We start from the raw sequence: 72,089 nt of genomic DNA, 5'->3' as shown, positions 1-72,089 counted from the left end.
CAACGAGTCCTGATCTCAATCCCATTGAAAATCTTTTGGGTGATTTTAAATCTGCCATTGGGAAAAAAGAATTCTTTAAACATTCAAGAGCTTGAACAAACTGCAAAGGAAGAGTGGGAGAAAATACCAGCTGAGAAGTGCAAGAAGCTTATTGATGACTACAAGAAATGTTTGGAGACTAATCTTTGCCAAAGGGTGTGCAACCAAGTATTAATTAAGTGTGCCTTTAATGTCTCACGTGCTGTTTGTTCTGTTTCTTCTTTGAAATTGTAACATGTAAGTTGAAAAACAATGTTTTATTGTAGTATTACTTTGAACCACTAATTAAAAAATTCTGAGGATAATACTTTGGTACATTTCCATTTATTTCTGAAGATATTGTGCAGTCTATGAAAAAATGAAGGGTACCAGTAATGGTGGGCAGCACTGTATCCGTCTGTCTGTCTACCATTGTGCAGCACAGCTTTTGCTTATATTGAATTATTCAGTAACATTTCTTCCATCATATTCAGATGATGTTTTAACAATATTAAATGTATAATATTCCCTATCCAGAGCCTTCTCAATTTCTTTATAATCCAATTGTTTTTCCTTTCTTGTCTCCACACAAATAAACTTGAATGACCTATTATCCTTTAGTTGTCCTAACTTTGCATTAAATACGTCAATATACCTAAAAATCATTACTGACAAAGTGTCATTCTGTAGGAAGATGGATCAAGCTAGGACAGCTCCTTGCATCTCCGGGCCGGAACTGTCAGGCCTGTCACCAGTGTGGCCGGGGGAAGGACTTTCTGTGGCTCAGGCTCAGGAGTCGTGTCAGGATGGAGGAGTGTTGGGAAAAGTGATTGTGCCAACTTCGACTAAACTTGTCCTGCCCCCTGGGCAAACTGTGCTCACTCTGCCCATCCGAGCTCGCGTCCCTTTGGAAGGAGTGGAAATACTACTGTCACGTCGCCGTCAGACTCGGGGCCCGCTGTCCCGCCCTCAGCCACTAGGAGGCGACAGACTGTCACGCCGCCCTCGGGCTTGGGGCCTGCTGTCCAGGCCTCGGCCACCAGTAGACGTCGGACTGACATGTCGTCGTCGATCTCGGGGCCTGCTGTTCCGCCCTCAACCACTAGGAGGCGCCGTGGCTCGCGCCCGAGTGAGGGCGGCAACAATGAAAGGGCTTCTGCGCAGGCGTCTACTGGACGCAGACTCCGCTCCTCTGTCAGTCATGATGGGGCTGGTGCATCATCATCAGGTCTGGTCCTGGGGGCGGTCCTGATGACATCACCAGCCCGGGAGCCTGTGAGGGACGACCTGATCCCTCAAATACCTTGGGACTGGGCTTGCAAGCCGCCGGATATATTCTTGGTTCCCCTACGTGTTACTTGTGATTGCCTATCGTTAACTCCGACCTCAGCCTGAACTTCTGACTACTCTGTTGCCTGCCGTTTTTGTACCTTGCATTTCTCCTGATTACTGACGCTGACCTTGGCCTGGATTCCTGACCCCTCTACTACCTGACGATTTCGTACCTCCGCTACTCTCCCAGTTTTTGACCTCTGCCTGGACTCTCGACTCTGCCTCTGCCTGCCGTTTCTGTACCTCCGCTGCTCGCCTGGTTTCCGACTCCATTTTTGGCTCCCTTCCTGCTGTTCTATTGCGACCGTTCTGCTCTGGCACTCTGCTCCTGTTCAGACAGCGCTTCCTGGGCTCTGCAGTAAATCCAGATCCCTGTATAGGGGTAAAGGGTGTCGGTGCTACTCGGGGCGCTGTCTGTCTGCAGCCCAGACCGCAGACGGACGCGACATTTTATCCGGCCCAAATAAAACTGTCTCTTGTGTGTGTATATATATATCACACCTATATGAAGACAGTTTCTCTGAATTTTTTTTTTCCTTTCCTCTCTTGCCTGAGCTGATTGTTGGACTAAAACACCTGTTACTAAGCCTCAGTATACAGCCTGGAGGATCAGTCTCACCTTCCTGCTCGAGCATGCTGCAGTTAGGAGACTCCAGGGACAAAGCTGAACGTCAGAGATCCGTACCCCGGGAACATCAGCCTCTGAGCAGCTCTGGCTATGGTTGCGCAGAGGCTCAGGTATTGCCCGCAGATGCGGCCAAAGTTTTACTACCTATTTCATTGTATGTTGGTCAGGATTCTCTGTGTTTAAAAGCCTATGTCGATAGCGGGTCTGAAGGGAATTTTATGGACTCTTTTGCTGCTAAAAATCTTGGTGTCCCACTACTGAAACTTAATATTCCAATTAAAACCACGGCTATTAATGGCACATCCATTATTCAGGAGGGGGTTAAATTTGTTACTGCTAAGATAACTATGTCAGTAGGAGCACTACATACTGAGCTTATTTCCTTTTTTGTGTTGGACAATCTATCTTCTGCAGTCATTTTGGGAATGCCGTGGCTACGTCAACATAACCCTGTCATTGACTGGCACCTGGGTGATGTGGTGCGCTGGATTTCGCAATGCCAGGATAATTGCATGTCTGTAGCAGTAAATCAAACCAAGCTAAAAAAACACCCCTTCATACCGTTTGCTCTCAGGGATTATGTAGATGTCTTTTCCGTTATAGAGTCTGAGAAACTACCGCCCCACAGAGAGTATGATTGTCCTATAAACCTAATTCCAGATGCCCGTCTTCCAAAAGGGAGAATATTTAATCTCTCAGGTCCAGAGCGTCAGGCCATGAATGAGTACATAGTGGATAGCTTAAGAAAGGGGTTCATTAGACCATCTATTTCACCAGTTGGAGCTGGGTTCTTCTTTGTAGAGAAGAAAGATGGTGGTCTCAGACCCTGCATTGACTACCGGGAATTAAACGCAATCACTATAAAGAACCAGTACCCGCTTCCACTCATCCCTGATCTTTTTAATCAGCTAATTGGAGCCCGTTGGTTTACTAAACTTGACCTCCGGGGGGCATACAATCTAATCCGCATAAGAGATGGCGATGAGTGGAAGACAGCGTTTAATACACCTCTTGGTCACTTTGAGTACCTAGTAATGCCTTTCGGACTCAGCAATGCTCCTGCAGTGTTTCAGCACTTTGTTAACGATATTTTCAGGGACATCTGTGGTGTGTATGTCGTTGTGTACTTGGATGATATTTTGATTTACTCCACTGACCCTGTGACGCATGCTCAACACGTCCGTTCAGTACTGCAGAGACTACGGGAGAACTCCTTGTTTGCTAAGTTGGAGAAATGTGTCTTTTTCGCTGAGGAGGTACAATTTTTGGGGTACATGGTCTCAGGCAGGGGGTTCCGCATGGATCCTGCCAAGATCCAACCTATTAAGGCGTGGGTGCAACCCAAATCGCTGAAAGCATTGCAGCGATTTTTGGGATTTGCCAATTACTACCGTAAGTTTATCAGGAGTTTTTCTGAGATTGCCAAGCCACTCACGGATCTAACCCGAAAGGGGGCGGACGTGACCAACTGGAATCCCGAGGCCATTCAAGCATTTTCTACGTTAAAAGAATGCTTTGTGGCCAACCCGGTTTTAGTACAACCTGACTTAGACCGCCCATTTATTGTGGAGGTGGATGCCTCCGAAGTCGGAGTGGGAGCAGTGCTATCGCAAGGCACTGCAGCCCTCACTCAGCTGCGCCCATGTGCTTTTTTTTCCCGAAAGTTCTCTGCCACAGAGAAGAACTATGATATTGGGAATCGGGAATTACTAGCAATCAAATGGGCCTTCGAGGAATGGCGTCACTTTCTCGAAGGCGCCAAACACAAGGTCACCGTCATTACAGACCACAAAAACCTGACCTACCTGGAGTCAGCTAAAAGACTGAATTCCAGGCAGGCCAGGTGGGCCTTGTTCTTTTCAAGGTTCGATTTTTTAATCACCTTTCGCCCTGGCACGAAAAATGTGAGGGCCGATGCCCTCTCTCGCAGTTTTTGCCCCACACAAGCCGAAGACTGTGAACCTGTTCCGATATTAGCCAATGGGATCGTCGTGTCGGCAGTTTCCTTGGACCTTCTGGAGGAGATCCGTAGGTCTCCAGAACGAGCTCCTGACACTACACCCCCCCAAAAATTGTTTGTTCCGAATTCCTTTCGCCTTCAAGTTCTTAAAGAGTCACATGACTCTGTTCTGGCAGGTCATCCTGGGCTCAACAATACCACCAGGTTGGTAACTAGGAACTTTTGGTGGCCGACGGTGGTCAAGGACTGTAAGAACTATGTTTCAGCATGTGAAGTCTGTGCCCGCGCCAAATCCACCCATAATCGCCCTGCTGGCTGGCTTCAGTCCTTGCCCACCCCTGAGAGTCCATGGACCCACATCTCCATGGACTTCATCACAGACCTGCCGACCTCAGATGGGAAAACATGTATCTGGGTGGTGGTAGACAGGTTCAGCAAACAGTGCCATTTTATTCCCCTGTCTGGCTTACCTAACTCCGAAACCTTGAGCAAATTGTTCCTTGTGCACATTGTACGTCTTCATGGTGTTCCGTCAAATATTGTGTCCGACAGAGGTACCCAGTTCGTCTCAAAATTCTGGAGGGCGTTCTGTAAACGCATCGGTGTTGAGTTATCCTTCTCCTCGGCCTACCACCCCGAAACCAATGGGCAAACCGAACGTGCTAATCAAGCGCTGGAGCAATACCTCCGTTGTTACGTGTCAGGACACCAGTCCGACTGGGTAGAACATCTGCCATTGGCTGAGTTTGCCTTAAATAATCGCTACCAGGACTCCATTAAAACTACCCCTTTTTTTTGCAACCTTGGATTGCATCCGCGCTTTGGGTCGTTCTCGGCTAGGATGTCGGAGCTCCCTGGGGTAGAGAAAAACATACATCGCTTGAAAACAATATGGTCTGAAGTAAATATGAATTTGAAAGGGGCTCAAGTTAGACAGGCTTCAGCTGCAAACAAACGACGGTCCAAGGGGCCACACTTGGGGGTTGGGGACAAGGTTTGGCTTTCGACTAAAAACATCAAACTGAAAGTACCGTCTGCCAAACTGGGTCCCAGATTTATCGGGCCATATGAAATTATAGAAGTGGTTAATCCGGTAGCCTTCCGTTTGAAACTTCCGCAGTCATTTAAATTACCTAACGTGTTCCACAAGTCTCTCCTCAAACTGTATCGCTCCCCAATTCACCCTGTCCAGTCCCCTCCTCCTCCTGTTTCGGTCGGAGGGTCCTTGGAGTATGAAGTCCAGGGTATCCTTGACTCCCGCCTTGTGAGAGACTCCATACAGTATCTTATACACTGGAAGGGCTACGGCCCAGAGGAGAGGTCCTGGGTCCCCGCAAGGAACATCCATGCCAAGGCATTAATTAGGAGATTTCATCTCCTTCACCCTGACAAACCGGGTTTTGAGGGTCCGGAGGCCCCTCCTGGAGAGGGGGGTACTGTCACGTCGCCGTCAGACTCGGGGCCCGCTGTTCCGCCCTCAGCCACTAGGAGGCGACGGACTGTCACGCCGCCCTCGGGCTCGGGGGCCTGCTGTCCAGGCCTCGGCCACCAGGAGACGCCGGACTGACATGTCGTCGTCGATCTCAGGGCCTGCTGTTCCGCCCTCAACCACTAGGAGGCGCCGTGGCTCGCGCCCGAGTGAGGGCGGCAACAATGAAAGGGCTTCTGCGCAGGCGTCTACTGGACGCAGACTCCGCTCCTCTGTCAGTCATGATGGGGCTGGTGCATCATCATCAGGTCTGGTCCTGGGGGCGGTCCTGATGACATCACCAGCCCGGGAGCCTGTGAGGGACGACCTGATCCCTCAAATACCTTGGGACTGGGCTTGCAAGCCGCCGGATATATTCTTGGTTCCCCTACGTGTTACTTGTGATTGCCTATCGTTAACTCCGACCTCAGCCTGAACTTCTGACTACTCTGTTGCCTGCCGTTTTTGTACCTTGCATTTCTCCTGATTACTGACGCTGACCTTGGCCTGGATTCCTGACCCCTCTACTACCTGACGATTTTGTACCTCCGCTACTCTCCCGGTTTTTGACCTCTGCCTGGACTCTCGACTCTGCCTCTGCCTGCCGTTTCTGTACCTCCGCTGCTCGCCTGGTTTCCGACTCCATTTTTGGCTCCCTTCCTGCTGTTCTATTGCGACCGCTCTGCTCTGGCACTCTGCTCCTGTTCAGACAGCGCTTCCTGGGCTCTGCAGTAAATCCAGATCCCTGTATAGGGGTAAAGGGTGTCGGTGCTACTCGGGGGGCTGTCTGTCTGCAGCCCAGACCGCAGACGGACGCGACAACTACAAGTTGAACCTTCTTTTTCTGAAAACTGCCCTCTGAGTTTTTGGTAGCCCGAACGTTAGCCACCGTGCGAGATGGAGCTGTACTTGATTTGTGAACCTGGAAGATCAAGACATTACCCGATGCCCCAGAAGTGAAGTAGCTCGGATTGTGGGCCTGCCTGAAGAGATTATGCCGCCTCAGGCGGTGCAACTCAAAGTTCATCAGGGGGACCCCTGGACTGTGACAGTGAATTCTCCGTTGAAGACAGAGCATCAGCATGTCCAAGATGGACGAATCATACTAGAATGAATGCGAGCTGAGTTGACTGAACTCACCACGGAGCAGGTTCAAGAGGTGGAAGCTCTTTTTGGGAGATATAAGGGCTCAACATGAAGATGATTTTGGCTGAAATACCCACGAAAAACACGGCACCCAAAAGAGAGCGTTATCGTCAAATTCCCCTGCAATTGTACCAAGAGGTGAAGAGTATGTTGGGACAAATGCTGTGGACTATCGGAAACTGAACGCCTGTACCGTGGAAGACTCGTATCCTCTCCCCAGGATTGAAGAATCTTTGTCAGCGCTAGGGAAGGCCAAATTCTTTTTCACCTTGGATATCACCAGTCGCTATTGGCAAGTACCGAAGTCAGAACGGGATCGAGCCAAAACTGCCTTCATCTTGCCTATGGGCTTGTTCGAGTTCAACCGTATGCTGTTCGGTTTGGCCAATGCCTCCAGAACTTTTCAGCGGCTCATGGAACAATGTCTGGGTGATCTGAACTTCAAAGCCACACTTATTTACCTAGATGGCATCATAGTTTATGCTGCGTCATTCGAGGAACATCTACAGCGCCTGGAACAAGTGTTAAGTCACTTGCAGAAACATGGGTTGAAAGTGAAACCCCAAAAATGCCATCTGTTTCGCACCCAGATCGAATACCTGGGTCATGTAGTATCTGCGGAAGGAGTGAAATCTTCTAGAGAAAATCATGGTGATACAGAAATGGCCTACCCCAGAGACCGTAAAGGATGTTCAAGCATTTCTGGGACTAACCAGATACTAATGCCGGTTTGTGAAGAACTTTGCCCGCCTAGTCAGATCTGCAAGAACTGTTGAATGGGGTGCCCTCGGGCACAAAAAACTGGAACATTTGTTGGAAGGAACCTCAGAAAGAAGCCTTTCAAGACCTAAAAAAGGCATTGACTGAAGCACCCGTGTTGGCCTATGCAGACTTTGGTCAACTGTTTATTCTTCACACCGACGGTAGTTTGCATGGACTGTGTTGTCACAGACGCAGGGAGGAAGAGAGAGGGTGATCGCTTATGCAAGTCGGTTCCGTCATGATTCTGAACGTAATCCGGACAATTACAGTTCTTTCAAGTTGGAGCTGCCGGCGTTGGTGTGGGCCATGACGGAGCGGTTTGCGGAGTATCTGTCCAGGTCAAAGGTTCTCGTACGCACTCATAATAATCCTCTTGTGCATCTGGGAAATGTGAAGTTCGAGGCCCTAGAGCAGAGATGGGTGGCCAGAATGGCGAAATTCCGGTATAAAATTGCATACAAGAGAGGAGCAGAGAATGTACACACTGATGCCTTGTCTAGAGTTAGACACGCTGAACGCGGAAAGAATAGGGACGAAGAATTAGAAAGTGAAGAAGTTCCCTGGTTTCTTAGATCCGCCAGAACGGTGGCGGTGAAGCAGCTCCAAGTACATGCACAGTCTAGAGAAGGCATTCTGGGCTGGTCTCGAGATGACTGAGTCCAGATACAACAAGAAGATGTAGAACTTGCTCTGCTGAGGCAGTGTGTGACTTCAAAGAGACTCCCCAGCCTTGCTGAAAGGAATGTGCTTACCCCAGACACCTTGTGGATTCTTCGTCAATGGGAACGCCTTCAGATGAAGAATGGCTTACTCTACTGGAAGATACAACTACAGTCAGAGCCAGGAGCTACCTGGCAAGTGGTAGTTCCATAAAACCTGAAATCCGAGATCTCCACCGAGGCTCATGAGAAGGGAGCACACTTTGGTTCAGAAAAAACTTTTCAGTGGTTGCAGCGGTTCATTTATCATCCCCGGCTTAAGGGGGTGGTTGAAGAAACTTGTAGGGATTGCCATATGTGCGAGTTGACCAAACCACCAGAGCAAAGAGCTCCCACGCAAACCATTGTGACGTCCGCTCCCCTGGAACCATGAATGATAGACTATTTGACCATCAGTCCAGCCAACCAAGGATAAGAACATTGCTTAGTAATGATAGACCATTTCACCAAGTTCGCGGTCCTTACTCCCACCCGAAATCAAACTGCAGAATCAGCTGCACATGTCATCTGTAAAAATTGTATTCAAGTTTATAAATAATAAAATATTTGCACTAAAAATCCGGGGAGAGATATAGAGGAGAAGAGCCTTAGGGTACTGTCACACTTAGCGATGTACTAGCGATCCCGACCTGCAATATGACTCGGTCAGGATCGCTGGTACATCGCTAAGTGGTCGCTAGTGAGCTGCCACACAGACAGATCTCACTAGCGACATCGCTGGGGACGGGGGTCGCTACTTACCTGTCACACCAAGCGATCCTGCGTCCTCCCGCCCGGCTCCACGCGTCGCTCGTCGTCACAGCAGGAAGCACCGCAGGAAGCTGACGACGAGAAACAGTCCTGGACGTTCTCGCGCGATCAGCGATAACCAGCAGGGGAGCGGGTCGTAGGTAAGTATCAGACACAGCGATATCGCTAGCAATATTGCTTTAACGTCACTAGTTATAGCGATAATGCTAGCGATATCTCTTAGTGTGACATGCCCTTTGCTTAGATATGCATAGCTTTAGTGGGAGAAATAACTCATATTAAATCAGAGGTTAGGTGTTGGTTACCTTAAGGTGGAGATAAAACCAGAATGGAACAATATTTCCAGTGGAGGAAGGTCCTTTTCAGGAGCAGGCAGTTTTCTTTAGGAAGAAATAAATGTCCAAATCTAAAGGTACTGTCACACTTAGCGATGCACCAGCGATCCCGACCAGCGATATGACGCGGTCAGGATCGCTGGTACATCGCTAAGTGGTCGCTAGTGAGCTGCCACACAGGCAGATCTCACCAGCGACATCGCAGGGGTCTGGGGTCGCTACTTACCTGTCAGATGAGGCAATCCTGACGTCCTCCCGCCCGTGTCCACGCATCGCTCGTCGTCACAGCAGGAAGCCCAGCAGGAAGCTGACGACGAGAAACGGTCCAGGACGTTCTCGCGCGATCAGTGATAACCAGCGGGGGAGCGGTCGGAGGTAAGTATCAGACATAGGGATATTGCTAGCGATATCGATATAACATCACAAAAACCAGTGATTTATAGCGATATCGCTTAGTGTGACAGGCCCTTTAGTTCTGATATCCTTATTGGAAGTCCAAAAAGCAAGGAGGAATACTTTACTGTTAGTATATACTGAGGGCGCTGTCCCGGAGCGCACAAGGGACCAAAAACCAACACGTTTCGGAATACACTGATTCCTTCGTCAGGGACGCAAGGTCCTCCAGGTCCTGTAGCTAATCTGCACCTTGCTGGCTCTCCTAGACGCTGTGCCTGCATTTTCCAAACGCGGCACACTCTAGCTAAGGCACTTGTCTCTGGATGGGACAGCACCCTCAGTATATACTAACAGTAAAGTATTCCTCCTTGCTTTTTGGACTTCCAATAAGGACATCAGAACTTAGACTCGGACATTTATTTCTTCCTAAAGAAAACTGCCTGCTCCTGAAAAGGACCTTCCTCCACTGGAAATATCGTTCCATTCTGGCTTTATCTCCAACTTAAGGTAATCAACACCTAACCTCTGATTTATTATGAGTTATTTCTTTCACTAAACCTATGCATATCTAAGTAAGGATCTTCTCCTCTATATCTCTCCCCGGATTTTTAGCTCAAATATTTTATTATTTTTAATCTCTAGTTGTACTGGACAAAATAGAGTGGTATTGTCCTATTATTTGCTGCAATCATCCGGCATTGTGCTTAGCGCCTTTGGTAACATAAAGACTATATGTATTCAATGCTAAGAACTTTAGAAGAAGATCAATAGGCCAGATGGCCCGAATATGTGTCAAAATTGGTCTGGGTATACAATAATCGGGTACACCGAACCACAGGCCACATGACTTATTCCCTCCTGTTTGGTCGAGCAGGAAAAAGTATCACCGAGTTGGAATTGGATCCAGAGGAAGAATGCTCTCGAGCTGGGGTGTCCTCGTGGATACGAGAACATCCTCATCATCTGCAGACCTTGCATAGACTAGTACAGACTCGTCCTCGAGAGCTGAAACATACTGAGAGAACTTCACCGCGGGCAGCAAATCTTCAGGTGGTAGACCATGCCTTGGTCAGGGAAAAATGTCCTCGAGATAAAGTGGAGCATCGCTGGGAGAAAGAATCGTATTGGGTCAAACAACGAGTCAGTTCTGAAGGGTCTTTGTATGAGATTCAACTAGAAAGGGGAGAAAACTCTCCCACTCGGGTAGTACACTGTAGTATGCTGCGGTCCTGCCTATCGAGAAACCCATACAAGTGGAAGAGGAACCAGAGCCCCCAGAACCGGTTCCTGTGGTGACAGAAGAAGAAGATGAAGATGACATTGATCAGAGAGCTCGAGCTCCCCAAGAACGTGAATTGGAGGGTATGGATCTTTCCGGGCTTCCTTCAGTGCAACCAGATTCCACCACCCCAGAGGACTCCACTGCTCCATCCAATTTATGACGCCCCGAAAGAACAACTGCTGGTAAACCCCCCAATCGTTATGAACAAGAGAAAGTCCACCTAGCCCTCAAGAATCCTGGCCCGTGGAATGGCGAGCGAAAGGAGTGGAGGAATGTAGGAGATGGATCAAGCTAGGGCTGCTCTTGCGTCTCCGGGCCGGAACTGTTGGGCCTGTCACCAGTGTGGCCGGGGGAAGGACTTTCTGTCCAGAGCAAACCTGAGCACCTGACTGAAGGGGGTGAGTCAGAGATAAATAGAGGCAAGCGCGCAAGGTCGGGGCTCTTGGTGGGAAGACAGCTTTCCCAGAGGGAGAAGGCTGACTCTGTCTCCGCTGACCCTGACCAAAGATTCAGCTCGCTCCGCAACCCATCCTCCTCTGATTGTACAGCTCTAGACGCTAAGACTCCAGACAGACCGGTGCCCCCAACTATACCTGGGCACGCGACGCAGTGCTAGGCCCTCTCACCACGCGGCTTCAGAAGGTGCAGCCTCAGCTGTTGCTCCAGGACTCCGTACTCCTCTCTCTTTGTCACAGAACTCCTCCTATTCCACGCTGTATACCAGGACTGAGAGATCTCTCCAGGGAAAAATAGTAACCGCTGCTTCATTTCAGAGACTGTGTTTCAACTTTATCTGGGACCGCTTCAACTACGTCTCACGCCACCTTCTGTGCCATCGAGGGATCTTCTAACCACCTCCTTCCAGGACCGCTGGACTGATAAGTTAACTTGTTAAATACTGTTCATAATCTGCACCGTATTTTGTTTACAATTTGTGTACCTCTTAACCGTTCCAACTCTTGTGCTCCCTGCGCGGAGCGTTTACTGTTGATTTCCTTTTTCTGCATAAAATACTCGTTAACTCTTGCTCTGCCTCCTGCTCATCACTGCATCCCGCGTTCCTGCTAAACCATTACAATTCACTCACATGATTGACACTACTTACACATAAAATATCAATATTACAAATAACATTATTATGTAGTCCCAGGCATTGTACATAGAACTCTTTGGATAACTATACATAGAATAAGTATATAATGTAAGGTAGAAAACTTGTATAATAAACAGCCTAAATAACGGACAGACTAGAAAACTCTGCCCTGTGGGCTTATTACCTACATTCTAGAAATGCGAAGAATTTCCACAAGCAGTAAACTGAGATGATAGAAGCAATTTGAACAGACTTGTAAGTCTATTTATAAATAAAATGGTTAAGTTACATTTTTTTGAATTAAATATGAGCCCCACTTTTGCATGTTAGATGTGATTCAATGATGAATAAATGGGTAATCCATTTGAATAACACCTGGTTTATCAATTCAGGAAGCAAAATAAAAGAGAGAATTAACAAATACCCCAACAGAGGTGCTATTCCTGAAAAGTTGTCAACACTATTTCTGGTGGGTGACATGACAATTAATTTCGCTGTTTGGCTGCAGCTCATCAAAATTCTGTTATGGCGGATGTCTGCTATGATGAAGTAGTAAAGGCTGCATCTTAATAGCGACCACTGATTGCTGCAGCGGAGTTGTGTAAAAATGTTGTGGCTTTTGGCATTTTTATGCCATTTCCCAAAATAGGCAAAGCTAGGGTGGAATGGGGGGTGGGATATGGTGATGCCCGCTCGTCTAATTCCTGATGAGCTGTTATAGAATCATAGAATCGTAGAGTTGGAAGGGACCTCCTGGGCCATCTGGTCCAACCCCCTGCTCAAAGCAGGATTCGCTAAATCATCCCAGTCAGATGTCTGTCCAGCCTCTGTTTGAAGACTTCCATTGAAGGAGAACTCACCACTTCTCGTGGCAGCCTGTTCCACTCATTGATCACTCTAACTGTCAAAAAGTTTTTTCTAATATCTAATCTGTGTCTCCTCCCATTCAGCTTCATCCCATTGCTTCTAGTCTTTCCTTGTGCAAATGAGAATAAAGTTGATCCTTCTACAATGTGACAGCCCTTTAGATATTTGTAGACAGCAATTAAGTCTCCTCTCAGTCTTCTCTTTTGCAAACTAAACATTCCCAAATCCTGCAACCTTTCCTCATAAGACAGGGTTTGCAGACCGGTCACCATTCTGGTCGCTCTTTTCTGAACTTGCTCCAGTTTGTTGATGTCTTTTTTAAAATGTGGTGCCCAAAACTGGACACAATATTCCAGATGAGGTCTGACCAAAGAGGAGTAGAGGGAAATAATGACTTCACGTGATCTAGACTGTATGCTTCTGTTAATACATCCTAGAATTGCATTTGCCTTTTTTGCTGCTGCATCACACTGTTGACTCATATTCAGTCTGTGATCTATTAGTATACCCAAGTCTTTTTCACATGTGCTGTCACTTAGCCCTATTCCTCCCATTCTATATATGCTTTTTTCATTTTTATTGCCCAGATGTAGTACTTTGCATTTCTCCCTGTTAAAAACCATTCTGTTAGTTACTGCCCACTTCTCCAGTTTATTTAAATCTTTTTGAATCCTCTCTCTCTCTTCTCTAGTATTAGCTATCCCTCCTAGCTTTGTGTCATCAGCAAATTTAATCAGTTTACCCTCAATTCCTTCATCTAAATCGTTGATAAAGATGTTGAACAATACAGGGCCCAGGACAGAGCCCTGTGGTACCCCACTTGAGACATTCTTCCAACTGGATGTGCAGCCATTTACGACCACTCTTTGGGTCCGATCACTAAGCCAGCTATGAATCCACCTAACAGTTGCCTTGTCCATTCCATACTTAGTCATTTTTTCAATAAGGATTGTATGAGAGACTTTGTCAAATGCTTTGCTGAAGTCAAGATATACTATATCTACAGCATTTCCTTGATCCACCCAATCAGTGATACCGTCATAGAAGGAAATTAAGTTAGTCTGACATGACTTATTAGTTACAAACCCATGCTGACTCTGTTTGATCACTTCATTCTTATCCAGGTATTGACTTAAATGTTGTTTAATAATTTGTTCAAAGATCTTTCCTGGTATAGAAGTCAGACTCACCGGCCTATAGTTGCCTGGGTCCACCTTCTTCCCCTTTTTGAAGATAGGAACAACATTTGCTCTTCTCCAGTCTTCTGGCACTTCTCCTGTTCTCCAAGAATTTTCAAAGATTATGGAGAGTGGTTCAGAAATTTCTTCTGCTATCTCCTTCAGTACTCTGGGGTGTAATTCATCTGGACCTGGAGACTTGAATTCATTTAGGTTAGCTAAGTGTTTCCTCACTATCTTTCTGTTTATAGATATCCTGCATTCTTCTATTCCCTCAATAGGACAGTGAATAACAGTTGGTGTTACATTTCCTTTCTGAGAGAAAACAGATGCAAAATAGGAATTTAAAAGTTCAGCCTTCTCAACATCCTGTCTTACCATTTCATCATTTTCATCCTGTAAAAATCCTATAGCATCTTTGACTTTTCTTTTACTTTTGACATATCCCCAAAATCCTTTATTATTGCTTTTGACATCTCTTGCAAGCCTCAATTCATTTTCAGCTTTAGATAATCTGATTTGTGCCCTGCAGATTCTGCAGACAGCATTATATTCTTCTTTAGATATGCCTCCCTCTTTCCATTTTATAAACATTTTTTTCTTCCTTTTTAGCATGTGCTTAAGTTCTGTGTTCACCCATCCTGGTTTCCTTAAATGCTTCCTATTCTTCCCTCTTTTCGGAATTGTTAACAACTGTGCTTTGAGAATTTCATTTTTCAAGATTTCCCATCCTTCCTGGACATTTTTGTCTTTAAGGATATCCAGCCATTGGATCCCTCCAATTCTCTTTCTGAATCCCTTAAAATCTGCCTTTCTGAAATCTAACCTTGACGTCTGAGTCTTCACAGGTCTTCCGCCTCTAGTTATCCAAAATTCTAAAATAGCATGGTCGCTACCTCCTAGGGTTCCAGCCACTTTTACCTCCTCAACCATTTCCTCCCTGTTTATAAGGATTAGATCCAAGGTAGCAGTTCCCCTTGTTTTCTCCCCTACCTTTTGGAAGATAAAGTTGTCAGCAAGAGAGGATAAGAATTTCCTTGACCTGTTAGTTTTGCCTGAGAGAGATTCCCAACAAATGTCTGGATAGTTGAAATCTCCCATGACAACTATGTCATATTTTTTGGAGAACTTGGCCATTTGATGCATAAAGAGTTCATCCATATCTTCAGCTTACCTTGCAAATCTTACACCACCAAATCAAGCTTGGTGGGAACAATGCTGTTTTATATCCCATGACAGGGCAGTGAGAATCTGGAATTTCTTGTCGGAGGAGGTGGTGATGGCGAACTCAGTCGAGGGGTTCCACAGAGGCCTGGATATCTTCCTGGAGCGTAACGATATTGTATCTTACAGTTATTAGGTTCTTTAGAAGGAGGTAGATCTGGGGATTTATTCTGACGGAATATAGGCTGAACTGGATGAACAAATATCTTTTTTCAGGCCTTGCTATGTTACTATGTTACTTTTCATGTAAATTTCAATACATGTAAAGTTTTAAAAATATAAAATTTATAAAAATTGAACTGGACCTTCTTGCCCTCCCAATAAGAATAAAGAAAGCAAAACAACAACAAAAATCATATTTGGTATTATGGCATCCATAAAAGTCTAATCTATCAAAATCTAAAATACATTTGTAACACTGTAAACAGAAATAAAAATTGAAAGCCCAAAATTGTGTTTCACCTCAGTTCCTCAAACAACGTAATAGAAAGCAGTCAAATGTCCTAACTTCCTATGTACCCTAAGCTTGTACCAGTAAAAATGTTAGTTCACCCTCACAGGTCCATCAGTGTAAATAAAAAATATGTTGAAGTTCTCAGAAACCAGCAGCACAAGGCAAAAAAATGTTGTTTTGTATTTTTTCATAATTTACAGCACTACTTACAGTATCCTATGTTGCAGAATTGCAATGTAACCGTAAAATCGGATGGTACACTGTGGCTCCGCATGGCGTCCGATTTTTTTACACTTGAATGGGTGAGTCTCATATGTTTTTTGAAGGAAAATTGTGCATATTGCAAATTTTTTTCACATGTAGAGTAAGTCAGTGAAAAAAAATTGTTTGCCTCATTGAATAACATTGGTCCTAGTGTATTCCAATTTTTTGACGAACAGTACTAGGGCTGAAAATATGGTCGTGTGCACGAGCCCACCTAGAAATAAACTGATGCAAGTTCAATTTGTCTGTAATCATACTGACCTGGACATTTAAATTAATGTTTCTAGGTCATTTTTACCACCCAATAAACACCATTAGAACAAAACCCAAAAGACAATCGCAGAATTAAATTTTTTTTCACCATTTCACCCCACACAGGATATTTTTTTTTCTGTTTTTCATGGCATTGTACAACAAATTGAATGGTGTCATTAAAAGCTACACCTTGTCCTACAAAAAAATAAGCCTCCTATATGTCTAAATAAAAAGATATGGCTCTTGGTAGAAGGGGAAGAAAAAATTAAAGCAGAAAAATGAAAAATTCTTTGGTCATTGAGGACGTAGTCTCATTTTGCAGCCAGCAATGATTATGGAAACAGCTTTAAGTCAGACTGCAACATTTTTAACTAAATCCAAGTTCATATGCTAAAATGAATCCCAAAATATACATATTCAAGTAAAAAAATTGCCAATATCCTTTAATAGTATCATATATTAAAACAGGTAGTTGTAATTTTTACATACGGTACTTTAATTGTAGCCAATAGTTTCTAATTTAGAGGTTGTCCATGAGCAAAATGTTTTATGCCAAAAAATGTAAGATTAGGTACCCTTAGGACAAATATACAATATTGAATAGTTTCCTAATTTACATACTAACAGCACTATTGTGTGAATTATTTATTCACCATACCATATAATATTTTGATCCTGCATATCAAAAAGGTATAGAAAGGCGCATTAAAAAAATGACACAAAAACGCCTCGTGTGAATTCAATTCTCCAGTTCCCAACAATAATGAGATATGCATTAGTTGACGTTTGCAAAATAGCCACACCACAGGAGCTAATGTGTTATAATATAATTACCGCCATGTTAAATTAGCTGATCTGAAAGTAGTCTATAATGTGGTGATTAGATGGTAAAAGCATCCCCCATTGAGTGCATAATTTGCTCCAGATCCACAGATTTGTAGGCAATGAAATGATTGCTTAGTCTGGCAGCAAATTACTGACTGCGACTAAGTACGTTTTATCAAAAATATGTCAGAGGCCACGTGCATATGTGAGCAGGTTGCGGGATGCAGTGACAGACAGAAGGTAGAGCAAGAGTTAATAACTTTACTTTAACAGGGAGGTAAACTGTTAAATGGTAGAATGAACAGTTCAAAGCCAAAGGATATGCAGTGTTGAAGAACAATGGATTCAGTAACGGCAGTTCATTTAAGTTAACATATCCGGTCAGCCGTTTCTCAGGCCGTGGGTGTTGCTGAACGATGGCGCCACCAACGGCTGGCGCAATGCTTGTCTGATGAGGTTCCGTGGGAAACGACAATCCATCTTCTGGTGGCAGCAGTTGGTCTACCATATACTGGTGTGGCCGGGGAATGTGGGCCACCGCACTGTCTGAGCCCACCATGGTCCAGCAGATATACACTGGGGAATCGGGGTGCAGATGGCGGTCCTGCACCCAGACTCTCTTAGGCGGCACGCGTACAGTACTCATGGGCCCTGAGCGTTTGGCACCTACCTTTGTGTTGACCATTGGGCACACTGCACGCCTCTCCTCATAGTCTCTGTCAGCGGCGATGCTCGGGCGCGGGCCTGCACTGTACCGATGCTCACAGGATGGAGCCCTCACTTCTTTCTGATGTGCGCTGTCTGTTCCCGCCAAGTCTGCATGTTTCCGCACGCGCTGAGGCTCTAAACGCTTAGCCACACCCCCTACTTCCACATGCAAGGATTGATCCGGTCCCCTAAGCTTTCCCCCGGACAACAGAGGAGACAGCCCTGACAGTTCCGGAACCGACACAGAACAGGTGCCCGCGGCACGGTCCTTCTTCTTGCACATACGTTGATGACTTGGTAGTTTTTTACCTCAGTCTTTGTAAGCCCAAATCAGGAGTAAAATAGTTTGAAGAAAAGTATAAGGCCGGAGTCACACTGCCATAGGATACGGCCGAATGCTATGCTTGAAAACATCGCATAGCACTCAGCCTAGTGTTAATCTATGGGCAGCTCACATCAGCGTTTATTTTCTAAGGCGTATTCGGCGTGCGTGTAAAATCTCAGCATGTTGCGATTGGCACTGAGACTCGCCAATGCAAGTCTATGGGTGTGAGGAAAAAAATCGCACAGCATTCGGACCATGTGAGTGCTGTCCGATTTTTACACATCGGTTTCCTTTGAAAAGCCGGCAATTCATCTGCCGCATACAGTAAAATCACAGAGTAACAGGTTAGAATAGAATATAAAGAATAGATATATACACATAGAGTACATAGATATATAGATGTCAGTAGCACACACACACAAAACATGTGTATATAAATATATATATATATATATATATATATATATATACAGTGGGGAAAAAAAGTATTTAGTCAGTCAGCAATAGTGCAAGTTCCACCACTTATAAAGATGAGAGGCGTCTGTAATTTACATCATAGGTAGACCTCAACTATGGGAGACAAACTGAGAAAAAAGAATCCAGAAAATCACATTGTCTGGTTTTTTTTCATTTTATTTGCATATTATGGTGGAAAATAAGTATTTGGTCAGAAACAAGCAATCAAGATTTCTGGCTCTCACAGACCTGTAACTTCTTCTTTAAGAGTCTCCTCTTTCCTCCACTCATTACCTGTAGTAATGGCACCTGTTTAAACTTGTTATCAGTATAAAAAGACACCTGTGCACACCCTCAAACAGTCTGACTCCAAACTCCACTATGGTGAAGACCAAAGAGCTGTCAAAGGACACCAGAAACAAAATTGTAGCCCTGCACCAGGCTGGGAAGACTGAATCTGCAATAGCCAACCAGCTTGGAGTGAAGAAATCAACTGTGGGAGCAATAATTAGAAAATGGAAGACATACAAGACCACTGATAATCTCCCTCGATCTGGTGCTCCACGCAAAATCCCACCCCGTGGGGTCAGAATGATCACAAGAACGGTGAGCAAAAATCCCAGAACCACGCGGGGGGAACCTAGTGAATGAACTGCAGAGAGCTGGGACCAATGTAACAAGGCCTACCATAAGTAACACACTACGCCACCATGGACTCAGATCCTAAAGTGCCAGACGTGTCCCAATGCTTAAGCCTGTACATGTCCGGGCCCGTCTGAAGTTTGCTAGAGAGCATTTGGATGATCCAGAGGAGTTTTGGGAGAATGTCCTATGGTCTGATGAAACCAAACTGGAACTGTTTGGTAGAAACACAACTTGTCGTGTTTGGAGGAAAAAGAATACTGAGTTGCATCCATCAAACACCATACCTACTGTAAAGCATGGTGGTGGAAACATCATGCTTTGGGGCTGTTTCTCTGCAAAGGGGCCAGGACGACTGATCCGGGTACATGAAAGAATGAATGGGGCCATGTATCGTGAGATTTTGAGTGCAAACCTCCTTCCATCAGCAAGGGCATTGAAGATGAAACGTGGCTGGGTCTTTCAACATGACAATGATCCAAAGCACACTGCCAGGGCAACGAAGGAGTGGCTTCGTAAGAAGCATTTCAAGGTCCTGGAGTGGCCTAGCCAGTCTCCAGATCTCAACCCTATAGAAAACCTTTGGAGGGAGTTGAAAGTCCGTGTTGCCAAGCGAAAAGCCAAAAACATCACTGCTCTAGAGGAGATCTGCATGGAGGAATGGGCCAACATACCAACAACAGTGTGTGGCAACCTTGTGAAGACTTACAGAAAACGTTTGACCTCTGTCATTGCCAACAAAGGATATATCACAAAGTATTGAGATTAAATTTTGTTTCTGACCAAATACTTATTTTCCACCATAACATGCAAATAAAATGAAAAAAAACCAGACAATGTGATTTTCTGGATTTTTTTTTCTCAGTTTGTCTCCCATAGTTGAGGTCTACCTATGATGTAAATTACAGACGCCTCTCATCTTTTTAAGTGGTGGAACTTGCACTATTGCTGACTGACTAAATACTTTTTTTCCCCACTGTATATAAATCCAACAATGTAGACCAGCTCACTCCTGTGAACCACCTGGGACCTCAGCTGACCTGGTTAACTCCGTTGTGCCCGGATCTGGATGTAGGAGTCCATCTATACAAATGTGAACAACGACAGAGCAAAGTCCAGCAATAACGTGAGCAATCCAGGATGCTGTTAAAAAATTTTTTCTTTCTTTTTATTCATAAATCCATTAAAATACAATGGTCCAAGCAGATCAGAACAGCAATAACGCAGGAAAGTAGTGCAGCTAGGACTACGCGTTTCAGCGGTAAAACCCGCCTTCTTCACGGTCCAGAATCTAATCTGCTTTCCAAACATGGAACCTTATATACATCCCACTCCCATTAGAGAAATTATAAACATATGTGAGAGACTAAAAAACATGTGTTATAAAAGCAGAAATTGAAATGACCTGTAATAATTTAAAAAAAAGGGGATATCCTAATTGGTCCTTGGAGAGAGCCAAGAAAATGGTAGCAGGCATGGATAGGGTTAAGTTGTTGGAATCTACTGAGAAAAAAAGACAGTTTGACTCTAAAAAATCTAGGGTGGTTTTCAGTACCAATTATAGTCCTCAGTTTAACTCTATTGTTAAAATCATCAAAAAATATCTCCCCTTGTTGTCTCAGAACGATGTTTTGAAAAATATTGTGGAAAATAATGATATTGCCTTTGTGGCAAGAAGAGCCCCGACTTTAGCTACATTATTATCACCCAGCATGTTTAAAGATTCAGATAAAATTTCCCCTAGCAATTGGTTAAAAATAACAGGATTTTTTAAATGCGGTGCCAATATCTGTAAGTGCTGCGGTTTTGCTAATAAATCTAAACATTTACATCTATCTCCAATAAAAAACAGTTTAATGTTTGTTCTTTTATAAACTGTAATACGGAGAATGTAGTGTATCTAATTAATTGCAATATATGCCGTATGCAATATGTAGGTTGTACGATGAGTCCCCTTAAAACTAGAATCCGCAAACACCTATCAGATGCTAGTAATTTGCCTATGGTTGGTGCATCAGTAGTATCCCGACATTTTTCAAAAAACATAATGGAGATTTACGTGGTTTCTCCTTTATGGGCATTGAGCATGTAAAAAAACCATTGAGGGGTGGAGATTTTCACAAAAAAGTGCTTGCAAGAGAAAGTAGGTGGATATTTGAGTTGGGGACATGTATGCCACAGGGCTTTAATAACCACCTGGATATCATTATGCACTATTGATATATTTGTACTATACAACACTGGTTAGTACTATTGTTATATGATCTTGTACCATTTAAATTTTATGGTTAGGTTATTGGATACTTCTAATGTATTTTTCTTCAATATGTTGAATCCTTTCTTTATAATCTTTATGCATGTTGTATACTGACCAATATGTGGATAGGAATTCACAGGGAGACACTGAGCACACACTGCTCAGTGTCTCTGCTGGATGGCAGGCTGTATGGTCGCATCATGCAACCATGCAGCCTACCATCGAGATGTAGCAGAGCTAGACCCATTGTGGGACAAATGGATTTTCATCATCTCTGCGAAAAGGTAAGGAATATTGTTGTTTGCTGGTTTTTAATTCTTTTTCAGACCACAGTGGTGTCAGTGGAATGGTCGAGGTTGTAAGTATGTTTTAATTAAGATTTATTAAAGGAGTCTGTGTCATTTTTTCACTTAAAGGACTTTATTCTGGGTGTCTGTGTTTTTTACAATATGACTATGGGTTAGTAATGGGGCGTCTTATTGACACCTCTCCATAACTAATCTCAGGGCATGATGAAAACACAAAGGTGATATTAACCCCCCAACTATCACCCAACTTGCCACTGCTACATGGCAAGTGAGGAGAGCGAGGCTAAGTGCCAGAATTGGCACATTTTAGAAATGCGCCTTTTCTGGGGCGGCTGAGAGCTGATGTTTTTAACCAGGAGGGGGACAGTATGCATGGCCCCTTCCTAGGCTATTAATATCAACCCACAGCTGTCTGCATAGCCTTTGTTGGTTATTATAGGAGGACCCTACGTCATTTTTTGGGGGGTACCTCATTTTAATAGCCAGTAAAGGCTAAGTATACAGCTGTGAGTTGATATTAATAGCCTGGGAAGCTCCATGGGTATTACCCCTTCCTAAGCTACAAACATCGGCCTCCAGCCATCGACTTTCCTTCTGCTGGTTAAGAAAATTACCTGCGAGCCCACGGCACTTTTTTTCAGAAAAATAATCTTTTATTAATTAAATACATGTACAGTAAGCTGCACACACACTGTACCAATTGTATCTGTCACTGACATCTGTATATCTACCTATTCTATGTGTATTAACTGTATGTAATCCATCTATTCTTTCCTGTCAGCTTCTGCTGTGATTTTACACTACGTGGCTTCTGAATTGCCAATTACTGGCTTTTCTTCAATCTATCTATGGAATATATATACATATATATGTGTGTGTGTCACTGACATCTATATATCTATGTATTCTATGTGTGTATATATCTATTCTATCTATTCTATTCTAACCTGTCAGTGTAATTTTACTGTACGTGGCACATGAATTACCGGCTTTTATTCTATCTATTATCTATCTATCTATCTATCTATCTATCTACCTATCTATCTAAATAGAAAAAACAGCAGCACAAACTTTAGCAGATTTTTGGTGCAATACTTCCTGAGTAATGCGGTTGTCCAACGCAAAATATAAATGGAAAAAAATCAGGCAGCACTCCAATTCAAGGAAAAATTGTGGCCTTTTATCCAGCACAAAGTGGTGCTGGATTAAAGTCCTCAATATTTCCTTGAACTGGAGTGCTGCCTGATTTTTTTCCATCTATCTATCTATATATCTATCTATCTAAATAGAAACACAATTTTCCCTTTAACTGGAGTGCTGCCTGGTATTTCTATTTATATTTTTGCGTTGGACAACCGCATTACTCAGGACTATTGCACCCAAAATCTGCTCAAGTTTGTGCTGCTATCTATCTATCTATCTATCTATCTATCTATCTATCTATCTATCTATCTATCTATCTATCTACAGTATATTTGTGTGTATTTTGAGGAATATTTCATTTGAAAATGATATATAAATGACTTAGAGAATTGTTCTATGTAAAAGCTCAAGTTAAATTCATATTGCAATTGTTTAGCAATCGCACTGCATTCAGATGCTGGATATGAAAAATCATATTGTACTCGCATGACCCATGCATTACTACTCGTGCGACTCTTGGCAGGGAGACTTGGACCAATTTTTCATACGTTTAGCGTTACTCCAGTCTGATAGAAACACGTCACCACTTCTGTTTATCACCCACTCCTGGATTTGGCTTATAGAAACTGAGAAAAGAAGCTCAATATGTGCACGTGGCCTTATGTTCCCTCCACCTCTTTAGGCTTTAGGCCAGATGCACACGTTGAGTATGTGGTGAGTTTTTACCTCAGTATTTGTAAGCCAAAATCAGGAGTGGTTAAAAAATGCAGAAATGGTGACGTGTTTCTATTATACTTTTTGTCAGACTGTTCTACTCCTGATTTTGACAAATACTGAGGTAAAAAACTCACCAAAGACTCAATGTGTGCATTTGGCCTTAACCCCTTAATCCCATATGACATACTATCCCGTCCATGTGCCCTGGGACATAATTCCCAGGGACGGGATAGTACGTCATAGCGATCAGAGGCGCCAACGTGGTGAGCGCCGCTGATCGCGGCCGGGTGTCAGCTGATTATCACAGCTGACACCCGGCACAATGTGTCAGGGGCGGTTACGGACCGCCCCCGACACGTTAATCCCTTGCACACCGCGATCAAACACGATCGCGGTGTACCGGGGGTTAAAGGGAAGCATCGGCAGGGAGGGGGCTCCCTCCGTGCTTCCCTGAGCCCCCCCCACGGCAGCACAATGTTGAGCGCTGCTGCGGGGGGCTCCTTCCCTGCAGGCCCCCGAATCCAAGTTGGCGACGGGGACCTTCGGGGGCCTGCAGGGAGCTGACTTCCTCAGTGCCTGCAAAGCGCAGGCATGAGGAAGCCTTCTGCACTGCCTGTGACAGATTGCTGATCTGTCACAGTGATCTGTGATGTGACAGATCAGCGATCTGTCACTGGACAGTGATGTCCCACCTGGGACAATGTAATAAAGTAAAAAAAAAAAAAAGTGTTAAAATAATTAAAAAAAAAATCGCCAAATAAATTAGAAAAAAAAAATATTCCTCCAATAAATTCATTTTTTGGAAATAAAAAAAAACAAAACAATAAAAGTACACATATTTGGTATCGCCGCGTCCGTAACGACCTGCCCTATAAAACTGTCTCATTAGTTAACCCCTTTAGAGAACTCCTTAAAAAATAAAAATAAAAAACAAAGCAAAAAATAATGATTTATTATCATACCGCCGAACAAAAAGTGCAATAACGCACGATCAAAAAGACGCATATAAATATCCATAGTACCGCTAAAAACGTCATCTTGTCCCAGAAAAAACGAGCCACCATGCAGCATCATCAGCGAAAAAATAAAAAAGTTATAGCTCGCAGAATAAAGCAATGCAAAAATAATTATTTTTTATATAAAATAGTTTTCATTGCATAAAACCGACAAAACATAAAAAAGACCTAAATGAGGTATCGCTGTAACCGTACCGACTCGAAGAATAAAACCGCTTTATCAATTTGCCGCTGGCGGAACGGTGTAAACGCACCCCCCAAAAGAAATTCATGAAATGCTGGTTTTTGTTCATTCTGCGACCCAAAAATCTGAATAAAAAGCAATCAAAAAATGTCACATGCCCGAAAATGGTACCAATAAAAACGTCAACTCGTCCCGCAAAAAATAAGACCTCACATGACTCAGTGGGTCAAAATACGGAAAAATTATAGCTCTCAATATGTGGTGATGCAAAAACTATTTTTACAATAAAAAGGGTCTTTTAGCGTGTGACAGCTGCCAAACATAAAAACTGCCATAAATAGTAAATCAAAAGTTAGAATTGGGGGGTCCCACTGTTTGGGCACATCAGGTGCTCTCCAAATGCAACATGGCGTCTGATCTCAATTCCAGCCAATTCTGAGTTGAAAAAGTCAAATGGTGGTCCTTCCCTTCCAAGCTCTGCCATGCTCCCAAACAGTGTTTTACCCCCACATATGGGGTATCAGCCTACTCAGGACAAATTGCAAAACAACTTTTGGGGTCCAATTTCTCCTGTTACCCTTAGGAAAATAAAATGGGGTCACTTGTGGGGGGTTTCTACTGTTTAGGCACAACAGGGGCTCTGCAACAGAACATGACGCCCGGAGCCCATTCTATCAAAATGTCTGCATTCCAAAACGTCACTATTTCCCTTCCGAGCCCCGACGTGTGCCCATACAGTAGTTTTCTTCCACATATGGGGTGTCAGCGTACTCAGGACAAATTGGACAACAACTTTTGGGGTCCAATTTCTCCTGTTACCCTTGGGAAAATAAAAAAATGGGGACTAAAAGATCATGTTTGTGGAAAAAATACGATTTTTTTATTTTCACGCTCGGTCGTTATAAACTTCTGTGAAGCACTGGGGGGTTCAAAGTGCTCACCACACATCTAGATAAGTTCCGTGGGGGGTCTAGTTTCCAAAATGGGGTCATTTGTGAGGGGTTTCCACTGTTTAGGTACATCAGGGTCTCTCCAAAAGCAACATGAAACCCGCAGACCATTCCATCAAAGTCTGCATTCCAAAACGTCACTACTTCCCTTCCGAGACCCGACGTGTGCCCATACAGTAGTTTTCTCCCACATATAGGGTATCAGCATACTCAGGACAAATTGGACAACAACTTTTGGGGTCCAATTTCTCCTGGTACACTTGGGAAAATAAAAAAATTGGTGACTAAAAGATCATGTTTGTGGAAAAAATACGATTTTTTTATTTTCACGACCGGGCGTTATAAGCTTCTGTGAAGCACTGGAGGGGTCAAAGTGCTCACCACACAGCTAGATAAGTTCCTTGGGGGGTCTAGTTTACAAAATTGTGTCATTTGTGGGGGGGTTTCCACTGTTTTAGTACATCAGGGGTTTTCCAATCGCGACATGGTGTCCGATCTCAATTCCAGCCAAAAACGTCAAATGGCGCTGCTTCCCTTCCGAGCTCTGCCATGCGCCCAAATAGTGGTTTACCCCCACATGTGAGGTATCAGCGTACTCAGGACAAATTGCAAAGTAACTTTTAGGGTCCTGTTACCCTTGGGAAAATAAAAATTGGGGGTGAAAAGATCATTTTTATGGAAAAAATATGATTTTTTAATTGTACCGCTGTACATTATAAACCACTGTGAAGCCCTTGTGGGTTCAAAGTTCTAACCACATATCTAGATAAGTTCCTTCGGGGGTCTAGTTTCCAAAATGGGGTCACTTGTAGGGGGTTTCCACTGTTTAGGTACATCAGGGGCTCTCCAAACGTGACATGGCGTCCAATCTGAATTCCAGCCAATTTTGCATTGAAAAAGTCAAACGGCGCTCCTTCCCTTCTGAGCTCAGCCATGCGCCGAAACAGTGGTTTCCCCCCCACATATCAGGTATCAGCGTACTCAGGACAATTTGCACAATACATTTTGCAGTCCAATTTCTCCTGTTACCCTTGGTAAAATAAAAAAAATTGAACCTGAAGTATTTTTTTTATGAAAAAAAGTTAAATGTTCATTTTTTTAAAAAATATTCAAAAAATTCCTGTGACGCAGATAAAGGGTTAATAAACTTCTTTAATGTGGTTTTGAGCACCTTAAGGGGTGCAGTTTTTAGAATGGTGTCACTTTTGGGTATTTTCTATCATATAGACCCCTCAAAGTGGCTTCAAATGTAATGTGGTCCGTAAAAATAAAATGGTGTTGCAAAAATGAGAAATCGCTGGTCAATTTTTAACCCTTATAACTTCCTAACAAAAAAAAATTTTGGTTCCAAAATTGTGCTCATGTAAAGTAAACATGTGGGAAATGTTACTTATCAAGTTTTTTGTGTGCCGTATCTCTGTGATTTAAGGGCATAAAAATTCAAATTTGGAAAATTGCGAAATTTTCAAAATTTTCGCCAAATTTCCATTTTTTTCACAAATAAACGCAAGTTATTTGAATGAAATTTTACCACTAACATGAAGTACAATATGTCACGAGAAAACATTGTCAGAATCACCGGCATCCATGGAAGCGTTTCAAAGTTATTACCTCATAAAGGGACAGTGGTCAGAATTGTAAAAATTGGCCCGTCATGAACGTGCAAACCACCCTTGGGCCTTAAGGGGTTAAAGTGTAAAAGGAGTGAGAGCTAGATCCTGTCAGACAAAAGTAAGGATATAATTTTATGGATTTGGCACTTCTTCTTTCATTTAAGAAGATCCAATTCCATTTTTGATAACAAAAAATGTATTCTTGACCCAGACCAATCACAGCTGTTAAAAAAGGCTTGTCAATAGTCAAAAGTGGCCAGTTATTGCTCTTGTTTCATTCTCGCTGCTCATTTGAAACTCACCTTTGACTGCTTTAAAGAGGCTGCCAGAATTTATTTGCGTGTGGCAACTGGATGCTCAGGTTAGTGGTGTAATCACCATGCTTGTTGCTATGGCAACACTGCACATCTGTCAGCAAAACATGGCAAAGAAGCTATTGAATGGAGAGAGGTATGTAACAACCTTACGCCTCGTAGATGCAGCAGAGCTGAATGCAAGAGGCTGCGTGGAAGTACATGGCCTCTCTAGGGCTCTGTACTATTGTGTGCGCCAACATTTAAGATTCTGTATCGTGACAAACTCTGGAAGTATTGCAGTTAAGTAGGATTTTTTTTGTAATATGGCATCCGATTCCATAATTTTTCCTCTCATATTCATGTGGAAATTAAAGACATATGGACGTACAGAATAGCCTCATTAAAGTCTGTAGATGCTACAATACAACCACATGCATTACCAAATATTTCTCTTCTCCCTTGTTTTAAAAAAAGTAAACGCAGCTTAATTATCAATAAGAGATCAATGATCAATATTTTGTTTATTGTACTAATTACAATCAATCCTAATCAACATGAATTATAAGTGTTTTGACCGGTTCCTTAGTTCATACACTTAAAATTCATGCTGGATTTTTGTAATAATCATCATTTACTTTGTTATCAACCAAGAGAAGTACATGTGGAACAATGCAATGGTGCTATTTTTCCCTTGACACAAGCTTACGAAAAATCCCATTGTATAAAACATCTGCAATATAGACTCATGACTGTGCTGCCATACATTGTCCGTGCTCACTGCATTATGGTATTCATAGGATACCATACTTTTTATCACATTCTGTGAACATGAATTGTATACTAGATTTCTGTTAAAAAGTATCAGATTTAACACAAATGTCAATTGTGATTCCACAAATCTTAGACACATAACAGATCTACAGCAGAAGTCACCCTGGAATTTCTGACATGGAATCTGTAGCAAATACACAGTTAGTTCCAGAAATATTTGGACAGTGACACAAGTTTTGTCATTTTAGCTGTTTACCAAAACATATTCAATACACAGTTATATAATCAATATGGGTTTAAAGTGAAGACTCTCAGTTTTAATGTAAGGGTATTTGCATCCTAACTGGAGTAAGGGTTTACAGCTCTTTAATATGTACCTGTCTCTTTTTCAACGGACCAAAAGTAATTGGACAATTTTCTCAAAAGCTTGTTAATGGGCTTTATTGGCTTTTCTCTCATCAAACCATCATCAATTAAGCAGGTAAAATATTTGGAGCTGAATCTAAGTGTGGCATTTACATTTGGAAGCTGTTGCTGTGAACTCACAACATGGGAGTTCTCAATGGAAGTGAAACAGACAATCATTAGCCTGAAAAAAAGAAAAAATCCATTAGAGATACAAAAGAAATGTTAGAAGTGGCAAAATCAACAGTTTGGTACATTCTGAAAAAAAATTGCAGTGGTGAGCTTGGGGGAACTCAAAAAGGACTGGACATCCATGGTAGACATCAGTGGTGGATGATTGCAGAATCCTTTCCATGGTGAAGAAAACCCCTTCACAACATCCACCCAATTAAAAAACACTCTACAGGAAGTGTTTCAGTATCTAAGTCGACCATAAAGAGAACACTTCATGAGAGCAAATGCAGTGTCTAGTTTCCAAAATGATGTCACTTGTGTTAATTTTACTGTTTAGGCACATCAGGGGCTCTGCAAATGGAACATGACGCCTGCAGACCATTCAATCAAAATGTCTGCATTCCAATACATCACTACTTCCCTTCTGAGCCCCAACTTGTGCCCAAACAGTTTTTTCCCACATATAGGGTACCAGTGTACTCAGGACAAATTGGACAACAACTTTTGGGGTCGAATTTCTCCTGTTACCCTTGGGAGAATTAAAAATTGGGGACTAAAAGATTATTTTTGTGTGAAAAAAATAGGATTTTTTATTTTCACGCTCGGGCACTATAAACTTTAGAGAAACATTTGGGGTTCAAAGTTCTCACCACACATATAGATAAGTTCCTTAGAGGGTCTAGTTTCCAAAATGGGGTCATTTATGGGGGGTTTCTACTGTTTAGGCACATCAGGGGCTCTGCAAATGGAACATGATGCTCGCAGACCATTCGATCAAAGTCTGCATTCCAAAACGTCACTACTTCCCTTCTGAGCCCCGACATTTACCCAAACAGTAGTTTTCTCCCACATATGGGGTGCCAGCGTAGTTAGGACAAATTGGACAACAACTTTCGCGGTCCAATTTCTCCTGTTACCCTTCGGAAAATTAAAAATTGGGGACTAAAAGATCATTTTTGTGTGAAAAAAATAGGATTTTTTATTTTCACTCCCGGGCATTATATACTTTAGTGAAACACTAGGGGGTTCAAAGTTCTCACCACACATCTAGATAAGTTCCATAGGTGGTATAATTTCCAAAATGGGGTCACTTGTGTGGGGTTTCTACTGTTTAGGCACAACAAGGGCTCTGCAACAGAACATGACGCCCGGAGCCCATTCTATCAGAATGTCTGCTTTCCAAAACATCACTATTTCCCTTCCGAACCCTGACGTGTGCCCAAACAGTAGTTTTCTCCCACATATGGGGTACCGGCGTACTCAGGACAAATTGGAAAACAACTTTTGGGGTCCAATTTCTCCTGTTACCCTTGGGAAAATAAAAAAAAGTTGCTAAAAAAATCATTTTTGTGACTAAAAAGTTAAATGTTCATTTTTTCTTCCTCGTTGCTTCTGCTCCTGTGAAACACCTGAAGGGTTAATAAACTTCTTGAATGTGGTTTTGATCAGCTTGAGGGGTGCAGTTTTTAGAATGGTGTCACTTTTGGGTATTTTTTGCCATATAGACCCCTCAAAGTGGCCTCAAATGTGTGGTGGTCCCTAAAAAATTGTTTTGTAAAATTTGTTGTAAAAATGAGAACTCGCTGGTCAAATTTTAACCCTTATAACTTCCTACCAAAAAAAAATATTGTTTCCAAAATTGTGCTTTTGTAAAGTAGACATGTGGAAAATGTTATTTATTAACTATTTTGTGTGACATATTTCTCTTTTCTAAGGGCATAAAAATTTAAAGTTTGAAAATTGCAAAGTTTTCCAAATTTTTACCAAATTTCTGTTTTTTACACAAATAAACACAAGTTATATCGAAGAAATTTTACTACTAACATGAAGTACAATATGTTACGAGAAAACATTCTCAGAATCGCCAAGATCCATTGAAGCATTCCAGCGTTATTACCTCATAAAAGGACAGTGGTCAGAATTTAAAAAATTGGCCTGGTCATTAATGTGGAAACCACCCTCTGGGGTAAAGAGGTTAAGCGCCCAGATCCCAGCGAGTGGACTACTGTGAATCTTCGGCTGCTGCAGCTGCTGTGGGTGCGGCTGTGGAGACTGTCAAGGAGAGATCAGAAATCCAGTGTTGTACTCTTCTCCTTTTATTCCATTCCTGTTCATAAAAAGTTATTCCATGTTGGACAACAGTTGCCTTCTAGGACTCTAATTTGCCTGGACTACCGTGGCCGGAGAGAGAACAAGGTAAACTGCTTGAAAACATGTGTCTATTTATGTACAAGGGGCCGGGGGTGCTCGCTGACCGTATGCTCAGTGAACTCTGTGAACTGTGCCTTTAAATAACTCAACCACAAATACCCCCCCCCGTTTCGCCCTTGTTACAATGTGACTGAAGACAGAAGCAACCAGAGGAATTCTCAAATGCACAGGCTATACTTTCTTCTCAGATTCAACCAAATGCAGCAAGGTTGATTGGATGGCGTTTCATAGTACATATGAAAAATTGCCCAAAACAGACTGCGAAGCAACTCAATTTTTTAAGGCAAAGGAATGAAATATTCTCAAATGGCATATTCAATCATCAGATTGTAATCTTATTGAGCATGCATGTCAAATGCTGAAGACAAAACTTAAGGCAGAAAGACCCACAAACAAACAACAACTGAAGTCAGCTGCAGTAAAGGCCTGGCAGAGCATCAAAACAGCGTTTGGTGATCTCCATGGCTTCCAGATTTATTACCTGCAGGTATTCTCTACAAAACTATTAAAAATGAATATTTAATTTTTGATAAAGTTAATTTATCCAATTAATTTAAAGCCCATGAAATGAGGAGGCTTTGTAGAAAAATGGTTGCAATTCCTAAACGTTTCACAGGATATTATTGTTCAACCCCTGTAATTAAACCTGAAAGTCTGCACTTCAATTACATCTCAAGTGTTTCACTTTAAATCCAAAATAGTGGCATGCAGAGCCCAAATCATGAAGATTCAATCACTGTCCAAACGCTTCTGGACCTATGTCAGATCTGTAATATGCAAGTGCAAGAACGACACACAGGGCTGCCACTAGGAATTTCGGGGCCCCATACTGGCAAAATTTTTGGGGCCCCCCTTGAGACTTGGCCCAGGCTCCACCCCAGCCCCTCCACCCCTCGAACTGTCCACAGCCCCACCGCTCTCTCTTGGAAAAACTCCACTTCTCACCAATCTCACATTAACAGTTCCCATCTACAGATCACACATATAGCCAGCAGCTCTTGTTATGGGCAAAAGATTTTTTAAATCTGCCACCATGACAAGGTAGACTCTTTTGGCTGGGCCCTACTCTACTCTAACCTATTAAACATTTGCTAAAATATCCAATACAATTTAGGTATATTATTTATTTATTTTTCAATTTTTAAAATGACCAATAATATCTCATCCAAAGGGACAAATACCACCACACCATGCCCAGACACCATATTACCACCACATGGTGACCAATAATACCACATACAAGGAACAAATACAGCCATATCATGACCAGACCACATATTACCACCAGTGACAGAATAATAGCACATACAAGGGACAAATACCACCGCACCATGACCAGACCACATATTACCAGCACATGGTGACTAGATACTACAATACTGATCATTAATAAAAAAACATATTACTATCACCATAAGTGCCATTATACACAGGAGATCTGTACTTAGTATGTAGTGTGTGTACAGGTAATACAGTGATCACCAGTGACATTATACACAGGAGCTCTGTATATAGTGTCAGTGTACAGGAAAAACAGTGATCACCGGTGACATTATGCACAAGACCTCTGTATATAGTGCCAGTGTACAGGTAATACGGTGATCACTGGTGACATTGTTCAAAGGCACTATGTATATAGTGTATAGTGTCATTGTAAGCAATAAATCCAACATATAAATCCAGCTCACCAGGTGTAGCATTCCAACATCGGAGCATGGTCATTCTGCCCCCGTGTCTCGCATTCTGCCCCCTCCTGTGTCTCACTGCCACATTCTTCTCCCTCCTGTGTCTCACTGTCACATTCTGCCCCTATGTCTCACATTCTGCCCCCTCCTGTGTCTCACTGTCACATTTTGCCCCCATGTCTCACATTCTGCCCCCTCCTGTGTCTCAATGTCACATTCTGCCCCCTCCTGTGTCTTACTGTCACATTCTGCCCCATGTCTGCATTCTGCCCCCACGTCTTGCATTCTGCCCCCACGTCTTGTATTCTGCCCCCACGTCCTGCATTCTGCCCTCATGTCTCACATTCTGCCCCCATGTCTTGCATTCTGCCCCATGTCTTGCATTCTGCCCCCATCCTGTCTGCATTCTGCTCCTATGTCTTGTATTCTGCCCCATGTCTGCATTTTGCCATGTCTTGTAGTCTGCCCCCATGTCTGCATTCTGCCCCCATGTCTTGCATTCTGCCCCCATGTCTTGCATTCTGCCCCCATGTCTCGCATTCTGCCCCCATGTCTTGCATTCTACCCCCTGTCTTGCATTTTGCCTCCATGTCTTAAATTTCATAGAATCATAGAATCGTAGAGTTGGAAGGGACCTCCTGGGCCATCTGGTCCAACCCCCTGCTCAAAGCAGGATTTGCTAAATCATCCCAGTCAGATGTCTGTCCAGCCTCTGTTTGAAGACTTCCATTGAAGGAGAACTCACCACTTCTCGTGGCAGCCTGTTCCACTCATTGATCACTCTAACTGTCAAAAAGTTTTTTCGAATATCTAATCTGTGTCTCCTCCCATTCAGTTTCATCCCATTGCTTCTAGTCTTTCCTTGTGCAAATGAGAATAAAGATGATCCTTCTACAATGTGACAGCCCTTTAGATATTTGTAGACAGCTATTAAGTCTCCTCTCAGTCTTCTCATTTGCAAACTAAACATTCCCAAATCCTGCAACCTTTCCTCATAAGACAGGGTTTGCAAACCGGTCACCATTCTGGTCGCTCTATTCTGAACTTGCTCCAGTTTGTTGATGTCTTTTTTAAAATGTGGTGCCCAAAACTGGACACAGTATTCCAGATGAGGTCTGACCAAAGAGGAGTAGAGGGCACTAATGACTTCACGTGATCTAGACTGTATGCTTCTGTTAATACATCCTAGAATTGCATTTGCCTTTTTTGCTGCTGCATCACACTGATGACTCATATTCAGTCTGTGATCTATTAGTATACCCAAGTCTTTTTCACATGTGCTGTTGCTTAGCCCTAATCCTCCCATTCCGTATATGCTTTTTTCATTTTTATTGCCCAGATGTAGTACTTTGCATTTTTCCCTGTTAAAAACCATTCTGTTAGTTGCCCACTGCTCCAGTTTATTTATATCTTTTTGAATCCTCTCTCTTCTCTAGTATTAGCTATCCCTGCTAGCTTTGTGTCATCAGCAAATTTAATCAGTTTACCCTCAATTCCTTCATCTAAATCGTTGATAAAGATGTTGAACAATACAGGGCCCAGGACAGAGCCCTGTGGTACCCCACTTGAGACATTCTTCCAACTGGATGTGCAGCCATTTATGACCACTCTTTGGGTCCAATCATTAAGCCAGTTATGAATCCACCTAACAGTTGCCTTGTCCATTCCATACCTAGTCATTTTTTCAATAAGGATTGTGTGATATACTTTGTCAAATGCTTTGCTGAAGTCAAGATATACTATATCTATACCATTTCCTTGATCCACCCAATCAGTGATTCCGTCATAGAAGGAAATTTAATAAGTCATGTCAGACTAACTTGTTACAAACCCATGCTGACTCTGTTTAATCACTTCATTCTTATCCAGGTACTGACATACATGTTGTTTAATAATTTGTTCAAAGATCTTTCCTGGTATAGAAGTCAGACTCACCGGCCTATAGTTGTCTGGGTCCACCTTCTTCCCCTTTTTGAAGATGGGAACAACATTTGCTCTTCTCCAGTCTTCTGGGACTTCTCCTGCTCTCCAAGAATTTTCAAAGATTATTGAGAGGGGTTCAAAAACTTCTTCTGCTATCTCCTTCAGCACTCTGGGGTGTAATTCATCTGGACCTGGAGACTTGAATTTGTTTAGGTTAGCTAAGTGTTTCCTCACTATCTTTCTGTTTATACATATCCTGGATTCTTCTATTCCCTTAATAGGACAGTGAAGAACAGTTGATGTTACATTTCCTTTCTGAGAGAAAACAGACGCAAAATAGGAATTTAAAAGTTCGGCCTTCTCAACATCCTGTCTTACCATTTCATCATTTTCATCCTGTAAAAATCCTATAGCATCTTTGACTTTTCTTTTACTCTTGGCATATCCCCAAAATCCTTTATTATTGCTTTTGACGTCTCTTGCAAGCCTCAGTTCATTGTCAGCTTTAGATAATCTGATTTGTGCCCTGCAGGTTCTGCATACAGCATTATATTCTTCTTTAGATATGCCTCCCTCTTTCCATTTTCTAAACATTTTTTTCTTACTTTTTAGCATGTGCTTAAGTTCTGTGTTCATCCATCCTGGTTTCCTTAAATGCTTCCTATTCTTCCCTCTTTTCGGAATTGTTAACAATTGTGCTTTGAGAATTTCATTTTTCAAGATTTCCCATCCTTCCTGGACATTTTTGTCTTTAAGGATATCCAGCCATTGGATCCCTCCCATTCTCTTTCTGAATCCCTTAAAATCTGCCTTTCTGAAATCTAACCTTGACATCTGAGTCTAAACAGGTCATCCTCCTCTAGTTATCCAAAATTCTAAAATAGCATGGTCGCTGTCTCCTAGGGTCCCAGCCACTTTTACCTCCTCAACCATTTCCTCCCTGTTTATAAAGATTAGATCCAAGGTAGCAGATCCCCTTGTTTTCTCCCCTACCTTTTGGAAGATAAAGTTGTCAGCAAGAGAGGATAAGAATTTCCTTGACTTGTTAGTTTTGCCTGAGAGAGATTCCCAACAAATGTCTGGATAGTTAAAATCTCCCATGACAACAATGTCATATTTTTTGGAGAACTTGACATTTGATGCATAAATAGTTCATCCATATCTGCAGCTTGCACAGGCGGCCTGTAGTAAATGCCTACAATTTTGCCCCCGTGTTTACATATTTGCCCCTGTGTGTCTCCAATCCTGCCCCCTGTCTACATATTTGCCCGTGTGTCTCCAACCCTGCCCCCTGTCTACATATTTGCCCCTGTGTGTCTCCAATCCTGCCCCTGTCTCCATTCTGCCAGGGAAACATATTGCCCCTTTCAATAATAAAATAAAATAAAAACTTTCTTCTTACCTGACCTCGCTCCTGCAGTGGAGCTGCTGCTGTGTGAGCTGAAAGGACCTGTGGTGACGTCATCGTCATGTGATCAGGGGGTTTATGGTTAAGAGGTCCTTTGATTGGTTGGTTGGGGTGTTTTATTTTTGATTCTGAATAAGGAAGAGCGTTAGGCAGGGAAGAAGAACAAAAAAACTGCTTCTGCTGTTAGCGATTTCCACTGTACAACACAACAGTTTGTGTGCAGTGACAGGGGAGGCTATATTTTTTGTGCATCAGCTCTGTTGGTTATTAGGCTGCCTTATAAGGCTCCCTGATAGCTGCTTTGCTGTTTGCACACTGCTGTGCAAACTGCTTTTTTAAACGCAAAAATACTTTTCTTCCTCTTTTCTGCACAGTTACCAAACGTTCATTTTTCCACACTTTTTTGTGCAGCAGTCCTGCTTATTAGACTGCCTGCTGCCATACTTGGGACTGAGAGCATCACTGTCAGCCTCCTAAAATCTCTAGGGAGCTTCCATTTCTCCCCAATACTATATACACACCTTGTACTTTGTCATACACAAGCCAATTTCAGCCTGCTAAATTGAGGTGTAATCTATAGTGGGTCTGAGATAATAGTTCAGCCTCCTAAAATCTCTAGGGAGCTTCCAATTCTCCCCAATACTATATACACACCTTGTACTTTGTCATACACCAGCCAATTTCAGCCTGTTAAATTGAGGTGTTGTCAGGATCCTGCCAGTGCCGGCGTGCAGCCTCCGCTGAGCAGGGACTCACCCGCACTGTAGGGGGGCCCGGGGTCAGGTACAGCCGGAAAGTACAGATACACAGGACCTGTGAACACTGAAGTTTAGCAAGCAGTGAAGGACCTACGGTCATGTGACTGCAAGGGGGTAGGGCTTAGCGTCCTGCTTTCAGAGATGGCAGGACACTATACAGAAATACTCAGAGTCAGGCAAAACGGAGGTCATACACAGAGATAGCAGTAAAGTACCAGGGATGAGACAGAACGGATAGTCGGGGCCAAGCAGGGGTCAAAACCAAACAGACATAGAAGATACCAAGCAGAATCCAACAAGCAATATCCATAGAACAGACCAAGTCGTACACAGAGTATCAAGCAACCAGAACACATCACAAACACACTCAGGGGTCACCACACTATGCCAAGGGCGAAAGTATAACTGACGGGGGATGGGAGCTTCCTGGGGCAATAAGAAGCTTTCCCAGAACCAATGAGAGGCCACCATAATAAGTCCCAGGTGTGCAGGTAAGAGTCTGCACTGAGATCAAACCATTAACCCCAGAAGTGCCGGTCCACCAGCACTGGTTTCATGACAGGTGTAATCTATAGTGGGTCTGAGCTAATAGTTCAGCCTCCTAAAATCTCTAGGGAGATTCAAATTCTCCCCAATACTATATACACACCTTGTACTTTGTCATGCACCAGCCAATTTCAGCCTGTTAAATTGAGGTGTAATCTATAGTGGGCTTGAGATAATAGTTCAGCCTCCTAAAATTTCTAGGGAGCTTCCAATTCTCCCAAATACTATATACACACCTTGTACTTTGTCATACACCAGCCAATTTCAGCCTGTTAAATTGAGGTGTAATCTATAGTGGGCCTGAGATAATAGTTCAGCCTCCTAAAATCTCTAGGGAGCTTCCAATTCTCCCCAATACTTTATACACACCTTGTACTTTGTCATAGACCAGCCAGTTTCAGCCTGTTAAATTGAGGTGTAATCTACGTATAGTGGGCCTGAGATAATATTTCAGCCTCCTAAAATTTCTAGGGAGATTCAAATTCTCCACAATACTATATACACCTTGTACCTTGTTTTACAGTACCATATAGCTGGTGGTGTTTTGGGTACATTTTTCCAAAAATGAGGAAGTATGGTGGAAGAGGCCGTGGAAGTGGGTGGGGGTTGCCAGTTGGTACTGATGGTGGGGGTGGTGGTGCATCTGCTGATAGTGGCAAAAGCACAATAGCACCTAAGGCAGGAGGTGTTGAGCCTGCATCATCGTCTGGCTCCACAAGGCCTCGAAGGCTTCCTTTTCTGGGAGTAGGTAAACCGCTTTTAAAGCCGGAGCTTCAGGAACAAGTTTTGGCTTACATCGCTGAAACAGCCTCCAGCTCTATCGCCTCCTCTTCTGAAGTTTCAAAAAATAAAAGCACTGAGTCGTCAGTGGAGGCTCCTGGTCAGGAACAACACTTTTCCTTGTGTCCTTCACCCCTACCAAAAGTGAAGGATGTGGCAGGCCACACTACAGATTACTCCATGGAGCTCTTTTCACATACCATGCCTGGGTTATCAAGTCAAATCTTGAATTCCCCAGTCCAAGATGAATCTGACATCGAGTGTGGGTGGCCAGCCAGAGCAGTGGGGTTAGTCGGTACCGGGCCGGTGTCTCAGAGGGATGTGTCACGGTGGTGGTGACCCGGTCCGTGAGCATGGGTGTCCATGCAAAGGGGTGAATAACGTTTATAGGTGAATGATACGTGACGCCACCTGTGGTTTCTGATCAGATTGACCAGCGCTGCAGTGTCGCTTCTCTGGGACAGATGTTTTGGTGCAGCTAAGATGTAGAAGCCCTGCACAGGTAGGGCCATAGTCGCAGATCAGATGAAAAAGTTGGTAGATGGTGTGCAGTGCAGGATGTAGCAGAACCGTGCGTCAGGCGCAAGAGAAAGATGACAGACACAGTCGTGCAGTTCCTTTACCTGTACTTGATAAGTGCCGTACAGGATCCAGAGTACAGATGGAGAAGGAGTTGGTCAGCCTGGAAGCAAATTAGGAATTCTGCCTCTGCAGATAGGTAGTGTGGCCTCTGTTCTAGCGCTTATCTGAGGTACTCGCAGTACTGAGTTCACTGAAGTTCCCCCTGTTGACTCTCTTTTGAAACTTTCTCGTATGGCAGGCAGCCGTAGCCTTTTCCTTCTGGCTCACACAAGTCGCTGCTGGGCCTCCGAGCCTTAGTTAGGAACAGAGCATTTACAGCTGCTACTTCCTCCGGTTTCTGCTGCAGGACCGTCAGTGTCCCTACAAACTCGGAGACCGGAATCCGGACCATGCGCTCCAGCTAGGAGTGAGCCTTAACTCTGCTCATCCTCCAGCTCCCCTTCTCACATCCACACACTTCCCCTTCCCTTCACAGACTGCCCTAACTTCCCTCCTCCCGACCACAGAGAGCAGCTCCTCAGCAGTCAGGTTCAGAGCTCTCCCTGCTGGCCTGGAGTGGGAACTGCGTTGTGTGTTGGTTTAACTGCTAGAGAGATCCTTCGTTGCTCCCAAGCATGACATCACACTCCCTAGGAGGAAGGTAATGCCACTGTGACGACCGTACTCCTGGGGGCGCCACAAGTGCACTGATGCCCAGCCACTGCTAGATGATTCTGCTGGTACATTGACCCAGACCACTACATCCCCTTCGCACTCTACACAGCCAGAATCTGACCCTGATGAAACTCAGGTTCCCCTTCCCGCATACTATACCACCTTACACGGTGACAAAGAGGAAGATGCAGATGAAAGTACCCACCCGCCGTCAGACACACCGCCATACTATGAGGGGCCCTGTGCCAGTGCCGTCGCCAATGAGTGGGCTCCCCCCCGCTTGCTCAGGATCACAGCACTTGCAAAGTTGAAATACTTACCTCTACCTGCTCCACCGCCGTGACATATTCCGCGTTTCCTGACAGTGACATTCTGGTCAGAGAGCGCGATGAAATCACGTCTTTATGCCCTCTGCCTAAACAGTCCAAGTGCAGAGAGATGGAAGACTAGTACAGGGATTCCCTAACGAGAAGACTTATTTAATTGTTTTAAAGGTTGGGAGCAATTTTTGGGGAGCACTATACTCTGGAGAATGATATACGGGGCCCACCATACACTGGAGCATTCCAAAGGTGGACATTAGACACTGGAGCAGCATTTACAGGGCCCATTATACACTGGAGCATTAGAAATGGGGCCCATTATATATGGAGCATTATTTGGGCCCATAAGACAGTGGAGCTTCATCTATGGGGACCAACATATACTGTAGCATTATGTGGAGCTCATCATATACTGTATGGAACATTATATGGGACCAATGATTCTGTATGGAGAAATATATGGGCCTCATTACTCTGTATAACGCACTATGCAGTGTCCATAATACTGTATGGAGTAATATGCTGTCCGCTTTTGGAGCTATTGGAGAATTTAAAATTGATATCAGCCATGTGATGTAAGAAGTAAAGAATTTTTCATTGTACTACACCGCTATTTCTCTGCCGTATCAGAGGATCATGAATTGTGGCATGTGTTAAAGGAGCCCGGTGACACTCTTTGGCCCTGGGCCTTCGAAAATCTGGAGCCAGCCCTACCCCCCCCCCCCACACAACTTTAGCCAAATAACCCCCAGTTTTCAATGCCTAACTATTATTATGAAGTAAATTAAGGTTGACAAGCTTAAGTAATAAGAATTGATGTTTTTGTCATTAAAATAGACACTGTAGGTGTGTTTCCTGTCCTCCACTCATTGCTGACTTTTCTTCCCCATTGATGTGCATTGGGTTTCGTGTTTCATTCGGCCTTAGACTTTTCACGATAATCGGCCGATTTCATTCGACCCGACTTTTGCGAAAGTCGGGTTTCATGAAACCCGACTCGACCCAAAAAAAGGCAAAGTCGCTCATCTGTAATCAGTCCTATTAAATATCTTGTCAACCAAAACCAGGCATCAACAAGCCCACAAATATGGCGCTAGCCTTAAGCATGCACTTCTTTAAGCCTATCAATCATTTAAAAATATAGGCATTATCATAATTATGCTCTTTATGCCTGAGCCAGAAAACCGTATTCAAGGGCAGCTGTTGTAATTCTTTAGTATGATCGTTATGAGTGCAATTAAGCAGGCATACAAATTTACATGATATTATCCAGTGATCCCAGATGCATTAGAAATGTACGTAGTTTGTGATTAAATGTTATGGAAAGAAGAGTAGACCTGATTGAAATATGTCAGTGGAATGGATGACACTGCTCAGAGTAATTTGTCTTTTCTGCATAAAAGTATTCAAGACCATACTTATTATTATTAACCCCTTTATCACATTGAGTTTTTCTGTTTTTTGAGTTTTTGTTTTTTGCCCCCCTTCTTCCTAGACCTATAACTTTTTTTTATTTTTCTGTCAATATGGCCATATGATGGCTTGTTTTTTCTGGGACGAGCTGTACTTTTGAATGAAACAACAAACCATGATTAAATGTTTACTTTGCATAAATACAAACACCATCTATACACATAATTGTTGTTAACAACTAGGCAATTTGTATTTTTGATTATTAATTTTTTTTATTGACCAACTAAGTTTTATCACAACTAAGTAAGTCTGTGGTAAGTTTTCCACAGACTTACCAGTGGAAAAGCCAAACTTCACCTGCCAGAAATGGAAGCTTATGTGCCTGTTGGAGGAAAAGTTGCAAATTCTAGAACAGAGAATATCTACATTGAAAATTATTAAGGAAGGTGAGGAGATCTTTGCAGAAGTATCTCTTCAGAATACAGAAAGAGAAGAAATTTGCTGTGCACCTGAAGAAACAATGGAATTGAAGCATGTGATCCAGAGAAGCAGGAGGATCAGGAGGCACTCAGCACTCATACTGTTCATACCAGGTTCTCACGCATGAGGATAAAATATATCAAGGTAAGAATTTGCCCACAAAGAACAACCTTGTAAGCACTCAGAGTCCTCTTGATGGAGAAAGAACAATGTTGTCAAGAAGAAACGGAAAGTGGTGGTCATGCTGGATTCTTTGTTGAGAGGAGCAGAGGCTGCTATCTGCAGACCAGGTATAACCTTAAGGGCGGTTTCACACGTCCAGATTAAGATAGAAAAACTGGTACTGGAGATATCCATGTCCTTGTATCCGTGTGGCACATCCATGCCAGATTTTCATAGCCCCTTACCAGCCTGAGAATAGCAGCCCACACCTGTATAGTTTTGTCAGGTTGGTTAAAAAAAGAAGGGGACACCACGTCGTTTTTTTTTTTTCTCATTCGTTCTTCCCTGCTCATGCTGTTGCCGGCAGAGCAGGGAGAATGACAGGCGCGTTCAGCACCACATGCAGGGGAACAGTGGCTTACAGTAGCACTACTTCCCCTGCGGCCGGCCGTGCTCACGGAGGACAGTGTACACTGTTCTCCGTTTGCACGTGTGCATATCGTGTTGTGCGCCGTGTGTTCATGTTAAAACGGACATGTCTCCGTGTTTTGCACACGGACATACGGTCCATGAAAAAACACGCTGACATCTGCATAGACCCATTCATTTGAATGGGTCTACGTGTGTCAGTGTCTCCGGAACATGAGAAAACTGTCACTACACGTACCGGAGCCACTGACGTGTGAAACAGACCTAAGAAAAATAAGCTGTCTTCTAGATGCAAAAATCAAAGGATATCAGAACTCTTCAGACCTACAGATAACTACTTATTCCTGCAAATACATGTGGGGACAAATTACACTGGAAGAAAGGACCTGGAAACCATGTGCAGTGACTCTGAAGACTTAGACAAAAAAGTGAAAGAACTGGGAGCACAAGAGGTCTTCTCATCTATCTCCCAGGTAATTGGCCATGGAACAAGGAGGTGGAACAAGTTTCTACAAGTAAATCACTAGCTACATTGATGGTGCCGTCAACAAGGAGATATATTTCTGGATCATAGAGTGAATTACCTATACGATGGACTATTTGCTAGACATGGGCTACACCATATTTTGAAGTCGCCTTGCTATACTCATCAGGAGAGCATTAATCTAGAACATTGTGGGAAGGAAAGCAAAAGGCCAGGGAAAGCCAAACAGTGAACAAATACTATTGAGTAGAGTTGAGCGAAACGGGTCGAAAAAATTCAAAAGTCGCCGACTTTTGGCAAAGTCGGGTTTCATGAAACGAAACCCGACCCTAGGATGAGGTCGGCCACGAGGTCGGCGACTTACGCGCCAAAGTCGCGTTTCAAAAGTTTGTTTTGCGCTCTTTTTCAGCCAATCAGGATCCACGGACACTGTGGGCAACGTGATGACATAGGCACGGGTCACCACCATCTTTCAGAAGGGCATGCAAGTGATTGGCTTGCTTTGGTGGGCGTCACAGGGGGTATAAAAGGGCGTGCACGCCGACCGCCATCTTACTTCTGCCGATCTTAGTATAGGGAGAGGTTGCTGCTGATTCTGTAGGGAGAGCGTTAGGCAGGGAACAAGACAAAAAAACTGCTTCTGCTGCTAGCGATTTGGCCTGCACAACACACAAGTCACTGTGTGTGCAGTGCAAGGGGAGGCTATATTGTGGTGTATCAGTGGTGTTGGTTGTTGGGCTGCCTTTTAAGGCTTCCTGACACGCTGGCATTGCTGTTTACCCACTGCTCCGCAAACTGCTTTTTTAAAAGCAATCCAATCTCCCTTATCCTCTCGTCACTTTGGTCACAGGCAGCTGTGCCATCGAGCGTGTCACATAGCGCTCAGATATCAGTGGGCCGCACACAATCCACAAGTGTCCAGTGTCCAAAAGTGTACGCAGAGATTCAAAATCTCCATTATCCTCTCGTCACTTTGGTCACAGGCAGCTGTGCCATCGAGCGTGTCACATAGCGCTCAGATATCAGTGGGCCGCACACAATCCACAAGTGTCCAGTGTCCAAAAGTGTACGCAGAGATTCAAAATCTCCATTATCCTCTCGTCACTTTGGTCACAGGCAGCTGTGCCATCGAGCGTGTCACATAGCGCTCAGATATCAGTGGGCCGCACACAATCCACAAGTGTCCAGTGTCCAAAAGTGTACGCAGAGATTCAAAATCTCCATTATCCTCTCGTCACTTTGGTCACAGGCAGCTGTGCCATCGAGCGTGTCACATAGCGCTCAGATATCAGTGGGCCGCACACAATCCACAAGTGTCCACTGTCCACAAGTGTACGCAGAGATTCAAAATCTCCATTATCCTCTCGTCACTTTGGTCACAGGCAGCTGTGCCATCGAGCGTGTCACATAGCGCTCAGATATCAGTGGGCCGCACACAATCCACAAGTGTCCAGTGTCCAAAAGTGTACGCAGAGATTCAAAATCTCCATTATCCTCTCATCACTTTGGTCACAGGCAGCTGTGCCATCGAGCATGTCACATAGCGCTCAGATATCAGTGGGCCGCACACAATCCACAAGTGTCCACTGTCCACAAGTGTACGCAGAGATTAAAAATCTCCATTATCCTCACGTCACTTTGGTCACAGGCAGCTGTGCCATCGAGCGTGTCACATAGCGCTCAGATATCAGTGGGCCGCACACAATCCACAAGTGTCCAGTGTCCAAAAGTGTACGCAGAGATTCAAAATCTCCATTATCCTCTCGTCACTTTGGTCACAGGCAGCTGTGCCATCGAGCGTGTCACATAGCGCTCAGATATCAGTGGGCCGCACACAATCCACAAGTGTCCACTGTCCACAAGTGTACGCAGAGATTCAAAATCTCCATTATCCTCTCGTCACTTTGGTCACAGGCAGCTGTGCCATCGAGCGTGTCACATAGCGCTCAGATATCAGTGGGCCGCACACAATCCACAAGTGTCCACTGTCCACAAGTGTACGCAGAGATTCAAAATCTCCATTATCCTCTCGTCACTTTGGTCACAGGCAGCTGTGCCATCGAGCGTGTCACATAGCGCTCAGATATCAGTGGGCCGCACACAATCCACAAGTGTCCAGTGTCCAAAAGTGTACGCAGAGATTCAAAATCTCCATTATCCTCTCGTCACTTTGGTCACAGGCAGCTGTGCCATCGAGCGTGTCACATAGCGCTCAGATATCAGTGGGCCGCACACAATCCACAAGTGTCCAGTGTCCAAAAGTGTACGCAGAGATTCAAAATCTCCATTATCCTCTCGTCACTTTGGTCACAGGCAGCTGTGCCATCGAGCGTGTCACATAGCGCTCAGATATCAGTGGGCCGCACACAATCCACAAGTGTCCACTGTCCACAAGTGTACGCAGAGATTCAAAATCTCCATTATCCTCTCGTCACTTTGGTCACAGGCAGCTGTGCCATCGAGCGTGTCACATAGCGCTCAGATATCAGTGGGCCGCACACAATCCACAAGTGTCCACTGTCCACAAGTGTGTGCAGAAATTCTAAAACTCCCCTGTCCTATAGACACCTTGTACCTTGTTTTACATTACTATATAGTTTGTTGGATTTTGTCTACATTTCTACCAAAAATGAGGAAGGCTGGTGGAAGAGGCCATGGAATTGGGCGGGGGTTGGCAGCTGGTAATGATGGTGTTGGTGGTGGATCTGATGGTAGTGGCAAGAGCAAAATAGGACCGAATGCAGGAGGTGCTGACCCTGCGTCATCGTCTGACTACATAAGGACTCGAACGCTTAGTTTTCTAGGAGTTGGCAAACCGCTTTTAAAGGCAGAGCATCAGGAAAAAGTTTTGCCTTACATTGCTGACTCAGCCTCCAGCTCTATCGCCTCCTCTTCAGTTGTAAAAAGTAAAAGCACTGAGTCGTCATTGGAGGCTCATGTTCATGAACCACACCTTTCCTTGTGTCCTTCACCCCAACCAAGATTGAAGGATGACGCAGGCCATACTACTGATTACTCCATGGAGCTGTTTTCACATACCATACCTGGATTATCAAGTCAAATGGTGAATTACCCAGGCCAAGATGAATCTGACATGGAGTGCACTGAAGCACAGCCGCTGATGGATGATTCTGCTGGTACATTCACTCAGAGCACTACATTGTCCTCGCAGTGTACAGAGCCAGATTTTGACCCTGATGAGACTCAGGTGCCCCTTCCCGCACACTATACCACCATACACGGTGACACAGAGAAAGGTGCACATGACATAGAAGAGGAGGTGATGGATGACCCAGTTGTTGACCCAGATTGGCATCCATTGGGGGAAGAGGGTGCTGCTTCCAATAGCTCAGATGAGGAGCATCCACAGCAGACATCGACATCGCAACAGCTGTTATCTGGCAGGCCCGGAGCACTCCAAAGACAGGTTCCAAACATCAAAAGAGTTGCTGGACAGCTTGTCCAGAGGGTCAAAAGATCACAGCGTGCTAGGCCGCAAAATGTCTGCCAAAGTAGGAAGAGTGCAGTGTGGCAGTTTTTTGAACAAAATCCTCATGATCAGGCCAAGGTTATCTGTAAGAAGTGCGCAAAGACCTTTAGCCGAGGGAAAAATCTGAAAAATTTGAATACCAGTTGCATGCTTAGACATTTAACCAGCATGCACTTGCAAGCGTGGACACAACACCAAACCTCAAGTGCCACATGTGCAACTGATCACAACGAAGGTAGTCAGCAACGCTACATTGTTTCCCCCACTGTAAGCCCACCGGTTAGCACAGCAGCAAATGTTGAGGTGTCGTTGCAAGGCCACAGCAGTCAGGGAATCCCACTGTTATATCAACGAAAGACTGATTCTAGGCCATCAGAAAGAATAACAACTCCATCACCATCATCAACCCTCTCTCAGTCCGCCCTGTCCACCGCTACTTCCACCATATGCAGCTCTCAAGTCCAGCTCACCCTCCCAGACACTATGAGTAGGTCAAGAAAGTACTCAGTCTCTCATCCGCGTACACTGGGTTTGAACGCCCACATTGCCAAACTAATCTCGTTTGAGATGATTCCCTTTCGGTTGGTGGAAAGCACAGCTTTCCGCGAACTCATGGCCTATGCAGTACCACGCTATGACCTACCCAGTCGCCACTTCTTCTCTCGCAAAGCCATCCCAGCCCTCCACCATCATGTGAAAGACCGCATTGTCCATGCACTCAAGCAGTCAGTGAGCGGAAAGGTGCACCTCACAACAGATGCATGGTCCAGTCGGCATGGCCAGGGCCATTACGTGTCCATCACTGCGCACTGGGTTAATGTGGTGGATGCAGGGTCCACGGGGGACAGCGGTGGTGGGACAGCGCTGCCTAGCCCATGGTATAGGAAACAGTTGGTTGTAGGCGTTCGACCCTCCTCCTCCTCCTCCAGAAGCGAAAGCTCGTCCACAGAGCGCATTCGTACGAGCACTCCATCTGCAGCTGCCACTGTTGCACACGATGTGTCCCCCTATCGAGCAGCTAGTGGAAAACGTCAGCAGGCTGTGTTGCAGATGATGTGTTTGGCGACAGACACACCGCCGAGGTGCTGGCCGAGTACTTGAAGCGACAAACAGTCATGGCTGGGCAGTGTACATCTTGAGGCAGGCAAGGTAGTTAGTGATAACGGCCGTAATTTTGTGGCAGCCATAGCCATTTCAAAACTCAGCCACATACCTTGCTTGGCTCACACCTTGAACCTGGTGGTGCAGTGCTTCCTCAAAAATTATCCGGAGTTAACAGCCCTGCTCCAGAAGGTGCGAAGACTGTGCGCGCACATCCGCCGGTCGCCTGTACACTCCGTTCGTATGCAGAAGCTGCAGCGATTGCTCCACCTTCCCAACCACCGCCTCATTATCGACATTGCAACAAGGTGGAACTCCACCCTGCACATGGTGGAGCGGCTGTGCGAGCAGAGGCAGGCCATAATGCATTTGTGGGAGGATACACGGCCAGGCACTTTGAGAGCAGACATGGAGTTGACAGGCGTGCAGTGGTCGAAGCTGAAAGACCTTTGTAAAGTCCTTCAGTGTTTTGAGGAATGCACACGGCTGGTAAGCGCAGACGACGCCATCCTAAGCATGAGCATCCCACTTATGCGTCTGCTCATGCAAACTTTGACGCACCTTAAGGAGCAGGCGTCTGCAGCCAATGTTGATGAGGAGGAAGAGGAGGAGGGAATCCTTGATGACATTCAGCCATTGTCTGCTCAGGGACCTCTCCTGGACGAGGTGGAGGAAGAAGAGGAGGAGGAGGATGATGGGGATGATTACTTAGGGGAGGAGGATGCATCTCGTGGGGCAAGTGAAAATGTTGGCGTGGCAAGGTCTGGTACAGGGTTTGTGCGTGACTGGAGGGATGTGGATTTGCCAGAAAGTGCTCCTCCACCCAGCACTCGCAGTGCATCATTGACACCGGGAACATTGGCCCACATGTCAGATTATGCCTTGCGGATCCTAAAAAGGGACCCCCGCATTGCCAAAATGATGAACGATGACGACTACTGGTTGGCCAGCATCCTGGATCCACGCTATAAAGGCAAATTACAAAACATCATGCCACAGGAGAACCTTGACCTAATATTGGCTAATAAACAAGCAACTCTGGTAAATCGGTTGCTTGAGGCATTCCCAGCACACAGCAGCGGTGATGGTTCTCACACGAGCCGTACGGGCCGGGGGCAGCTTGGCAGAGGTGTTCGTGGTGCACACAGCAGAAGTGGCGTTGGAGACAGGGGTTTCATGACAATGTTGTGGACTGATTTTTCAAATACCGCTCACACAACTGGTAATACTGCATCGATGGAAAGTGACAGGAGACAGCAGTTGTCAACTATGGTTACAAACTACTTTTCCTCCCATATCGATGTTCTCCCACACAGGTCATTCCCCTTTGACTATTGGGCCGCTAAACTGGACACCTGGCCTGAATTGGCACAATATGCCTTACAGGAGCTCGCTTGCCCAGCTGCAAGTGTGCTATCGGAAAGAGTCTTCAGTGCAGCTGGATCAATCCTGACAGAAAAAAGGACCCGTCTGTCAACCCAAAATGTGGATGATCTAACCTTCATTAAAATGAACCACGCATGGGTTTCCAAGGATTTTGTCCCACCTTCCCCTGATGACACATAGGGTGACAGAAAAATGGCTTGCTTTGGTCCACCTCTTCCTGGTACTTCACCTATTTCGCCTTTTGCATCAGCTGAATGTCCAACATCAACATATGCCACTTTCTAAAACTCCCTAACTGTGCTGCCTCCCCCCCCATGGCCGGGGTCACCACCTACCGCACGACACCGTGCGAGTGCCGTTGCCCTGGACAGGTGGGTAGGCCGACTCTTGGGCGCGGGCACTGGCACAGGGTCCCTCATAGTGCAATCAAGTGTCTCTGACGGTGGTGGTGCACACCCGCCGTCAGACACACCGCTGTACTATGAGGGGCCCAGTGCCAGTACCGACGCCCACGAGTGGGCCCCCCTTGCTTGGCCAGGGCCCCAGCATTTGCAATCTTTACCTCTCCCTGCTCCTCCGCTGTGTAATCTGGGCCGTCAAATCCATACTGTGCCTGACACCGTCTGAGCCTGCCTCCTGAGACATATATTTTGAATGTGTACGCTATCCATACATGTTATCCGGGGATACGGTACCCCTTCTAACCTTTGTGCAATGACGTGCAATCCATACTGGGCCTAACACCGTCTGAGCCTGCCTCATGCTGTATAGACATATATTTTGAATGTGTACGCTATCCATACATGTTATCCGGGGATACGGTACCCTTTCTAACCTTTGTGCAATGACGTGCAATCCATACTGGGCGTAACACCGTCTGAGCCTGCCTCATGCTGTATAGACATATATTTTGAATGTGTACGCTATCCATACATGTTATCCGGGGATACGGTACCCTTTCTAACCTTTGTGCAATGACGTGCAATCCATACTGGGCCTAACACCGTCTGAGCCTGCCTCATGCTGTATAGACATATATTTTGAATGTGTACGCTATCCATACATGTTATCCGGGGATACGGTACCCCTTCTAACCTTTGTGCAATGACGTGCAATCCATACTGGGCCTAACACCATCTGAGCCTGCCTCATGCTGTATAGACATATATTTTGAATGTGTACGCTATCCATACATGTTATCCGGGGATACGGTACCCTTTCTAACCTTTGTGCAATGACGTGCAATCCATACTGGGCCTAACACCGTCTGAGCCTGCCTCATGCTGTATAGACATATATTTTGAATGTGTACGCTATCCATGCATGTTATCCGGGGATACGGTACCCCTTCTAACCTTTGTGCAATGACGTGCAATCCATACTGGGCCTAACACCGTCTGAGCCTGCCTCATGCTGTATAGACATATATTTTGAATGTGTACGCTATCCATACATGTTATCCGGGGATACGGTACCCTTTCTAACCTTTGTGCAATGACGTGCAATCCATACTGGGCCTAACACCGTCTGAGCCTGCCTCATGCTGTATAGACATATATTTTGAATGTGTACGCTATCCATACATGTTATCCGGGGATACGGTACCCCTTCTAACCTTTGTGCAATGACGTGCAATCCATACTGGGCCTAACACCGTCTGAGCCTGCCTCATGCTGTATAGACATATATTTTGAATGTGTACGCTATCCATACATGTTATCCGGGGATACGGTACCCCTTCTAACCTTTGTGCAATGACGTGCAATCCATACTGGGCCTAACACCGTCTGAGCCTGCCTCATGCTGTATAGACATATATTTTGAATGTGTACGCTATCCATACATGTTATCCGGGGATACGGTACCCTTTCTAACCTTTGTGCAATGACGTGCAATCCATACTGGGCCTAACACCGTCTGAGCCTGCCTCATGCTGTATAGACATATATTTTGAATGTGTACGCTATCCATACATGTTATCCAGGGATACGGTACCCCTTCTAACCTTTGTGCAATGACGTGCAATCCATACTGGGCCTAACACCGTCTGAGCCTGCCTCATGCTGTATAGACATATATTTTGAATGTGTACGCTATCCATACATGTTATCCAGGGATATGGTACCCTTTCTAACCTTAGTGCAATCACGTGCAATCCATACTGGGCCTAACACCGTCTGAGCCTGCCTCATGCTGTATAAACATATATTTTGAATGTGTACGCTATCCATACATGTTATCCGGGATACGGTACCCCTTCTAACCTTTGTGCAATGACGTGCAATCCATACTGGGCCTAACACCGTCTGAGCCTGCCTCATGCTGTATAGACATATATTTTGAATGTGTACGCTATCCATACATGTTATCCGGGGATACGGTACCCCTTCTAACCTTTGTGCAATGACGTGCAATCCATACTGGGCCTAACACCGTCTGAGCCTGCCTCATGCTGTATAGACATATATTTTGAATGTGTACGCTATCCATACATGTTATCCGGGGATACGGTACCCTTTCTAACCTTTGTGCAATGACGTGCAATCCATACTGGGCCTAACACCGTCTGAGCCTGCCTCATGCTGTATAGACATATATTTTGAATGTGTACGCTATCCATACATGTTATCCGGGGATACGGTACCCCTTCTAACCTTTGTGCAATGACGTGCAATCCATACTGGGCCTAACACCGTCTGAGCCTGCCTCATGCTGTATAGACATATATTTTGAATGTGTACGCTATCCATACATGTTATCCAGGGATACGGTACCCTTTCTAACCTTTGTGCAATCACGTGCAATCCATACTGGGCGTGAGAACGGCTGGCGAGCTGTTAAGCAAGCTACAGCACCTGTCCAGACAAGTACAGGGATTCCCTAGCGAGGAGACTTATTTGATTGTTTTCTATGTTGGGACAGCAATTTTTGGGGAGCACTATACTCTGGAGAATGATAGATGGGGCCCACCATACACTGGAACATTCCAAAGGTGGACATCAGACACTGGAGCAGCATTTACAGGGCCCATTATACACTAGAGCATTAGAAATGGGGCCCATTATGTTTGGAGCATTATTTGGGCCCATAAGACAGTGGAGCTTCATCCATGGGGACCAACATATACTGTAGCATTATGTGGAGCTCATCATATACTGTTTCAAACATTATATGGGACCAATGATTTTGTATGGAGAAATAGATGGGCCTCGTCATGAGATGTAAAAAGTGAGGTATTTTTCATTGTACTATACCGCTATTTCTCTGCCGTATCGGAGCATGATGAGTTGTGGTATGTGTTAAAGGGGCGCTCTTTCGCCCAGGGCACATGAAAACCTGCAGCCAGCCCTCCCCCCCCCACAAATTTAGCCAAATAACCCCCATTTTTCAGTGCGTAACTTGTATTATGAAGTTAATTAAGGTTGACAAGCTTAAGTAAGAAGAATTGATGCTTTTGGCATTCAAATGGGCACTGTAGGTGTGTTTCCTGTCCTCCTCTCACTGCCGACTTTTATTTCCCATTGACTTACATTGGGTTTCGTGTTTCGGGACGACCCCGACTTTTCCCTATAATCGGACGATCTTGCTCGACCCGACTTTTGGAAAAGTCGGGTTTCACGAAATGAAACGCGACCCTAAAAAAACAAAAGTCGCTCAACTCTACTATTGAGAACTCTGCTATTAGAAGTGGAAAGGAATAACAAAGACAAATAAATCATAATAATAAAAATATTGGATAAAGAGAAATGGTTGAGGAGGTAAGGGTGGCTGTGACCCTAGCAGGCATCAGTCATGCTATTGTAAGGAGGTGGCAGGGAACCTCATGTACCTTCTCTCTCCTGAACGCTGTTCGCACAATTACATGCAGCACCTCATTCTTATTAATGTGTAGTGTAATGTTTATGTACTGTGATGTCTTGTATCTGCCATGTACTGTGTATATGTTTAGGATTAGGGATAGAAGTTAGCATAGAGTAATAGTGGAGTTAGAATAGAGGGGGGCACATTAGAGGTAGAGAATAGGATATATATTAGTGTTAGCTTAGGCATAGGCAGCAAGGGGTTATTTAGAGGGGAAGAGTTAGAGCAGAGCAGCACAGAGCAGGGAGGTATAGGACAGGCACTTCCTGATTTGTGTCAGACTCCAGGGCAGCTAGCTCAAGGTCAGGGTGCTTGCAGTTCAGGAAACTGTTACAGGCTGTGGGGATAAAGCTGCGGACAGCAGTAAGGGACCCCAAGCTTGAGAATAGTGCTGTCAGGCACCAGCTCAACAAGATCATCCCCAGGAAGGACAAGGGGATGGTGATGCTGAAGGTCCAGAGGGACTACCTGGATGGCAGAGGAAAGGAAAGCGCAGAGAGAATAGAGTCTCCCCGTAAGGCAGGAAAAGTACAGGAATTGTTGCTCTTTGTGAAATCTGCTGTTGATGTCATGGATCCCTTACTGTTTAGTAAAGTTCAGCTGTTGGAAAAGAACTGTGACTCTGTGGTGCTTCATGGGACTAGAATTACAGCAGACACAGTGAGTACCTGTGGTAGGGGGCCGGATTGGGGGGTGGTCCACTGCTTACCACTACCGGATGATGCAAAGACGAGATGGAGGCAGAATTCAGTTGTAACAGATCCAGATTTATTGGCCGTCCTCCTGACGACCTTAGCCATGCACCGCAGTTCCTTTACAAATCTCCGTTTCCAGGCCCGGGTACCTTTCACCTTTCCTTTACTCGTGATGACGTCCCTCGCGGATCTTTCGCTGGGGCTGTCCTAGACCAATCTACGGCCAGTGCTTCACCTACCCGAGGTCGTCGTCCAGTCGGTACTCCCGGGGCCTCGTCTGTCCTGTGGTACATCGTGTCAGGGCCATCCCCCTGACTGTCTTCTCTTGTTAGTCCCCTGCTCAAGCTCTTTACTGTCCTCCGTCTTTTGTCCTGAGTTCCTCCTGGGACCAGCCTAACCTCTGGAACCCCAACCAGTCCTATTTATCCCCTCTCTCACTGGGAATTTCCCTCCTGGGTTCCTATCTCTCCTCCCCCATGACTAAGCAGTTTCTATAGCCGTAAGCTGATGTTAAGTCCTGAACTACACTCCCCCTGCCATCTTGTGGTCAAATCTCGGTACTGCACACCCTTTTCTGTCTTTCCCTGCTGTTACCTTTCTGTCATTACCAATCCCTGTCTACAGTGCACACATCGTCCCCTCCTACTTCCAGTCAAGTCTGTCCGTCAAGTCACCATCCCCACACCCCCCTTCCTTTGTCCATTGTCATCCCGACAATCGTACTCCCTACCTATGTCGTCCTAAAGCTTGTCCACAGTCTGTTGTCGGACCGGTCGTTGGGCCAAACTCGCTGCCCACTGGGGCCGAACCAAACCGGGAGCACCATGCTCCGAGCAGCCTTCTGCTACTCGCCGGCGCGCACACCACGTGACAACTTCTTTCAGGTTGGCGAGGTCCACCTGAACTACTCTACGGCGTGTACCTCCAACTACTCTCCCCTTCTACTACCTTCAGCTGTCCGGAGCGCCATGACCGAGGCCTTTTGCCTACCAGGTCATCATTGGCGCCCGCCCGTCCTTTTGGGGTGTCCGTGGTGTCGGGGACCTTACTGACGGACCACTGTCTGGTTCGATTTCTCTCGTCTCTTTGTCCTTCACTTAAAAGAGTCATGGTCGGCATCTTCGTCACATCTACCTCGTACCCGGGACCTGTTACACACATTTTCTTTATTTTTTGGTTACACACACTACTCATTAAATCAACTTTTAACATACTGTATATATGATTACCACTACTTCAATAACAATAGGAGGTACTCAACCGGAGTAACCACCCCCTTTTTTTCCCGGTTTTCTTTTTTTTCTTTTAGCATAACATTTTCTCACAGCATCTTTAAAGCAGAATATAACTACTCCCCCTTCCTTTAGCATTAGCACTTCCTCCTTCGCACCCCCGCTATATCAAGAGAAAACAATAACCAATAAAATATTTTCCTTAACTTGGACGCATAACTGTCCTTTTAGGCCTGCACAACGGTGCGGCGATATCCCGGTAGTCCGGACCATCTCCTGACGGCCGATGTTATGCCAATTCAGCAGGGAACCCCATAGCCGTGGAGCTCCCGGAGTGTCTTGACTGTTCCTGGGCCCCGACTGTTCTCTTTGCCCAGGGCTCAGGGGTCATCTCCCTCCTGAGAGATGCGTCAAAAGGGGTAGAAGGGGCCGAAGGTGGTTCCACGGCGCGCGTTCTGCGCCATTTCTCTACTTGGGGACCAGCAGTTCACCATCGGTGGTGGCATGGACGCGCTCATCTCTGTCGACTTGGTGGCTTCGCTCCATCCGGCCCCCAGCTCTTGCAGTTCCAACCACAGGTGGGGGACCGGGGTCGTTGACCGGTGAGAAGCGGAGCGGCGAAGCTAGGGCTAGCTAGGGTGGATGGCAGACAGCTCCGCAGAGGCGGCGGAGCCTGATGACCCGGCCGAAGCTGCAATCCGGAGTGGGGCCAGAGCAGCCGCGGACCTTGATGGGCAGGCCGCAGCCGCGGTATGTAGTGCGGCAGAGGCGGCCCCGAACATCGGTGAGCAGGCCGCAGCTGGAGCCATGAGCGATGCAGCGTCGGCCGTGGGTGCCGCCGGTTAGGCTGCGGCCGGTGCCGCAATAGAACCAGAGGCGGCCGCGGAGCAGGCCGCAACCGGAGTCGCAGACGGGGCTGGAGTGACGGCCGGTACTGGTGAGGAGGCCGCAGGGGAGGCCGGAGTGGCGGCAGGCTTCAGGAGGTAAACCGCTGCTGCCAGGTGGAACGCAGCAGTGTCGGCCACGGGCTGGTTCCGCACCGGCGACGCGGGCCGATGCTCCGCCGGGCGGGGTGGCTCAGGGTGGTGGGTGAGAGCGTCGGTCGGCCCTGCGGGGGCCGCAGAGCCCTCCGCAACCGGGGCTGCTGGAAAACAGGAGGCTGCGCGGGGAGGTCGAGTGGTGGGGGCTGCTTGCGGAGCTGCCAGCAGAGCCGGGGGAACTCTCACCTTCCCCGGCGCCGCGGCTTTCTGCAAGTTGTTCCTCCGCTCTCCCAGAAGTCGGTCCAGGAAGCAGCTGGCCTCCGCTGCTCCTCCGCAGCTCCCGCTCCCGTCGTCTGGCGCCCGCCGCTGCTCTTCATCCCACCCTTTGGCAGGACCAGCCTCCAGGTTGGATAGTTCCTCAGGGACGGCCGGCGACAGTTTCTCTAGTGGCCGCCTGGGTAATCCACTTCAGCGCCACCCCCCTCCTGCTCACAGATCACCAGCGTTGCAGGGGCACAGAGTCTCATTTGGGTTTTCTTGGATGGGTCCAGCGACAGTTCCAATTGGTATTCCACTCGGGCACCATCTCGCAAAGTTTTTTTTTTCCGGTTCCGGATCCTCCGATGACAGCCAATGGTCTGGAACAGAGTCTCAGATTTGTAATCCACAGGCGAGCAAATTTGTAATCCATAGGGGAGCAAACTTGTAATCCACAGGTGGGCAGCTCAAGTCCTTTTGGGTTCTCCAGGCGCAGGCCTGCTGAGGAAGATGTCGTATTAGCGGCGGCGATCCTGACGACTACACCAAATGTGGTAGGGGGCCGGATTGGGGGTGGTCCACTGCTTACCTCGACCGGACGATGCAAAGACGATACGGAGGCAGAATTCAGTTGTAACAGATCCAGGTTTATCCAGGTTCCTCCTGACGACCTTAGTCATGCACCGCAGTTCCTTTACAGCTCTCCGTTTCCAGGCTGGGTACCTTTCACCTTTCCTTTAGTCGTGATGATGTCCCTCGTGGATCTTTCGCTGGGGCTGTCCTAGACCAATCTACCACCAGTGTTTCACCTGCCCGAGGTCGTCATCCAGTTGGGGCCTCGTCTGTCCTGCGGTACGTCGTGTCAGGGCCACCCCCCTGACTGTCTTCTCTTGTTAGTCCCCTGCTCAAGCTCTTTACCGTTCTCCATCTTCTGTCCTGAGTCCTCATCTGTTGAGCTCCTCCTGCGACCAGCCTAACCTCTGGAACCCCAACCAGTCCTATTTATCCCCTCTCTCACTGGGAATTTCCCTCCTGGGTTCCTATCTCCCCGCCCCCCATGACTAAGCAGTTTCTATAGCTGATGTTAAGTCCTGAACTACACTCCCCCCTGCCATCTTGTGGTCAAATCTTGGTACTGCACTCCCTTTTCTGTCTTTCCCTGCTGTTACCTTTCTGTCATTGCCAATCCCTGTCTACAGTGCACACATCGTCCCCTCCTACTTCCAGTCAAGTCTGTCTGTCAAGTCACCTTCCCCACATACCCATCTCTCCATGTGCAAGGTGCCATGGTGTTCACTGAATGTTGCTTAATAGACTCGCCCACGACTACCACCCCGCGGCGCCTTTTTACATTTGGCGTAGTCGGCAGGATCAAATCCAGGAGCCCTGCAGCTGCAGAACTGATGAAAAAAGATTCCTGGAACTTTGAAGGTGACAGCTGTGAGTTAAATATGGCAGCTGATAGTGACTTTAAGTGGCGCCGAACACTAACAAGGAGACAGTGGTCAGTGGCGCGAAGAAGGAGGGTGGTGCCGCCTTTCGTGGGCGTCATGGAAGGAAATTTGTGCAAAAAGGAAGGAGGCCACATCCCACTGTGATTAATACCCGCTTGAAATGGGTGCGGGCGAAGAAGAAGCTTCAGCTTTTCCAGCAGAGCATGAGGAATTGGGTGGAGCAGCCAGAAGTGACTCTGCCCACGAAAGGAAGGAGCCCAGAAGAGCAAGATGGCGTGCCCAGAAGAGGAACGCCATTACCCAGCAAGTTACCTACAGAGAGCAGAGACACCACGGATGCAGAGGAGTCGGCGCCGGAAGGAATGATAGAGAAACCGGAAGTCGTGGAGAGAGGGACCGTCGCAGCCGTGATTCCAAGTCACGCGGCTGCATTGGAGGACTGTCGCAGCCGACCGCAGCGCCAGTGAGTGAAAGGCTTGCGCTCACCTCAGATCCCACACCGACTCCTGCCTCGTCATCTTCCCTGGCCTCTGCATCTTCCCGTGATGTCTACAGTGGGTACGGAATGTATTCTGACCTCTTTAAAGTTATCACTCTTTGTTTCATTGCAGACATTTGGTAAATTCAAAAAAGTTCATTTTTTTCTCATTAATGTACATTCTGCACCTCATCTTGACTGAAAAAAACAGAAATGTAGAAATTTTTCCAAATGTATTAAAAAAGAAAAACTGAAATATCACATGGTCATAAGTGTAACGTTTGTACTCTGTTTACCTGGTGTTACTCTGCATATCTCTGCTTTAACCCTTCGCTCCTTTCCCCCTATTGAGCTGGAATGCTGTTGTCAGTTACCTGTATGGATGCTGCTCAGTTCCCAGCTCCGCTGCATAGCTCCACTGCGCTGCATCACCACCCGCATGTGTGGTCCCTGGCTACTGCTGTGGAAGCTACCCGCGGATCGCAAGGTCTTCTGCAGTGGTGAATGACTTACCACGTGTGTCCAGGCTTGCAGCCGCTGCCAGGTGTCCTTTGCTATGCTGATTTGTTTCTGGCTGTGCTTAGGGTGCGCACAGCCACACCTCCCCTGCTTTTATGAGGAATGGGTGTGTGATTGAATTTCTGTCCCCAGCCTATCGCTGTGGGGCAGCTCCTTTATAAAGTTCCCATGCTCTGTGGGGTGTTGCCAGAGCTTCGCATTAAGTTTCTGCGTCTTGCCGTGTGTGTGGTGTTCAGCTCCTGTTCTGTCTGCGTGCAGTTATAGGTGAGCTGATGCCTGTGTCCACCTGCTCTTGGGGCTGAGTACCCAGATCCGTTTCTGTTCATGTCCTGTTTTTCCTCCTGCTCTGGGGGCCGAGTACCCAGATCCGCTTTTCCTGGAGGCTGCATATCCAGGCTCTTTTCTGCTTTGTTTCCCGCCTCCCTTAGGGCTGCATTCTCAGGCCTGAAACCTTGATCCTATATCTGTTCCTGTACCTGACCCTGTCTGAACTTTGTCCTCTGTGTTAAGTTCCTGAGATCCCTCTGTGTCTGGAACCCTCTACCCAGTGACTGTGACTTTTTGCTAACTGACTTTCTGTGAACAAACCTTGGTTCATTTTGGTAGTTGGAGTCCGGTGTTTCTGCTTAGTCTCTTGTATGCTGTACTCGGCTTCCTTTTTAGGTCGCTCCCAGATGTCTGGTGCCTGAAGACCTTGGCCTCGTGTCCGGAGCTAGATGACCGTGGTCTGATGTGTGGTGTCTGATGACTGCTCCCAGATGTCCGGTGCCTGACGTGCTCCACCAGATGTCTGGAGTCCGATGCCAGTGTTCTGATGTTCTATCCAAGATCCGAATTCTGATGTACAGCCTGTGACCTGAGTCCTGATGTCCTGAGGACCAGCCTGAGTCCTGATGTCCTGATGTCCGCCTGGTGCCCTGATGTCCAGATGTCCTGCCTGAGACCTGATGTCCTGATGTCCGGCTTGTGCCTGAGTCCTGATATCCTGTTGTCTGCCTTGTGCCCTGATGTCCAGATGTTCCGCTTGTGTCCTGATGTCCTGAAGTCCAGTCTGTGTCCTGATGTCCTGATGTCCAGCCTGTGTCCTGATGTCCAGATGTCCTGCCTGTGTCCTGATGTCGAGCTTGTGTCCTGATGTCCAGATGTCCTGCCTGTGTCCGATGTCCAGATGTCCTGATGTCTTGCCTGTGTCCGATATCCCAATGTCCTGTCTGTGTCCTGATGACATGATGTCCAGCCTGTATCCTGATGTCCTGATGTTCCGATATCCAGCCTGTGTCCTGATGTCCAGCTGGTGTCCTGATGTCCAGCCTGTGTTCTGATGTCCCGCCTGTGTCCTGATGTCCTGCCTGAGTCCAGTCTGTCCATGTTCTGATGTCCAGTCCATGTTCCGATGTCCAGTCCATGTTCCAATGTCCAGTTTGAGGTTCTGGTGGTCCAGCCTGTGCTCTTGAGTTGGTCCCGTTCGTGTTCCTGGATTGTTTCCTCCTCCATGGTTCTCAGGAGTCTCCAGCTCTGTTTCCCGGTGACGGTCCCGCCAGTGAGCCCTGGATCTGACCGGCCGATGCCCGATGCTGTAGTCCCAATGTTCCTGGACCTGTGCTATCCGTGTCATGCTTATGTTCCGATGTCCTGCCCTTTCCCTGGGGTCCTACCCGTGATGGCTCCTGCCATTGTCTGAAGACTGTCCGAGGTCGGTGTCTGATGTTCTCCTGCTGTGCCTGTGCTATGCCTGAGGCCTGAGAGAGAGGCCATCCTGGTATGCCCGTGCCAGACAACCCTGGACTGCATTAACAAGTGATGACCCTAGCCATCGTCTGAAGTCTGCCCGAGGTCGATGTCTGATGTTCTCCTGCTGTGCCTGTGCCTCTCCTGTGGGCCGAGAGAGAGGTCCTCCTAGGATGCCAGTGCCAGATGTCCTTGGACTGCGTCAACCTGTGATGACCTCCTGCTTCGTCTGTCAACCTGAGATACATACCCTTCTTGATGTGTGTAATCGGGAGCCTGGTATTTAGATGTCTTTTTGCTCCGTTTAAGTAAACTTTATGTTTCTTCATACCTGAAGTTGTGCGGTGTCTTTTAGTTCTGCATATGGCCATCTTGTCCACTAGCTCAGCTGCCACAGACCCCGGTCGCTACCCTTCCCTAGTCCAGGTAGGCCGGTCCCCCTCTGTGGTCCAGTGGGTCCACATTCCACGATCATCTGGAATGCATACCCCGTCGTCGTTAAGGTTCGAAGATGTGGGAGTGTTGGCTGGTAAGCCATGCTGCATCCGCGATCGTAACAATAAGTATTCAGACCCTTTGCTCAGTATTGATTACAAGAACCCTTTTGAGCTAGTACAGCCATGAGTCTTCTTGGGAATGATGCACCAAGTTTTTCCACACCTGGATTTGGGGATCCTCTGCCATTCTTCCTTGCAGATCATCTCCAATTCCGTCAGGTTGTATGGTGAACGTTGGTGGACAGCCATTTTCAGGTCTCTACAGAGATGCTCAATTGGGTTTAGGCCAGGGCTTTGCCTGGGCCAGTCAAGAATGATCACAGAGTTGTTCTGAAACCACTCTTTTGTATTTTAGCTGTGTGCTTAGGGTCATTGTCTTGTTGGAAGGTGAACCTTCAGCCAAGTCTTAGGTCCAGAGCACTCTTTAAGAGATTTTCATCCAGGATATCTCTTTACTTGGCCACATTCATGCTTCCTTCAATTTCAACCAGTCATCCTGTCCCTGCAGCTGAAAAACACCTCCATAACATGATGCTGCCACCACCATGTTTCACTGTTGGGATTGTATTGGCAGGTGATGAGCAGTGCCTGGTTTTCTCCACGCATACCGCTTATAATTATCACTAAAAAGTTCTATCTTTGTCTCATCAGATGAGAGAATCTTATTTCTCATAGCCCTTCATGTGTTTTTTAGCAAACTCTATGCGGGCTTTCATATGTCTTGCAGTGAGGAGAGGCTTCCGTCGGGCCCCTCTGCCATAATGGCCTGACTGGTGGAGGGCTGCAGTGATAGTTGACTTTGTGGAACTTTCTCCCATCTCCCTTTGTGGAGCTCAGCCACATTGATCTTGGGGTTTTTCTTTACCTCTCTCCCCAAGGCTCTTCTCCAACGATTGCTCGGTTTGGCTGGAAGGCCAGGTCTAGGAAGACTTCTGGTGGTCACAAACTTCTTTCTTTTAAGGATTATGGAAGCTACTGTGCCAAACGCAAGAAAATGCAACATGTTGCGTTCAGATGGCAATTCAAAACGACGCACATGGATGCATCCGCATGCAACGCATGACCCTGCAGGATGCATGTGGAAGTAGACGGAGCTTAAGGAAAGAAGTCCACAGGCCTATGCTGCGGACTCAAATGCTAATGTGAACCTAGCCTAAGGGGGTGATAAAGGGGGGTTTGATTTACTATTTTTTTGTTTTGATCACTGTGATAGGGTCTATCACAGTGATCAAAATGAAGCAATAGGAAAAATTTCCTTTTGTTGCCAGGGGCCAGATCTAGGCGGGCGTACTGCGCATGCGCCAGCCATTTTTTCCTGGAAGAAGACACCAATGGCTCGGGGGAGACTTCATGGGGGGATGCAGAGACTCCTGAGGTACTGGGGGGATTAGGGGACCCTATTTCTCTATCCTCTGATGTGCAATCACATCAGAGGAGACAGAAATTAAATGGAAAATCTGACTTTTTTTTGCGTTCGCCATTATTCTGTTAATAACGGCGATCACAACACCAGGGTCAGTAAAAACCAACCCGAATCATGTTCTCTTGGGTCTCAGCTTCCCTCAGTAGCCAAGACTCCAGAGGAATTCTGTCTCTGGGGGGGGCGCTATACACATTTTTCTCAGTGCCATTAAAAAGCGGCGCTGTGGCATAAGTACCCTTAACTGCCGCCGTATCGGCAATCGATAAGAGGTTAAAATCATGCAGTGCGTGCAAGGTCTACCTGCTCAACAAGGCACATGTGCAGGCCCATCTGAAGTTTTCCTTTGAACACCTGGATGATTCTGTGAGTGATTGGGAGAAAGTACTGTGGTCAGATGAGAGAAAAATTGAGCTCTTTGGCATTAACTCAACTCGCCATGTTTGGAGGAAGAGTAAAATTCAAATAAATTTATACTATTTATACAATGTGATTTTCTGGATTTTATTTTTGATATTCTATCTCTCAATGTTAAAATTAACCTACCCTTAAATTTATAGACTGTTCATGTCTTTGTCAGTGGGCAAACTTACAAAATCAGCAAGGGATCAAATAATTATTTCCTTCACTGTATGTCTCCGTGGATTGGTGTACGTGGTGAGACCACAATAGAGGTTAGGACCCGCATCAATAAGCCTAGAAGTACTATTAGAACTGGATTAACAGAATTACCATTACTAAACACTTTTTTGACAATAGGCATTTGGTGAATCTATTAAGATTCAGAGTCATTGACAGTGTACAAAGGAGAGGAGGAGATAGGTTGAAAATATTTAACCCCTTCCTGACATCTGATGTACTATCCCATCCACGGGCCCCTATGCCCATGGACGGGATATTACGTCATAGCGATCAGCAGGGCTCTCGGAGGGAGCGCCGCTGATCGCAGTCGGGTGTCAGCTGATTATCACAGCTGACACTTGGAACTATGTGTCAGGGGCGGTCACGGACCACCCTCGGCATGTTAACCCCTGGCACACTGCGATCAAACATGATCGCAGTGTACCGGGGGATTAGGGAAGCATCGCCAGGGAAGGGGCTCCCTCCGTGCTTCCCTGAGACCCCCGAAGCAGCGCAATGAGCTGCACTGCTCTGGGGGCCTACTTCCCTGCAGGTCCCCGGATCCAATATGGCTGCAGGGGCCTTCAGGAGCCTGCAGGGAGGCGGCTTCCTCAGTGCCTGCAGAGTGTAGGCATGAGGAAGCCTTGTGCAGCGCCTGTCAGATCGCTGATCTGTCACAGCGATGTGTGATGTGTCAGATCAGCGATCTGACACATGACAGTGATGTCCCCCACTGGGACAATGTAATAAAGTAAAAAAAAAATAAAATAAAGTGTAAAAATAATTTATAAAAAAATCGCTAAATGAATTAAAAAAAAATATTCCCTAATAAATTAATTTTTTGTAAATAAATTAGTATCGACACGTCCGTAATGTCCCACCCTATAAAACTGTCCCATTAGTTAACCTCTTTAGCGAACCCCTTTAAAAAATAAAAATAAAAAACAAAGCAAAAAACAATGCTTTATTATCATACCGCCGAACAAAAAGTGCAATAATGCGCGATCAAAAAGACGGATATAAATAACCATGGTACCGTTGAAAACGTCATCTTGTCCCACAAAAAACGAGCCACCATACAGCGTCATCAGTGATGAAATAAAAAAGTTATAGCTCGCAGAATAAAGCGATCCAAAAATAATTTTTTATACAAAATTGTTTTCATTGCATAAAACCGACAAAACATGAAAAAACGACATAAATGAGGTATCGCTGTAATCGTACTGACTCGAAGAATAAAACAGCTTTATCAATTTTACCACACGTGGAACAGTGTAAACGCACCCCCCAAAAAAATTCATGAAATGCTTGTTTTTGTTCATTCTGCGTCCCAAAAATCGGAATAAAAAGCGATTAAAAAAAGTCACGAGCCCGAAAATGGTACCAATAAAAACGTCAACTCCTCCTGAAAAAAATAAGACCTCACATGACTCGGTGGGTCAAAATATGGAAAAATTTTTTACAATAAAAAGCATCTTTTAGCGTATGACAGCTGCCAAACATAAAAACCCGCCATAAATAGTAAATTAAACCACCCTATAACACCCCATTAGTTAGGGAAAAATAATAATTATAAAAAAATGTATTTATTTCCATTTTCCCATTAGGGCTAGATTTAGGGCTGAGATTAGGGTTAGGGGTGTGTTGGGGTTAGGGTTGGAATTAGTATTGGGGGGTTTCCACTGTTTAGGCACATAAGGTGCTCTCCAAACACAAAATGGCATCTGATCTCAATTCCAGCCAATTCTGCGTTGAAAAATTCAAATGGCGCTCCTTCCCTTCCAAGCTCTGCCATGCGCCCAAACAGTGGTTTACCCCCACATATGGGGTATCAGCCTACTCAGGACAAATTGCAAAACAACTTTTATGGTCCAAATTCTCCTGTTACCCTTAGGAAAATCAAAAATTGGGGCAAAAATATCATTTTTGTGGAAAAAAATGATTTTTTTATTTTCACTCCCAGGCGTTATAAACTTCTGTGAAGCACCTGGGGGTTCAAAGTGCTCACCACACATCTAGATATGTTCTTTGGGCCGGTCTAGTTTCCAAAATGGGGTCATTTGAGGGGGGTTTCCACAGTTTAGGTACATCAGGGGCTCTCCAAACGCACATGACACCCGCAGACCATTCCATCAAAGTCTGCATTCCAAAATGTCACTACTTCTCTTCCAAGCCCCGACGTGTGCAATACAGTAGTTTTCTCCCACATATAGGGTATCTGTGTACTCAGGACAAATTGGACAACAACTTTTGGGGTCCAATTTCTCCTCTTACTCTTGGCAAAATAAAAAAATTGGGGACTAAAAGATCATGCTTGTGGAAAAAATATGATTTTTTTATTTTCACGCCCTGGCGTTATAAACTTCAGTGAAGCCCTTGAGGGTTCAAAGTGCTCACCACACATCTAGGTAAGTTCCTTGGGGGGTCTAGTTTCCAAAATGGTGTCATTTGTGGGTTTTTCCACTGTTTTAGCACATCAGGGGCTTTCCAAACGCGGCATGGCGTCCGATCCCAATTCCAGCCAAAAAAGTCAAATGGCGCTGCTTCCCTTCTGAGCTCTGCCATGTGCTCAAATAGTGGTTTACCCCCACATGTTGGGTATAAGGGTACTCAGGAGAAATTGCACAATAACTTTTGGGGTCATATTACCCTTGGATAAATAAAAATTGAGGGTGAAAAGATCATTTTTGTGGAAAAAAATATGATTTTTTAATTGTACGGCTGTACGTTATAAACTTCTGTGAAGCCCTTGGGGGTTCAAAGTTCTCCCCACACATCTAGATAAGTTCCTTGTGGGGTTTTCCACTGTTTTGGCACATCAGGAGCTCTCCAAACGTGAGATGGCGTCTGATCTGAATTCCAGCCAATTTTGCATTGAAAAAGTCAAACGGCGCTCCTTCCCTTCTGAGCTCTGCCATGCGCCAAAACAGTGGTTCCCCCCTACATATCAGGTATAAGCGTACTCAGGATAAATTGCACAATAACTTTTGCATCCAATTTCTCCTGTTGCCCTTGGTAAAATAAAAAAATTGGACCTGAAGTAATTTTTTGTGAAAAAAAGTTAAATGTTCATTTTTTTTAAACATTCAAAAAATCCCTGTGATGCACCTGAAGGGTTAATAAACTTCTTGAATGTGGTTTTAAGTACCTTGAGGGGTGCAGTTTTAAGAATGCAGGCTCGGACTGGCCCACCGAGGTACCGTTGGATCCCTCAGTGGGCCCCGCCCCCGAATGTCACTGTCACTCACTGGTCGCTCGTACCCAGGGGCAGGGCCGGCGTCAGCACCCGGCGCACCCGGGCAAGTGCGGAGGCCCTGGCGAGATGGGATGGCCCACTCATGCTGTCTGGGATACCCGCCAGCCGCCACCACGCCCCCCATGTACTGACCCCATCCTGCGCCCTCTGCGAGGGACCCACGCAGTGACGCAGCCCCTTACAGCCAGCAATGATCATCTCTTCCTTCGGCTGTAATCTTGTGTGCGGTGCCAGCACAGGACCTGTGATGAGGTCACAGGAGGGGAGGAGTCGGGTCACATGATCAGGGTGGCTACAGGACTCTGCTGTGCTGTGCTGGTCGCTTTTCATTATGGTGCTAGTCTGGATGGATGAGGTAACGTTTATGTGTGGGACAGTGGGGTCAGGGAGGGGTTTTACAAGGTGGATGTAGCTGAGCCGTGTGTGTACTTGTGTGGGGTCAGGGGGGGTTTACAAGGTGGATGTAGCAGAGCCGTGTGTGTGCTTGTGTGGGGTCAGGAGGGGTTTACAAGGTGGATGTAGCAGAGCAGTGTGTGTACTTGTGTGGGGTCAGGAGGGGTTTAACAAGGTGGATGTAGCAAAGCCGTGTGTGTACTTGTGTGGGGTCAGGGAGGGGTTTAACAAGGTGGATGTAGCAGAGCCATGTGTGTACTTGTGTGGGGTCAGGAGGGGTTTTACAAGGTGGATGTAGCAGAGCCGTGTGTGTACTTGTGTGGGGTCAGGAGGGGTTTACAAGGTGGATGTAGCAGAGCCGTGTGTGTACTTGTGTGGGGTCAGGAGGGGTTTACAAGGTGGATGTAGCAGAGCCGTGTGTGTACTTGTGTGGGGTAAGGAGGGGTTTACAAGGTGGATGTAGCAGAGCCGTGTGTGTACTTGTGTGGGGTCAGGAGGGGTTTACAAGGTGGATGTAGCAGAGCCTTGTGTGTACTTGTGTGGGGTCAGGGAGGGGTTTAACAAGGTGGATGTAGCAGAGCCGTGTGTGTACTTGTGTGGGGTCAGGGAGGGGTTTAACAAGGTGGATGCAGCAGAGCCGTGTGTGTACTTGTGTGGGGTCAGGAGGGGTTTACAAGGTGGATGTAGCAGAGCCGTGTGTGTACTTGTGTGGGGTCAGGGAGGGGTTTTACAAGGTGGATGTAGCAGAGCCGTGTGTGTACTTGTGTGGGGTCAGGGAGGGGTTTAACAAGGTGGATGTAGCAGAGCCGTGTGTTTTCTTAGGTGGGGTCAGGAGGGGTTTACAAGTTGTACGGAGCAGAGCCGTGTGTGTACGAGGTGTACGGAGCAGAGCCGTGTGTGTACGAGGTGTATGGAGCAGAGCCGTGTGTGTACGAGATGTACGGAACGGAGCCCTGTGTGTACGGAGCTGAGCCGTGTGTTTATGGAGCGGAGCAGAGCCTGGGGTGTACGGAGTGAAGCTGCGTGTGTACAAGGTGTACGGAGCGGAGCCGTGTGTGTACGAGGCATACAAAGCGGAGCCGTGCGTGTACGAGGTGTATGGTGGGGAGCATTTATACCTCCCGAGTCCCAACTGTCCTGGATCCAGCGAGACAGTCCCGATTTTGAGAGAGAGACTGCCCCAGCCGGCAGCTTACTTTCCCCGCGGGACACAGGAGTACACAGCGGAGCCCCAAGGAGCAATTTAAAACTTGCACGTAACGTTCTACCGGAAGTGACGTGCTGGAAGCTGACCAGAAATTAGGTAATTTCAGTAGGAGATTGTGACGGAACCATGGAGGCACTTCAGGGAATGCTTCAGATCCATCACCGTGTCCTCCTCTGACAGCGGACAGCGAGATCGCCTTGGAATCGGGGATGTCGGCCATGTGAGCGGATCATGATATGTCCTGCACCAGGAGGCTCAGGTAGGCACTACAATGGGAGCTGGGCTGCTATAGAATCTTTATAGAATTTTTCTTTCTCTGTTTCTTTCTCTCTCTGTTCTTTCTCTCTAATCTTTTTTTCTCTCTCTCTGTTCTTTCGCTCTCTGTTCTCTTTCTTTCTGTCTCTGTTCTTTCTCTCTGTCTGTTCTCTCTTTCCTCTCTTTCTTTCTCTCTCTCTGTTCTTTCTTTCCCCTCTTCCTCTCTGTTCTTTCCCCTCTTTCTTTTTCTCTCTACCTCTCTGTTCTTTCTTTCCCCTCCTTCTTTTTCTCTCTCTCCCTGTTCTTTTTTTCTGTCAACTCTTTTTCTCTATCCGTTCTTTCTTTCCCCTTTTTTCTCTCCCTCTCTGTTCTTTATTCCCTTCTTTCTTTCTTTCTTTCTTTCTTTCTCTCTGTTCTTTTTTTCTGTCCACTCTTTCTTTCTCTTTGTTCTTTTTCTTTCTTTCTCTTTCTCTCTGTTCTTTTCTTTCTCTCTCTGTTCTTCCTTTCTTTCTCTCTGTTCTTTATTTTCTTTCTTTCTTTCTTTCTTTCTCTGTTCGTTCTTTCTATGTTAATTCTTTATTTTTTTCTCTGTATCTTTCTCTGTTCTTTCTTCCATTCTCTCTTTCTTTCTCTGTTCTTTATTTCACCTCTCTTCTTTCTTTCATGCGTACACTAGTAATCAGTAGCCTCCATCACATGAACGTGTTTTGCCACAGAGCGAGTGTCCGTGTGATCCACACAGAGAGAAGTCCGTTTTTGGCCGTCACCACGGATGTCACACGGCATGAGTCGTGGTATGTGTTAAGGGGGGGCCAACTGAGAATTTTTCGCCCGGGGCCCTCAAAAACCTGGAGCCGGCCCTGCCCAGGGGTGGGATTCAGCGGGTTCTCCCCGGTTCAGTGGAACCGGTTGTTAAAAAAGCAGCCAGTTCCCCGAATCGGGGAGATTCACAGCCGCGATCCGGTACTTTGATGTTCCTGCAGTGCAGCCGGCAAAGAGCAGGAGCAGAGGAGGACTCTTGCTCTGCTTCCTAGTCCCGCCCGCCGCGCCGGATACCGCGCATTGATACGTCGGGTCGTTCTCTGCTCTGTCTCTGACTACTGGACAGAGCACAGCACACCCCGGAGGCCCCCGCCCCGTGCACTGATTCCTGCGCGCAGTGCGGCATTGGCGGGTAACTGGAGCTCGCTGGAGGAGTCACCGCCACTGCCCAGACTTGTCAAGTCAATGTGAGCTGAGCCCAGGCAGCGTGACGGACCGATGATATGCGCACACCCGGAGGCCGGAGGAGCAGGACGGGCGGTGCGGGGCCTGGCCATCCAGGAGGCCTCAACCGCGGCCGCGGGATTACAGTGACAGTCTTCTTCTTCTTCAGAGTCAGACGCGTCGCAGCCTGTCGCCTGTGTATCTGGTACACAGGCCAACGCCGGGTCAGTGAGTTACTGTCTGTATGTGCTGCGTATTGGGGACCTGTGCTGCCTACTAGGGACCTGTGCCTGCCTATTGGGGACCTGTGCTGCCTATTAGGGACCTGTGCTGCCTACTAGGGACCTGTGCCTGCCTATTGGGGACCTGTGCTGCCTACTAGGGACCTGTACCTGCCTATTGGGGACCTGTGCTGCCTATTAGGGACCTGTGCTGCCTACTAGGGACCTGTGCCTGCCTATTGGGGACCTGTGCTGCCTACTAGGGACCTGTGCCTGCCTATTGGGGACCTGTGCTGCCTATTAGGGAACAATGCTGCCTATTAGGGACCTGTGCCTGCCTATTGGGGACCTGTGCTGCCTATTGGGGACCTGTGCTGCCTATAGGGACCTGTGTTGTCTATTGGGGACCTGTGCTGCCTATTGGGGACCAATGCTGCCTATAGGGAACAATGCTGCCTATTGGGGACCTGTGCTGCCTATTGGGACCTGTGCTGCCTATTGGGGACCTGTGCTGCCTATTGGGTACAATGCTACCTATTGGGGACCTGTGCTGCCTTTTGGGAACCTGTGCTGCCTATAGGGACCAATGCTGCCTATTGGGGACCTGTGCTGCCTATTGGGGCAGCTAATCGCACGGGTACCGGGAGGCTTTCGCCGCTAAGACCGGCAGGCAGCAACGCTGCCTGGCTGGTCCGGGCGAATTTTAGCCCCCCCTGCAGATACGAATGCTTCGATTGGCTGGGCTGTGTAGCATCTACCATGGAACTCTTGTTGGGACAAAGTGATCACTATACCCCCTACGTCAATCCTTGGGGGTGTAGATTCCAAAATGGGGTCACTTTTTAACTTCAAAGTAACACAGGTCAGATTTGCAAAAAATGGCCTGGGCATTAAGGTGAAAACAGGCCTGCGGCCCTAAAAGATTAAATGAATCGTAGTGCGGAAAGATCTGCAGCATATGAACAACGGTGCAGCTTTTAGTAGAATTAGGATGCTGAAATGATGCAGATTTGGCGTGGGATATACGGCAAAAGAACCCATGGTGTAATTCCGCGGTCTCAAAGCCTAAATGTTGAGTTGTACATTACTGTAGGTGGGCCCCTAAAATTAATTCCCTTGGTGGGCCCTAGACACCCCAGTCCGACCCTGCGTCAGTGTCATGCGCCGGGCGCTCATATTCACCGGCCTCTGCTATGTCGGCGGCCATTTTAGTATGAGCGCGCTGACATGCAGAGGAGGAGGAAGACACCGCCACCGGGAGCGCAGGCAGGTAAGAGCAATGTTCTTTTTTTCTTCTATCTCTCTCTCTCATACGGGAAAGGGGCCAGGATGGATATATATAAATATGGGGGGAAGGGGCCAGTATTGATATATATATGGGGGGAAGGGGCCAAGATGGATATATCTACAGGGGGAAGGGGCCCAGGATGGGTATATATACAGGGGGAATGGGCCCAGGATGGATATTTACACTGTACAGGGGGAAGGGGCCCAGGATGGATATATATACAGGGCGAAGGGGTCAGGTTGGATATATATAGGGGGAAGGGGCCCAGGATGGATATATATACAGGGGGAAGGGGCCCAGGATGCATATATATACAGGGGGAAGGGGCCCAGGATGGATATATACAGGGGGAAGGGGCCCAGGATGCATATATAGACAGGGGGAAGGGGCCCAGGATGGATATATATATGTGGGAAGGGGCCCAGGATGCATATATATACAGGGGGAAGGGGCCCAGGATGCATATATATACGGGGGAAGGGGCCCAAAATGGATATATATGGGAGAAGGGGGCCAGGATGGATATATATACAGGGATGGCCAGGATGTATACACATACGGGGGTAAGGGGGCCAGAATGGATACACATACAGGGGTGGCCAGGATGGATACACATGCGGGGGTGGCCAGGACGGATACACATGGGGTCCAGGGGCAGGACAAGGGGCCAGGATGGATACACATATGCCTTATAAGGCTCCCTGATAGCTGCATTGCTGTTTGCACACTGCTGTGCATACTGCTTTTTTAAAAGCAAAAATACTTTTCATCCTCTTTTCTGCACAGTTACTAAGCGTTCATTTTTCCACACTTTTGTGTGCAGCAGTCCTGCTTATTAGGCTGCCTGCTGCCATACTTGGGACTGAGAGCATCACTGTCAGCAGCGTCGGACTGGCCCACCGGGGAACCGGTGGATTCTCCGGTGGGCCCTGGCATCTGGTGGGCTCTGGCACCTGCTGGCATACAGGGCCAGCAGTTGCCTAGGGCCCCCGCTGCTCCAGGGGCCCCCAGCCAGTGGTGTGTCGCACACCATGCAGCTGCTATGGGGGCCCCTGCCAGCGGAGCAGCAGCGGGTGTCAGGAGGCAGGAGCCCCTGTCCCCGCTGCTAAAGAGAAATGAATATTCACTGCAAAGCAGTGAATATCATTTCAGGTCTCCACACCCCCAGAGGCCCCGCCCCCAGCCCAGTAAGCCGCTCTGTATCAGGGCCGGCGCCGCCCTCAGTCCTCTCTGCTCCTGGCTCACAGCCAGTGCGCGATGACGTCACTACATCGCGCACCCGCTGTGTGTCTGGCAGAGGGGACAGCTCCTGACACTGAAGCCGGGATCAGCGTGGGAGCGAGGAGGAGAGGTGAGTATTGTGTTTTGTTTTTTTTTTATATCTCTCTCACTCTCTCTATCTGTCTCTCTCTATCTATCTCTATATATCTCTCTCTCTATCTCTCTTATATCTATCTATCTCTATATCTATCTCTATCTATTATCTATATCTATCTATCTCTATATCTATCTCTATCTATTATCTATATCTTTCAATTTCTATATCTATCTCTATCGCTCTATCTTTATATCTATCTTTCTATCTCTACATCTATCTGTATATCTATCTATCTATCTATCTCTATATCTTTCTATATATATCTCTATATCTATCTATTATGTCTATCTATCTATCTCTATATCTATCTATCTTACTCTATCTATTATCTCTATATTTATTATCTATCTAGCTACCATCTATATCTATCTATCTTTATCTATATATATCTCTATCTAATATCTAT

Source organism: Dendrobates tinctorius, unplaced genomic scaffold, assembly GCF_039654945.1.
Source record: "Dendrobates tinctorius isolate UK_male_01 unplaced genomic scaffold, ASM3965494v1 ptg000007l, whole genome shotgun sequence".
NCBI classification, from domain to species: domain Eukaryota; kingdom Metazoa; phylum Chordata; class Amphibia; order Anura; family Dendrobatidae; genus Dendrobates; species Dendrobates tinctorius.
The sequence above is the reverse complement of the archived record's forward strand: the minus strand, read 5'-3'. Positions refer to the sequence as shown.